General features: G+C 39.6%; 7 protein-coding genes, 1 non-coding gene and 1 pseudogene across 16 annotated transcripts in view; 7 read left to right on the top strand and 2 right to left on the bottom strand.

Annotated features, from left to right (window-relative positions):
* The first annotated feature begins 2791 nt into the window (after positions 1–2791).
* Positions 2792–7338, top strand: LOC116126678 (sec14 cytosolic factor). Of its 3 annotated transcripts, none has more exons than XM_031412359.1 (7): positions 2792–3062; positions 3481–3930; positions 4451–4605; positions 4707–4799; positions 5229–5485; positions 6371–6594; positions 6762–7338. In XM_031412359.1, exons 2-7 carry the CDS (start codon positions 3574–3576, stop codon positions 7125–7127), a joined length of 1452 nt encoding a protein of 483 aa, XP_031268219.1. In that variant the 5' UTR covers positions 2792–3062; positions 3481–3573; the 3' UTR covers positions 7128–7338. The 3 variants fall into 3 exon arrangements, with proteins under 3 accessions (XP_031268219.1, XP_031268217.1, XP_031268218.1); XM_031412357.1 differs by having other exon boundaries at positions 4704–4799; XM_031412358.1 differs by having other exon boundaries at positions 3469–3930; positions 4704–4799.
* Positions 7339–11873: 4535 nt separating this feature from the next.
* LOC116126686 lies at positions 11874–15096 on the top strand. Its single transcript, XM_031412365.1, has 4 exons — positions 11874–12471; positions 12926–13093; positions 13193–14939; positions 15008–15096. Exons 1-3 carry the CDS (start codon positions 11926–11928, stop codon positions 14918–14920), a joined length of 2442 nt encoding a protein of 813 aa, XP_031268225.1. The 5' UTR covers positions 11874–11925; the 3' UTR covers positions 14921–14939; positions 15008–15096.
* Positions 15097–18229: 3133 nt separating this feature from the next.
* TRNAH-GUG lies at positions 18230–18301 on the bottom strand. Its single transcript has one exon. It is a non-coding gene; the product is annotated as a tRNA-His (tRNA).
* Positions 18302–19331: 1030 nt separating this feature from the next.
* LOC116126669 (UDP-glucuronic acid decarboxylase 6) lies at positions 19332–24167 on the top strand. 6 transcript variants are annotated; one of them, XM_031412342.1, is made up of 14 exons: positions 19332–19490; positions 19742–19792; positions 19901–20003; positions 20971–21057; positions 21282–21369; positions 21907–21998; positions 22175–22239; positions 22320–22408; positions 22664–22741; positions 22830–22923; positions 23223–23289; positions 23364–23427; positions 23531–23571; positions 23685–24167. In XM_031412342.1, exons 3-14 carry the CDS (start codon positions 19914–19916, stop codon positions 23862–23864), a joined length of 1035 nt encoding a protein of 344 aa, XP_031268202.1. In that variant the 5' UTR covers positions 19332–19490; positions 19742–19792; positions 19901–19913; the 3' UTR covers positions 23865–24167. The 6 variants fall into 6 exon arrangements, with proteins under 6 accessions (XP_031268202.1, XP_031268206.1, XP_031268205.1 ...); XM_031412346.1 differs by having other exon boundaries at positions 19885–20003; XM_031412345.1 differs by having other exon boundaries at positions 19336–19490; positions 19654–19792; positions 19885–20003.
* A 24271-nt stretch (positions 24168–48438) lies between these two features.
* Positions 48439–49029, top strand: LOC116126634 (annotated as a pseudogene).
* A 2760-nt stretch (positions 49030–51789) lies between these two features.
* LOC116126677 (histone H4) lies at positions 51790–52371 on the top strand. The gene has a single exon (XM_031412355.1). The coding sequence runs from the start codon at positions 51884–51886 to the stop codon at positions 52193–52195; it is 312 nt and encodes a 103-aa protein (XP_031268215.1). The 5' UTR covers positions 51790–51883; the 3' UTR covers positions 52196–52371.
* A 2580-nt stretch (positions 52372–54951) lies between these two features.
* Positions 54952–58798, top strand: LOC116126692 (ACT domain-containing protein ACR9-like). The gene is made up of 6 exons (XM_031412371.1): positions 54952–55253; positions 55725–55943; positions 56037–56142; positions 57069–57420; positions 57569–57853; positions 58224–58798. Exons 1-6 carry the CDS (start codon positions 55100–55102, stop codon positions 58368–58370), a joined length of 1263 nt encoding a protein of 420 aa, XP_031268231.1. The 5' UTR covers positions 54952–55099; the 3' UTR covers positions 58371–58798.
* Positions 58799–60391: 1593 nt separating this feature from the next.
* LOC116126696 lies at positions 60392–65625 on the top strand. Its single transcript, XM_031412374.1, has 11 exons — positions 60392–60730; positions 61004–61088; positions 61983–62179; positions 63126–63208; positions 64020–64065; positions 64165–64221; positions 64367–64421; positions 64496–64596; positions 64775–64838; positions 64936–65069; positions 65452–65625. Exons 1-11 carry the CDS (start codon positions 60650–60652, stop codon positions 65623–65625), a joined length of 1077 nt encoding a protein of 358 aa, XP_031268234.1. The 5' UTR covers positions 60392–60649.
* Positions 65626–68955: 3330 nt separating this feature from the next.
* LOC116126659 (THO complex subunit 4A) overlaps positions 68956–69835 on the bottom strand; it is a 2782-nt gene continuing 1902 nt past the window's right edge. For both annotated transcript variants that reach the window (XM_031412330.1, XM_031412331.1), the window contains exon 5: positions 68956–69376. In XM_031412330.1, the coding sequence (XP_031268190.1) occupies positions 69199–69376 (178 nt within the window). In that variant the 3' untranslated portion in view covers positions 68956–69198. The remainder of the gene's footprint in view (positions 69377–69835) is intronic.

Below are 69835 nucleotides of genomic sequence, written 5' to 3'. Positions count from 1 at the left end.
AAAAATTTAAAAATAGCATTAATGTTTTATAGATTTTACCATTGTAATCCCATTTAACTTCATGTTGACCGAATTATTAATTAACATTTTTTAAACTTTTCTCTCTTCTCATTTCTTCTCATTTTTTCATATTATATTTCACCGATAATTATTTTATAACATTTTAACAATGTTATGAAAACTTATCTACAACATCTTAAAAATGTTATAGATCACAAATCTATGACATTTTATGTTACAAAAAAGTAAGTTATAACAGTTTAAGAATGTTATGAAAAACTAATTTATAGCATTTACGAAGGGTTAGCTACAATCATCTGTAACTACAAACAAGTGTTATAATATATTCAACAATAAAATTTAAATAATTATTAATAATATGCAAAAAATGTTATCAAAGTCTCATTTTTTAGAAACACAGGCTGTAACAACATGCTAAAAAATGCTATCTTTTATCTACGGTAGCACTTTTCGTATATTAACGTAGAATAATTTTGTTGTAGTGGTTGGATATTTACATTCTTGATATACGCTCTAATAATGATTTTTTGACATTAAATGAAATTGTTGCTTTTGTTGAAAAATTGGTTCAAATAAAGAAGAACGTGGTATATCACTTGGTTTATTTACTTGTGAAATTAGCATTGATATTATCTATTGCAACTGCAATGGTTAAAAGAGTATTTTCTGTCATGGTAGTCAAATTGCGTATCGTATCGTGTATCAAAAACTTAATTTTTCGAATCGTGTATCACATATCATATCGTATCGTAGGATATATTTTTTCAAAAAAATTAATAAAATAATAAAATTTTTCTATAAATTAATATCATTCCAAATATTAATTAAAGAATTTTATGGTATTATTGGCTTTAAATTATGGTATTACGTAATCAAAATTAAGAATCTATATCATTTCCTCTCAACCATTCATATCATTTCCAAGATCAATGTCAATATCTATATCTCCACTTGTATTATTATTATCATGCAAAATGGGTAAATTTGGATAGATTTTAGTTAACCGGGTTGGGTGACTTAGATTCGACCCGAAATTTTTTGGGTCTTTGGCCCAAATTAATAAAGTCGTATCGATTTGTATCGATATTTTTAAGGATACGAATCGTATCGTATGATACATATCAATGTATCAAAAGATTTGTGATACACTCTCTGATACGTATCGTTGACGACCTGTATCGAATTATATCGTAGGATATGTATCGCATATCGTAGGATACTAATAACCATGTTTTCTGTAATAAAGATTGTGAAAAATCGACTACAGAATCGAATGGGAGATCAATTGTTAAATTATTGTCTTATTACATATATTAAGAGAGAGATATTCGATGGAATTATCAATGAAACAATTATGCAACGTTTTCAGAATATGAAAAATCGTCGAAGACAATTATAGAATTGATAATTTGTTATATATAACTTTTAAAATTATATTTTTTATTTTATTACTTCAGTATATATTTTATTGTAAATTTATCAACTTTGATATTTTCAAACCACTGATTCAGAATCCTGACTACGTCCCTGTATACGAATAATGTTATATGTACAAACAAATCTTTATAATGTGACATAAAATGAATGAGACAGTAAATATAATGTGTTTGACTTTTTATATTAATTCTTTCGTTCATTTTGTATTATATCAGTTTGTACATAATTCTTTGTAAGATTTATTTATACTGATATAATATTAGTGAACCTGTAAAGATGGATATATACCTTGTACGCAACATCAATATCTTGATAAGCAAAGCAATCACCAACGCTTTCCCTCGATACAGTCCATTTAATAATAATAATAATAATAATACATATTTTCTTATACATTCCAATAATTAAAATTTATCTTTTTATAGTCTTTAATTAATCTATTTTAAGATACATATTATGACTCACTTAAACAGATACCCACAGTTCATATTTAGGTTTATTCGAACACTTGGCTTCTATAAAAGGCTGGACAGCAAAATTTCACCAACCAACTACTGTTTGTTCGGTCACGATGAGATTATCAATTATCATTTTTTCATGAGAAACTAATTACTTATTCGATATTAACGATACATTATTTTAGATAAATTATATTAAATAACACTATTTTAAATGCGAAATTGAAAAATGGCATTTTTTTTTTTTTTTAAGTTTCTCACAATATAGTAAAATGGTATTATATCCTATTTTTCTTATAAAATAATCGATTATTATATTAGTGATAGCAAATAATAAACATCTTGAATATAAAAATAATATGACTAAATATCGATAAAATAATAATGCAATAAAATTAACAATACCAACAACGTGATCATGTGTAAGAGACTCTTTATAATGATAGAAAGAGAACCGGTAAAGAATACAATCTTAGGATGAATATCGAGGCCTATGTAACACATAATTTCTTTAAAATAGATTCGTCTCATTCTATCGGATGTACAAAGATTTGAACAACGTCTGTTTTTAAAGATACAATGATAGATGCATCACTCTTCTATTATGACGAACTAAATAAATGCTCAACTCTAATAAAGAAAAACCTTAAAAAATTAGAGGGTAGATGGAGAAAACTCTTAATTTATTTATTTATATATTTATTTTTTGGTTAAGAATGAGAGCAAAAACACATTTTATACTAGTCAAGTGGGACAAAACAGAAATCAATTATCACAAAAAGCTGAAATTAATTTTCTACCTGCTGCTGATGTCAAAAGGATGCCGCGATCCCATTAATGAAAACGCTCAAGTTAATACGCACCGAACACGTTCAAAATGAGGTAGGTGTCGTTGGGTTAAAAGTAATGGGCTGGGTCCCCTCCATGCCTCTTCTCTTTCCTAGTTTTTGATAGCTATAGTTCCCAAATCCTAACACAACCAACAACAAATGATCTCACACAAACTTCAATTCTAAACTCTCTCTTTCGTTTAAACGACTGAATATTTCATCCAAACGACCGGACTGTAAACCTTCAAATTCAACCCTCCTAGAAGCAGATCCTGAACATTATGCGTTTTTTTCAGATAATAATAAATAATTTCAGGTGAATTTCGCATTTCTGCTTTAAATTTTGCGGCGTTTATTGGTGTATGTGATTTGTATTCATTATTTCATAGTGATGCTTTTGTCTGGAAATGATGGAATTGATATAGTTTTTCTTATCTGTGTCGAATTAATATTTTTTAGCAGTAAAATGTATTTGGAAAGCTTAATAAGACCGTGTCTGTGTATCTATTTTTGGAAAGCCGAAGGAGAACTTTATTTTTATCCGGAGACTTCTATTAGAGTTTAGCGGGCACTCTTTTTGTGAAGATTTTAAGTAATTTAGCTTAAAAGTGGAAATTATATCGTCCCTTTTTTGTTTATTTTGTTTTAATTTTGTTTTTAAACATGCTCACATGATTAGTAGTTTTGCAGGTTCATGTTTATAAGAGATTAATGAGTTTTAGACTGTTGTAAAGGTACTTGAGATGCGTCTTGTGGAACCTCGCTGCAAAATTTTAGTGTACTAGTTAACTGGGAATGTGAATTAAGGAACTTATCAATTATCTTCAATGGAAGATCCATCACTTGTTTCAGCCTCAAGTAGGAACTGTCAAATGTCTGGTGTCGTTGGTGGGAAAAAGGGTTCCCAAATAAATTTAGTTGCTTCTACCCCGAAAGCATTCTCTCAAAGTAACTGTCGGCACATAGCTTTACTTAGCCGGGGTAAGAATATCAGTGTTGGTGCAGCTGGTCATATTGCAATATTTTTACTCAAAGTTGCTGCATTAGAGGCTGTTCGAAGGGTTTCAAAGGCTAAGTGTCCAAACTTATGGCGTGGTCTTCAGGCTCTACAAGTTATTTGCTATCCACCATTTAAGTGGATTCAGAGATGGGCTCCCTTCAAGGGTTTGATTAGAGGGATGCAGGTTTGTTCTTACAAGTTCATGAAAGATTTATTGCGATGCTTCACTCAAATCTTATGAATTCAACTGATTTTACAGTTACTGACAACATAAATATTGTTTTGTATCCTTTAAAGATAAACACTCATCAACATGTTTATAATAGAACTGACTAGAAATATATAAAAGTTGTTGCTGTGTCCTAGAGGGCTTTGCTGTTTACACCGGAGTGCAAGCATCCTGCTGATTCTTAGTCTTACTAGTTTATGTTTTTTATCATGAGTTACTAGAAGTTCATATCATACCTTCATACGCATCTGACAATCACATATCTCAGCTCTGCCTAATTATGTCTTCTGCTCTGGTTGAGATGCACATCTGCAGTTACCTGATGATATGTATGCACTAGTAGAGATGTTCAAAAATGATGTGCACGGTCTCTCTTTGATTCCTTGGCACAAATCATATCTAAGTTCCCGCTTTTAATTGTATTAATTTATAATCCTATGAAATATTTGGTGGTTATTGTCTTTGGTGCCTGCAGATGTTGTCAAGGCCATTATTACTCCTTTCAATTGCTGAGACTGTCTCTGAACTGTCAGAATGCAGTGATGAAACTTCAGATGTTATTAGTGGTTCTCATGCAAATTCTGAAAGTCCTCCTGATCTATCATCCATGCATTCTCCTACAGTTACAAGGTACCTAAATAGACAAGGGATATAAGGCTGAGGCTGATATCAAATTGGTATATTACTTATAATGGTAATTTACTTTGTTGCCTTCATGTCATATGCAGCGGTTGTGATGAAGGTCCTACAAGTCTCACATCTGAAAATTGGTCGATAAAACTCTCTAAGGAGCTTGAAAATCAGGGGATCTATTTACCCGAAAGGTGAGTTTCTGATTTGCATGCCTCAGGAGATAGCATTCCCTACAATCCTACTAAACAATGCCAACAATACCATCATCATCCTGAGTTCCAACAACTTACGTTTTTGATCTACCAATGTATAAACATTGCGCTAGAACTTTCATTACCGAATTGAGTCCCTTTCTGTTTTCAGGAATGAGCCTTCTATATAATAGAAGATAAATTTAAGGTATAGAATTTGAGAAATAATAATTACTTATTATGCTTCTGACCTTTTTTATTTTTCCTTTAAAAAGTCCTCAGCTGTCATTTTGTCATAGTATTTTGGAAGACATAATCTGGGAGCTACTGGTTTGGAATTCATTGGTGTTTTTATAGATGTCATATTTATCTTTCTATTTCTTGGCTTCTCTTCTTGCAGCGGACCATGACATAGTACTGTTTATGCAGACTTAATGAGGATGAGCTACATAGATTTTACACTGCTGCAAATGGTGACTTTTCATGCTTTTTAGCATTGATTAAAAAGACAATACGTTGGAGGGAGACATACAGGATTCTTTCTGAAGAAGAGCTTCAGACATGGTCAGATATGGTATTTTGGCATGGATTTGATGTTCAGCACCGACCATGCCTAATAGTACGACTTGGACTTGCTTGCTATGTCATGCCATCTCATGACAGACCTCGTTTTGCTCAAGCAATTAGTATGTTTCTTTTTCTGTAATAAATTCTGGATATATTATCTTTTTTTTTGTGGTAACCAATTCTGGATATATTATCATGTAGTCCTTGGGGATACTGCTTTGCAAATAGCAGGCTTTCTTCCAGTTGAAATTACGTGAGCATGTCATCTCTTTTTTAAATTTTGGAGTCAAAGGGCTTTGAACTTTTTTGGAAATATTAAAAAAACCTAAAATCTTTCCATCTAGAAATCCCCGTTGGAAAATTTATCTTCTCTGTATATAGTAGTAGCTATAATTGAGTTTACTATCTACTGGTGATGGAAAGCATTTATGAGTGCTTGAATGGAGGTACACATATAATCTGTCAGATCTATCTACCCTCTTCTGTTTTTAAGTTAGTTCTGTTGAATGACAGCTCATGCGAATAATTTTTGGGGGGTTTCATGATGTAAAAGATCAAGCCACTTTTTGCAAGTAAACAAATTCCGTTTATTAATGAAAGATCTGTTGCCTACGGGGAAGTTCTACTCCAATGGTCAACTTCCTTGACTACAATTTTAGATTAATCACATCAATGATAACAAATATTTACCCTATTAAAGGCATCTTTGAATTCATACTAGCATGATGGGCTGCTTATGTTTACAAATGTTTGAATGACTGTATTAGGTTTTCTCAAGTTTACAAAAGCAACCTGCCATTGTAAATGATAAGTTTCTTTCACTGCTGGATTCGGAATGCAATTTGAAATATTTGTCTTCACTATTGATGTCCATATGAATTTCAAAGTGGTACATGCACCAACTATTTAGTCTCAAACTGTATGTTTCTCTATTGACATATATTCTTTTTTTTCCCTGACATTTCCAATTCATATTGTGACATCAATGAATGTTTGCACTGTAGTATCTCAGGTAGAGCATGGAGTTTTGCACCTAGTTAAAAAAGCAAATAATCCTCAAATTACAGTTTTGGTGGATTGTGATGGACTATCTCCCTTGAGGATGCCCATGCAAATAATCCGGTCTTGTTCTTCCCTTCTCCAAGATCATTATCCTAATCTCCTTGGCTGTTTGTTGGTTATACGTCTTCCTCCAGTGGTTCGAGTTATTACTCAGACTTTTGTTCAGGTAAAGCTTATCACACTGATTAGGACTTAATTTTTATGGTTCTTGTTTTCAGTTTTCTCCTCATCTCTTTTATTTTTAGCACCCTCCTCCTTCAGGGTGGGATTTTTAGCTTCAGTTGGGTCTCTTTCTCCATATCCTATGTGAAAATTTGTTTGGCTCTTTTTCAGATTCTGAAACCTGTCACCCGGAAGAAGGTCAAAATTGAAGGGGAAATGTATCGCAAGGTTCTCTCTGAGTACTTTGAGACTCTCCCTTCGTATCTTGGTGGGAATTGCTCATGCATGAAATGTTCAAGTGTTGGGATTCGTGATATCCAGCGACCAAGTTCTAATGAGACCAGCAAAACAGAGCCATATGCAGATATTAGTGATGATGAGAATTTGTCTTCACCTCGACTCTCACATCACGATGACATCAATGTTATGGGTAACTGTGATCAAGTGTTAAGAACTGCTGTGATAGGCATTCTAATGTTCTGGGTTCTTATAGCTCTTATTGTGGGAATGACTGATCCTGAGAGCCGACCCTTTTAGCTTTGATGAGGTAAAAGAGAACCAGATTTAAATATTTCCCTTTGGTGCTCTATTCTTCTCCAAGGTTTTGCATCCGGACATGAGAAATAATCTGTATACGACAAGATATTGTTATTCCCTTTCTTTTTGATGCATGTCTTAGTGTATATCTGCGGAAGTTGAGGCTGTATTATTCTTGTAATATTTATCAAAGCTAAAACCTAGTTGACTTCGTGTGTCTACAGTTTGATCAAGTTCTTATAAAAGCAATTTGCCAATTATGTTTTCTCAATCATCTTGCATGCTATGTCATTGGGTTTAATTTCTGAATATGCACTAATTTAGCAGCAATTTGCTTACAGTTTGATCAAGCCTTATTGACTAACTCTCAAATTAAGTGTTGGTGCCGAAGTTGAATTACACAACAGAAGACTGGTCATGCCTGTCAAAGAAACAGAGTCACTTGAGAAACTCTTTTTAAACTCTTGTATCTTTGGTTCACGGAATTGATATACAATTGAATATCTGTAATAACTCCAGCTCCTATCTTACCAAACTCATGTACTTGTATGAATGGACAATGGAGTGGAAACATTTTACTGCTCTGCTGCAGCTACAACATCTTTGGTGGTGCCATGGCGGGCTATGCCACCAACCTTTGAAAGGTCTGATTTATTTCCAGCCTCAGTTTCTGCATGTTCTTTTTTGTTGCAGCAGTTGTTAAGACAATTTCTAACAACATAATAACTCATTTCCTGGTTGAACAGTTCACTGTCCTCTCCACCAAAAATCCACTCGCGAATTACTTATAGGGAAATGTTACACTTACAATTCAATCTCATAAGTTTTCTTTCACAACCCCGACATGGCAATTCATAATTGGTTTCGCTTATCCTCACGTCCGGATTGTGAGAAAAAGTTTATAAGATTAGATTGTGACCCCATGTTTATTGTTACTTATATGCGCACATGCAATTATGTATCTGAAACAGTAAACGTTGTATGGGTTAATTATAGTAATAACCTTTATATGGTTTTTTTTATTAAACTTCATGTTACCGAGCTAGAAATATTCAAACAAATCAAGGAGTGGGGATATACAAACGGTGACTGGGCAGTTATAAAATAAGGAAATACTACCAACTTTCTTTTTTTTTTTTTAAAAAAAAAAAGAACTTGACTTCTCTTATTTTCACTGGTCGGATATACATGGGTCGAAGTTTATCGATTATATAAGTACGTGGAAAAGGTCTTGCATTTTCTTGATTTGCGGAAGAATATTCAAATGGCCCGGCCACCATGTCCCGTCCCGTGCGCATAAATCCCGTGCGCATAAAAGTTGAAGATGACTTGTTCACTTTAGCGTGGAGGACTCTGACTCAAAGGGTCTTTGTTTTTGTTTTTATATGCGACGACCCTTCGGATTCCGAACAGATACGACATCTGACGTGGGCGGCTAAAAGGAATTTTGATAGGCTATACTCTACTTATATTCATAATCGTCGCATCCCACTTTCGCATGTTTTGTTTCTGGTAGAGAGACTTCACAAGTTTTCCAGATAATGTGAATTATATCATCTTCCACTTCTCCTCCAAGTTTTATTGTGGGATTAACTTTTATCAGAAGGTTTAATTTAATTTTCAAATCAAAGATCGATAGTGCTTTGATTATTCATTTGAAAGTAAGCTTATAAGGTTGGTTAGATAATAAATATTTTCATAGTTAAATTTGATAAAAGAAATGAAGTACGTAAGCTTATAAGGTTGGTTAGATAATAGATATTTTCATAGTTAAATTTGATAAAAGAAATGAAGAAACGTACTGCGACCAAATATTTAAGAATTGTGAAGCCAATTGAGTCTTTTAAGATTCATGCTTTATACCATCTTAAACTTTCGGCTGTCTGTAACACCATGTCTCTCTTTGATCATCAAGCATGTTTACACTTTATAGTTTATAGTTTATACCACTACTAGACCAAGGGAGAAGGATTTTCTTTCTTTGGTTGGTGACAGCCATCGTAAAAACTTTGTCAAATATCTTATACAAAACAACTGAACACGTATAATATTCAACTTACGGGGATAGATTTTCTTTTTTAATATTGTGAAACATGCATAGAGCCACAGATTTTATACTTAAAGAAGTATATGTTTTTGCAGTGTACAGACAAGCTTGTGCCACTTCTCATCGGATCCCACAATATACGGTCTAAAAGGGGCTGCTGCAATTTTCTCAGAAAAAACTTTCTTTCACTTTTCTTTTGATTTTGATGTCAGCATGCATATAATAAGTGTTTAAGGACTATTGCCTGTTGTGCCGTTTCTGTTAATGTAAACGTGTGCTCTTTGCAATAGAACCTGGAAAAAGAAACTTGTGGCCCTTGTGCTTGTGCATATATACTCAACAACGTAAGCAGACAAGAACAATAAAATGAGAACTCGACAGATGAGAAAGGGACTGTTAATTATATAATCTTTTTTGTGGCAAATAGAATTGGATGAGAAATAGTGAAAGTGGACCCTCGAACTTTGCTTTAACGAACTTGTAGCACTAATAAGAGGATCAATTATGCCCCACTTGACCCTTCCTCCTCCTCAAGGATCACAAATCAGTACAACTGAGACGTGAAATTAGGTGAGTGGAAATCTAAGAGGAACCCCACTTTAAGTTCATTAGAATCAATATGATCATTATTTAATCTCTATATTGGTCAGGACCTATTTGTTAGTTTCCTGAAACTCTAGGACAGAACTTGCGTCATTTCCCATTTCCTGAAAGAGGAAAGAAACCGACGGAGAGAATCTGATTAAAAGCGTTTAGTTACTACATGACTTGGCTTGTCAGCCATGGCTAGAGACTCAAATTGTTATTGGATGCTGGAATATCATACTATGTATAGAAAGATAATGGACTGACATTACAGGGGTTATCTTCTCAAATATTTATTCCAAAAACTTTCGGTTAAAACAGTCGAATCCCAATCACTAAATGAGGATCAAACTTTAATAATTATCATTTAAAATAAATGAGAATGAGGATCATATTCATATACAATGGCACTAGAGAAAGATTCCCTTGAAAGTTAATATGCGATTATGCTCAGCCAGCTCCAAACAATTGATATATATTAATTCAACATAACAATTAACTAACATTTTTTTTACGTACTTGACAGTTTACATCAGAGAATTTTAAATTATTATATAATTAAAATTAATGATACCTCACAGTTCTCATATCCTTATATAAGCTGATTAATTTTTTCATCATTTTGATTATATATTAAGAATGTTGATTAATAATAAAGACAGGAATTATAAAACCCTTATTTAAATCTAATAAGTTGATAGTTGTCTATTCAGTTTATGCGTATTTTAACTAATCCTCAGAAACCCTACAATGACCGGCCATGTAAAAGTTTCAGTGACTATCCCTACTAGCAACCGAGAAGAAACTTAAACTCAAGACCTCTTGAATAATACATCTAAGAGTCTTTATTGAATCACTCAATCACTCACAGTTAGTTAAAACTTAAAACCCTAGCTAGTTTCTAGTGCTTACACTTGCCTTTTGGAGACTACTCTTGGCGTTCTATATAGACCTCAATAAAGTTTTAAACAAAGTCAAGATATATGATCAAATTAGATTGTTATGCTTGAAAAAATAGGGCTGACGCCAAACCTTGTCAGCATGGGTGGTCAGAGTTTAGGTAGGACCTGCAGCCATTCAGACATAGTCACGTCGCATGATGACATAAGCGGCATACTCCTGTCAATGCAGTGAGTGTATGCCAGATTGGCGAAAGACTGGAGACGTTCCACTTGTTCAATCCCTGCACAAGTCGAGGAAATCATTCGAGCAGGTGAGCAATGAGACACAAAGAAGGATTTGCACGACAATCTGACCCACTCACAGAATCAGTAATCATTACTTTAATTCATCCCACTATAAATAGAGATCTCCCCTCCTGTTTGTGGGATTAGCTAATTTCACTCTAGAATAGCATATTTTCTCTCTCTCTCTCTCTCTTGTATTCTCAAAGCTATAAGTTAACTTGCTGATCTCATACATTAATACAATATCAGTAGATGTAGGATTTACTTGTTTAAGCATCCAACCCACTTTAAACATTGTTCTTCATCTCTTGCTCAACCCAATACCCTCATATATACGTGAGTCTTCTGAGTCAGCTTAACATTTCTCACGTGCGATTCGTTAGTGTCAAAATCAAGCATCAACATAGATTATAAACAAAATCAAGTTATGATCGTTGAAAGAACAAAGATACAAAGACAAAAAGAAAAAGCTTAACCTCTATTTGTTTATCATTTTTCAGGACGGCGACAGCTATTTAATAACAGATCATAAAGCAGTAAAAGAAGCTTATCTTGGAAGAGGAAAGTCATTAATTAGCAGGGAAAACGAAGCTCTTCTACTTTCTCTGCAGATTGTGGGTTGGTGGCTGACTTTCTTTTAGCAAATTGCTCATTTTGAATTAAGGCTACTGCTTAATAAAGTCATATATTCGGCCCCTGACAAGCTGAGCCACCAACAGTGACCTTAATTTTTTATTTATCGTTCCTTTTAACCAAAAAATTTTCACCATCCCCACTATAAACTGCATCACCCATTAAACCACACATGGGACCCCAATTGTGCTTGCATGTGGCTCCAAAATCTCCACTAGATTTCTTCCTTTACAAATACCCGCTTATCAACTCTCACCAATACTCTTTATCATTTTAAAGCTTCTTTTGTATAAGAAACACACTATTTTTCCAACAACTTTCTTGATCCAATATCTGACAATTCACAATGCCAACCCGTAACGACCAATCCAATCGAGCCCGCGCCGTATGGCTCTCGTGCCTCGCCTCCGGTTACCGGGCGGCCCTAGCATGCACCATAGTGGGCTTGGTCACCCTTTACGGACCAAAATCTCTCGGGCGTCAAGTAGCCTTCCCAGCATTTTCCTACGTGACAGTAATTCTCATTGTCACAGATGCAACGTTAGGTGACACGTTGCGTGGGTGCTGGCTGGCTCTCTACGCAACTGTCCAGAGCATAGGACCGGCCATTTTGTGCTTGTGGCTCATAGGTCCAACCCGGTTCACGAGTGGCACCACTGCTCTTGCGGTGGCTCTTGCTGCATACGTAGTGGTGCTGCCTGAGAAAACTCACTTGGTAGCAAAGCGTATAGCATTGGGGCAGATTGTGATAACATATGTTTTAGGTTTTATAAATGGTGAGAAAACTGAGGCGATTTGGCACCCTGTGCATGTAGCGGCTAGCACGGCCGTTGGAGTCTTGGCTTGTGTTCTTGCCTTGCTGTTGCCGTATCCAAGACTTGCCTGTCGCGAGGTAACTACATGAAAGATTCATCATTATTTCATAATTTGATTTTTTTTATTATTATTATTTATCATATTTATACATGACCTAACTAAAACGTGTAAAAGAAATGAATAATTACTCATTGAATAATTACTATCAATTTGCTATTTTCAATATACAGAAGCTAGTGGTAAGTAGCAAATGATCCATTATACGTCTGTGTTTAATTGGGTGCCAGACTGATCCAAGAATTTGGAAATCCGTACAGCGAAAGTATTGATTTTGGACCATGATTTCCGCTCTAAGTAATAAATATATTACTTGAATTTAATTATAAACACCACTAAGCACAAGACAAGCTTAGTGGGCACCTGGATATTATGGTTGCTGACTACACCATCATGATATTCAACATTACACACTAAATTGCATGAATATAATGCGATTTTTTCATATATATTTTTTTTCTTAAATGACGCAGCTGAAACAAAACTGCAAGCAGCTTGCTGAGAATGCTTCAGAGAGGCTGAAGCTTTATGTGGGGGCATTACATGCAGAAGACAACACATCAGCACTTGCATCCATTTCTAAAGCAAAGTCACTGGCCGTTTCAGGGTCCAAACTTCTACAAAGTATTAAACGCTACCAAGTAAGTAAAGTTGAACAATTTATTCTTTTACACTGAGGGCGTGCCCCGGAGTTTTAGATCCATGAAGCTAACATGCATCATATCTCCTGCTTTAATCAGGAAAGCATGAAGTGGGAGAGACCACCATTCAAATTTTTGAGACCCTATTGCACGAACCCTGGAGAAAAATTGCAACAGCTAGAGATACTCTTAAGAGGGATGGAAATGGCTGTAACCAGTATTACTTCGTTTCCAGTTCGAATGGTAGATGGAGAACTTAAAGAAAGTGTAATTAGACTACAGGAACACGTTTGTCTCACAATAAAGCAAGTTAAAAACTACGTAACTTGTGATTCATTAACTGTTCCAGAGTCAAATGGTGAAGATGTAACGGAGTCCCTCCAAACACTTCAAGCCGTCCCAACAGCCAAGCAAGATTTGCCTCCTCTTTTCTTCTTATTTTGTATGAAACTCCTTCACAGTAAATCAATGCCAAAACCAACTATTTCTGCACAAGAGAATTCGGTTAAGAAAAATATTGAAGGATTACCGAGTTCGAGAAAACAAGATGAGTTTTCTTTCAAAGGGGCTTGGAGCAGCTGGGCCAAGAAAGTTAAAAGCAAGAACAATATGCAAGCAATCAGATGCTCACTGTCCTTGGGTCTGGCTGTGCTGTTTGGGCTGCTCTATAGCAAACCGAATGGTTTCTGGTCCGGTCTCCCGGTAGCCATCGGTATTGCCTCAGCAAGAGAAGCAACATTCAAAGTTGCCAATGTTAAAGCACAAGGGACAGTTATAGGAACTGTCTATGGAGTATTGGGCTGCTTTCTTTTTGAAAGGTTCTTGCCCATAAGGTTCCTATCTCTACTTCCTTGGTTCATTTTTACAGGTTTTCTGAGACGAAGCCGTATGTATGGCCAGGCTGGAGGTATTTCTGCGGTCATTGGGGCTGTGTTGATTTTGGGAAGGAAAAATTTTGGCCCCCCAAGTGAATTCGCTATAGCAAGAATTGTTGAAACATTCATTGGATTATCATGTTCAATCATGGTAGACCTTCTCTTCCAACCCACAAGAGCATCGACTCTAGCTAAAGTTCAACTGTCTAAAAGTCTCGGCATGTTGCACGATTGCGTTGGTTCAATGAGTCTTCAGGAAAGCCAAGGGAACTTGCTAGGGAACCAAAAGAAACTCAAATTGAATGTCAATGCGCTAGAGAAGTATATTGGAGAAGCTGATGTGGAACCCAACTTCTGGTTTCTACCTTTTCATGGTGCTTGCTACAGTAAGCTTTTAGGGTCTTTGTCAAAAATGGCGGATCTCTTGCATTTTGCTGCTCATTACATGAATTTTCTTGAACAAGAATCACAAGAAACCGAGGCTTCTTGGAAGGAGAGTGTAAATAAGCTAGATGGTGACCTTAAACTTCTCAAGGAGGTGGTTGGCTCCTCGATAAAATGTTTTCAGGATGTCACTATGATAAAATCACTGAGGGAACTAGAGAAAAAGCTTGAAAAGAGAACAATCTCTTATGATCTTGAATTGGGAAAATCAGCAAACGTGAATAGGGTTTCTGATTTAGAAGAAAATGGGATGGAGAAGTTTATAACTTCATATCTTCAACATTCAAATGAAGTTGTTGATAAAATCCACGTTGATAAGGGTGATCAGAAGGCGCTTAGGAGCCAAGCTGTCTTAAGTTTGAGCGCCCTAGGTTATTGCATGCAAAGTTTGATAACAGAAACAAGAAAAATGGAAGAAGGCATCAAGGAACTTGTTCAGTGGGAGAATCCTTCAAGCAATGTAAATTTACTTGAAATCTCGTGTAAGATACATGCTTTGTCCAATTAATTAAAAGTTGGACCAAAAATATAGCAATTGATTAGTTACTGAAAGAAATAAACGCTGATACATTTTGGAAATGAGCAAGTATAATGCTATACGAATTTTACTGTATTTAACAAAATAACACAAATTTGTAATAGATTTCCAAATTTTGTGAAACATATATATACATATATATTTCTAGAGCCTATTTTCTGCGACATTGTTAGAGTTCAAAAGAATGCTTCTCTTGTATGATAATTTTTCTTTTTTGTTTTCGTCCAAGTCGATATGTAACTGCAGATCACTATCTTATTGAAATAACACCGTAATTACTTAACTGATTTAACACTCATATTTGGATTTTGGAGTTGGAAGGAGTACGATATCTCTTTCAGTCAGTGCTGCATGTGTTCTGTATTAGATCGCAGTTAGATTTATTGTAAAAATATAGGTCAAGAGAAGACATACATATAAAATATAATAACTGATCAGCGATGGAAAGCAGATCCTTTTGGTCCATCCTTTTGTAGTATCCTTATGGATCGAGTTTTAAGTACTTTATTATGAGCAATAAAAATAGAGTAAACGACTTTTTCCCACCCAAAAAGTTTCAAAATATCACTTTCTCACCCAAAGTTAATATTCCGTTACTATCCAAAGCCGATTCTGATCGATGCCAATGACAAAAATTCTCTCAATTACCACCATTTAACCTCCGGTCTCCTCTTTATAAAATCTCTCCCACTCCAGCATCTGATTTTTTGCCGATTATCGGTTACCACAAAGTTAGAATTTCCTGTTATTAGTTGATTTTCGATTGATTCCGATAACGAATATTTAATCGATCACCACCATTCAATCCACCGACCTCCACTCTACAAAACCCTCTTACCTTGGTTCTTGGTAACTCTCCAAACACCGGTTGAGAAAGTGAAGTATATTTTAGGTATTAACAAAATATAAAAGTTGGGTGGAAAATGGTATTTTGAGACTTTTTGGGTGAGAAAGTATCATAAAGGCAAACCTTCGGTGGGAAAAAGTTGTTTACTCATAAAAATAATGTACAAATTTATTCAACTTCTTCAAAGAACAAGCTTAGAATCTCTTAAGAGTACAATACCTTGAAATGCGAATAGAGGGATTCAGAATAAACCTAGAGTATAAAAGAGAAAATGTTAGGAATAATTTTATTGGTAGATCTCGTATTATATGCAGATATCCAACTCCAACCACATTAAATCGAATTTATTTCTTTCATGCTATATATGATTTATTAATTTATTCGATTTATTATTAACACTTTTCCGGTATTGTCTAAAACTGTGTAGAGCACAAATTACTAATTAGAATGCAACCAAATTGCCCTAGTCCTACATATATGTTCATTGGAGTGAGATCTTAAACCACTGGCTCACCATTTTCGATTTCTTAACTAACATTTTCATTTTATATATATTAAACCTAAAACAAGTAAAAAGTAATACGCATTGTGATTCATCAACACTTCTGAGTCATATGCACGTAGAAGAAACATTGAAGAGGCGCCCTGCAACGACCCCAAAGAGATTTACGTACCCTTAATTGTAACTGTAGCTAAAGTTCAACTCTCTAAGAACTTTGGCAAGTTGCAAGATCATATTAGCTAGCTAGCTGCCTACCTCGATGAATCTTCAAGCCAACTTTCTGGAGGCGCTACCGACTCGGCGACTCTAATGTATGTTTATGAGCGAGGGAAACTCATTGACAGGCTGAGGTGGAACCCCACTTCTGGTTTTTTGCTTTTATATATAATGCTTCCTATACTAAGCTCTCCGGGGATGGTGGATTCCTTGCTCTCAGTTTGGTGCACATTCCGGAGGCTTTCTTGAACAAGAATCACAAAGAATAGAGGCAGCTTCGTGGAAGGAAGATGTGTTTATAAATTATAATGTTTATTTATTTCTCTGCAAAATGGAATTGGCTCCTTCATAAAATGCTTTGAGGATATCATAATAATGATAAAGCACTCACTCGGCATGGTCGTTTTATTGTGGGTGCTACATATGGATGTATAGAATACTATACAAAAGAGGTTTCTAAAATCCTTCTAATGCACTTTATATTATAATATCGGTAGAGTTCAAAAAGAGCAACTTTGCAATTTGCAAAGCAACGTTCGTTTTACGTTCAGATTTTCTATCATCCTTTTATATAGTTAATCCAGCGTTTAGATTTATCATTAACTTCTTATCGACCATATTGTAGCTAACACAAATACTTAAGAAAGATAGATCAAGACTGAAGAGCTGAATTAAATTAAAGAGTAAACGACATTTTCCCACCCAAGGTTTGGCGAGTCTGCAAGTTTCCATCCCTGGTTTCATAAATTGTAAATTCCCACCCTTAAATTAACACCGTTACTTTTCTCGTAAAATAATCCCTACATCTCAAATTTTTTTCAAATAACCCTTAGAAGATCCTGGCCAAGCCAAAAATCCGGCCTGATTCCTACACCACCATCAGCATCCCCTTATCCTCCTCACCAAAACCCCTAACTTTTCCACCCAATTGCACTTAAGCGAGGTACTGGAATTTGGCTGGAAATGTGCGACAAAACCAGAAAACCTAAGGAAGGGGCGGCGATGATAGACGGGAAATTGCAGTTGGCGATGTTATGGGTTTTGATGGGAGGAAGTTGGTGATGCTATTGGTGGTGTTGGGGTGGTTTCCAATGTCGGGACCTGTCGAAATTTGGATGAAACGCCGACTAAAACTAAGAGCGATGGTCGGCGACTGGGGGGTTAAATCAGGTGTGGAGGGTTAGGGGTTTTAATGTGGGGGTTGAGAGGATTATAATAGTGGTGTCAGGAGATGTCGACTGCGTCGTAAACAGGCTGGAATGACCTGAAATCGCCAGTGGGGTGAATTTAAAAAATTAAGGGTTATTTTAAAATTTTTTGATGGGGTGAATTTGAGAGGGTTATTTTAAAATTTTTTGATTGGGTGAATTTGAGAAGTGGAGGGTTATTTTAAAATTTTTATCTTTAAAATGACCATTTTACCTTTTTAACTGCTAGATTAAAAAGTTTTCTGTTAATTTAAGGGTGTGAATTTGTAATTTATAAAACTAGGGGTGGGAAACGGAGATTCGCCAAACGTTGGGTGGGCAAATGTCGTTTACTCTAAATTAAAAAAAGATCATGTTGCTCACATGTGACTCGGGATACTGCTCACGGGTCAGTTAAATTAATCAATTAAATCTTAAAAGAGGTTGACTGTTAGAAAGCAATTGCTAGTTGACTTTTCTTAAAATGAAATTTGACTTAAAAGAGGGAAAAATAAAAAATAAAAAATTGTGGCTGCTGGGATTCGAGCCCAGGTCTCCACGGCCACAACGTGGAATTCTTACCCCTAAACTACAGCCACATCTTGTTTTAGTGATTCAAATTTTATTAATACTATAATATAATAATGTTTCATTTTCCCTGGAAAAAAAAAAAAAAAAAAAAGAAATTGTAGCAGACCCAGACGGCCAGACCCACCTCTAAAACAATCAACTATTGCTGGTGGTAGTTGCCAACATTTTAAGGCTTCAAAGTTGAAGCTATCACCCTCAACCAAACACTACCCTTCATTGTTCTTTTTCTTCAATTTAGTATAAAAACAATTTTACTTTTAACTTGCAATATCACGTGTTATGCATCATATTTATCTTACATCAAAGTTGTGACAAGGAGTTTTCATCTTCATAGGTAATGAAAAGAATTTGATTCTAAGTCTTGTGAATGAAGGAAGAGTCCTAGGCTGCTTATGGATTTAGTTAAGATGATCTAATGTTGATTTATGTAAGTACATATATGTTAAGAACCCGATTCTGAGACGGTTCGGGACATATCCGAAAAGGATATATTATTGTAATTAGAATATCTTATAGAATAGGAATTATAATTACTCTATTATCCAATTAGAATAAGAATTATAATCATTTTGGAAGTCATTTGAAGTAAGTGTAAGGTAATATAATAATATAAATCTATATTGTGGTTATGAATAAAGAATTTGATCGAATAATATCTCTGCCTTGTGCTCTTGGAGGTCACTGTTCCTTATATAAACAGATCATTATCAATATAATTACTATTTTCAATTCTAATAGAAATTAGAATCATAATTAGCATGAAAAATATCAATTACCAATTCTATTAAACTTCTTTGTCGACCCAAAGATTTATTTTGTATGGCAATTAAAAGTTTATTTGATTATCAATTTTAGGATTTCGAAAAATTAATTGAGATACATTTCATCTGTAAAAAATAAATAAAAATGCCCACACTACATTTAGAACAAAGTTGCATCAGAAAATCTACGCAAGTGTACAAAGACAACTCATGCTGTCATGCACGATACGAAGTATCTAATTCTGTTCTGTCTTTATCTAAAACAATTGCAAAAACAAACAGTCTACACTCAAGAAGCATCCATCCTTAATCAACTCAAATACTTGCCTTCCATTAAGGACCTGATTAATTTCTAACCACCCTTAATTATCGCCTATAATAATCTCAAGATCTCACTAATTAACTACTTCCTCGTAAAACCAAAACACCCCACTAGGTAACTACTAAATTCACTTTGGACTTTTTTTATTTTTATTTGACGTTTGGTATGATATCGGTTTATATTATTGTTATCGAGGAGCTATCGTCACAGAGACTTCACTTTTTCGTAAATTTGAAGGCTCCAAGTTTGTTTATTTAATTATTATTTTTTCTTATAGTTATTCACTATATGGTGGAAGAAGTTTCGATTTTTAAGGACGGTTTTAAAGGCTATATATATGAGTCTCTGATCTTCATCTTTTGTAGATCAAAACAATATCTGGGTTTGAGATATTTTCCTCTGAAACTCACCTTCAGGTTGGTGTCGTTTTCTTATTATCTCTTTGTAATTTCTAATTTCTTTGGATTATATGTGTCTGCTTTGTGATTATCATGTCGGTGTTTGATAGTTATTGAATTCAACAGTGAGATCTGATCCATGGCTAACAATTCATCAAATGGCGACAACCAAACAACCACTAAGCCACCGCCATTGCCATCTCCATTGAGATTTTCCAAATTTTTTCAGGTAAATCTTTTTTATGTCTACTGAAGTGATTCATTAGAAATTTGCATATTGATGTGTTTTCCTTTCATTTGCTATGAAAAGTGTATAATGGATCTTAGCTTCGTCTATATCGTTATATATGACTTTGGTTGATTAATCCTTTATGGTTTGACGAAATATAATTAGAGTGGGGCAGTATTTATATGGTTGTAACTTGTAAATCATGTGTGGTCTAGCTCTATGGTGCCACATTATTTATTTCATACAGTTGAGAAAATTTAATGATAAAGGTGGAGGGTAGGTAATAGTGCTTATTACTTATGGATCTCACATCAGACATTACACCAATGTGTGGTTCACACTTCACAGTATAACACAAATCCGGTAAACCCTGGGACTGATCTGTAATTCTTGTGTTATTATTGAAAATGTAGAAATGAGATGACATAAAAATGTGTTTGGTTGGTATAGGAAAATGGTTTTAGGAAAGGACCCTCTTCCTTAGGTAGATCAATGTAAATGATTCAAAAGTCAGAAGTTTTCAGAGTAGAATATTATAGTTGTTTGTGGAGAAGGTTAAGAAATAAATTCTACTTTAAATTCCAGCAGCATACAGGTAATTTCAGCTTACTGAAATAATGAATGTTGTAAAGGGGACTTCCAAGGATGGGAGTTACTTTATCCTGGTTAAGTTTGAGTAATATGCATTAGATCTATGAGACCATATGACATCCGGCCCATGTTATTACTATCCTCATTGAAGTTTACTCTCCAAATTTGTTGCTTTGAATATGATGGTACTGCATGCTTGCACCGAAACATTCAAATTATTTATCAAAATTTGCACCATTTCTTGGTTTTTATAGAAATTTGTTTTGTTCTGGAGTGTGCTGTTGCACACCAACATTGACATGCCTTCTTTATTGTCATTTTTATCATACATTCTCTTGATGTTCGCTTCAATAGTATTCTTCTCTTATGATGGCAGTCAAATATGAGAATTTTGGTTACCGGGGGAGCTGGATTCATTGGTTCTCATCTGGTTGACAAATTGATGGAAAATGAAAAAAATGAGGTTAGCGTGTTTCTCATCAAGACTCAATTGTAATTGTTGATATTATTAAGAAATCTGAGGCAATTGGGATATTTTAGTTTATGAAAGGCAGTATTTACATTAATAACAAATAGTTGAGACACTTGTACCAATCAAGACATGGTTTCCCTTTCCATGCCTAAACATCGAAACGAATGAGAGTTATGTTTTATAACAGTAAATGCATCTAATACTTTGTTATGCAGGTGATTGTTGTTGATAACTTCTTCACTGGCTCGAAGGACAATCTTAAAAAATGGATTAGTCACCCAAGATTTGAGCTTATTCGTCATGGTATGTTCTTGTCTTTTAGTCTGTTACTGTTAGTATTTAGTTATCGTGTGTGGTGGCTCTGATGTCAGAGTCTCCTCAGTTGTAAGATTTTTGGTGTACATATTAAATTAGTTTTTATACAACTTAGTTTTTGAGATACGATATTGCTATTGCCCACTTGTTTTCTGAATATTGATTCAAGTTAGGATGAGTAGAATAAAGCATTGCAATATAAATTAACCCATTTAACTACTGCTAAACATAGCATTTCATTAAACTATTCATGCTGTAATCATCAAACATTATGGGGAACAAATGTCAGTTTTTGATGTTAAGATGATGATGAAGACAGGAATTTTAAAAGGGAAAATTAAGACCTCGAGATGTATCATGTGGAAATATCTCATTAAGGTAGTATTTTAGTAGGAACTGCTGCCTACCCATTGTGGAAAAAAGAAAACTAAACTATTTGGAGACTTTCAGATTATTTTCTTCTGACTATAGTTTCTTAATAATAAGACAGATATAACTATACTTCGTGTTTTTGTTTCTTCATAGATGTCACGGAGCCATTGTTAATTGAGGTTGATCAGATTTACCACCTTGCATGCCCTGCTTCTCCGATTTTCTATAAGTACAATCCTGTAAAGGTGTGTACTTAGATTTCACTTATTTATTTAGCATTATGTTTTATGAACTGTGTTTTTGTCTGATTGCAATGCGCTGTTTTCATTGTGAATGAGAGAAAGTTGTCTCCTGCGTTGTGTTATTTGCATATTCAACCTGAATATATTGTCTCACTGGTAAGCTTATGGCATTGTAACAGACAATTAAGACCAATGTGATTGGCACCCTGAACATGCTAGGACTTGCAAAGCGAGTCGGAGCAAGGTTAGGAAACTTTACTTTGTAGTATATTATTTTACCACCCTCATCAACTGGTTTTACTCAGTTATCATATTGTTGAACAGAATTTTGCTTACATCAACTTCAGAAGTTTATGGGGATCCTCTTATACACCCTCAACCTGAGACCTATTGGGGTAATGTTAACCCAATCGGTAAGTTAGCCTCCCAACTGTATCTTTTGCATTTTGGTTGATCTAGTGCGATGATTACTCTTTATCTAGTTAGAACCAATTTAGTTTTGTGTAATCTGAAGAGGATTAAGAAAGTTACTTTGTTTGAAACTCCATCACCTGCTCCCTTGCACACATTACGTTGTTCATGGTGTAAATGTGTAGTATACATAAGTTAAAAACATTAAGCAGGTCTTTGACAGCATCAGCACTAACACATCCTCTTCCGTGAAATAGGGGTTCGGAGCTGTTATGATGAGGGGAAGCGTGTAGCTGAGACTTTGATGTTTGATTATCATAGACAGCATGGGATTGGTAATCGTTCAGCTTCTCTATCCAGAACTACTTCATGTTCAATAATTTTTATCTTTGCATTGATAATTTCTTTTTATCTTTTTCATAGAAATACGCATTGCCAGAATCTTTAACACTTATGGACCACGTATGAATATTGATGATGGGCGTGTGGTCAGCAATTTCATAGCACAGGCACTACGGTAACTCCTTGTACTGTTTTATGAGTTACATGGTATTAGTGTATTTCTAATTCGCTTTGCTGTTTAATTGGACATTTACAATTTGTCCTTTATCGAGCACAACTTTGTTCCTTTCTAGAATGAAGACAGTATCACCAATTCAGTTTGTCTAATATGAGGGCATTGATCAATTCTATGCTATCTTACGTGATAATTTATTCTTCTTACTTTGTCCTAGTAGAACAGCAAAATACTTCACTCCTTCTGTAACAAAGCCATTAACGCCACTATTATTCTGACTCTTATTTTGCTCTTTGCAGAGGTGAACCATTGACCGTTCAAAAGCCTGGAACACAAACTCGTAGTTTCTGCTATGTCTCTGATATGGTACAGTAGTAAATAATAATTACTTTAATGAATTTCAGTGTTAAGAGAATAATTATCTGTTTATAATATTTTAGGTGGATGGCCTCATTCGCCTCATGGAAGGAGAGAACACTGGACCTATCAACATTGGAAACCCAGGTGATCCTACGAAGATGGTTTACATATTCTTGAAAGATTTTCGTGCTCAAACTAAATTTTATTTCCATGCCAATTACTGACTGTAGATATTGTGCATTTCCAGGTGAATTTACCATGACTGAACTTGCTGAGACAGTGAAGGAGGTTAGTTTCATTTTTTCCATTTTCTCCCACGTGCAAATATAATTGAATGATGTTTCTCAGTAAGCCATTTCAATATACTGAGTTCCCTCTTGTAATGGGGTTGGACTTTGTAGCTTATCAAACCTGATGTGGAGATAAAAATGGTTGAGAACACTCCTGACGATCCACGACAGAGAAAACCTGACATCACAAAAGCAAAGGAATTGCTAGGATGGGAGCCAAAGGTCAAGTTGCGGGACGGCCTTCCCCTTATGGAAGAGGATTTCCGTTTGAGACTTGGAGTTCCCAAGTAGTGAATGCCAATTGCATGAACTAAGAATTACAAAGTGAAAATCTCAGTCAGCAGCTCTCCAATGTGGAAGGTGCTTTAGAAGCATAAAATTTATATTCTTGTCAAATGTTCATGCTTTTCCTTAGGCCTCTCTTTTTCTTGTTCATCGACACATCATAGGAAATAAGTGAGACGATTTCTCCCTTTCTGAAACCACATTTACTTTTTTTTTTTTTCCCCTTTGTCAAGTTGAATACTACCAAGTCTTTATCGGCCCTAATTTTGTTGCTACAATACTTAATTAATAAAATCTTTATACCAAGTATCTCTCTTTGTAATTGTGTAGTTTTCTGTTTCTTTTTGTCTGAAATGTTAAGTCCGGTAAGAGTTGCTGGTTTAGTTGCTATTACGATCTTCGGGTCTTTTTGAACCCCTACAAAGTCTTTTTTTCTTTAAAAGCTACAGGGTAACTTCGGGGACCCAAACCATCAGACCAATATTTCTATTTCTTCAATTGGTAATATCTAATAAAAGCAAATACATTGTTTCCTGTTTCCTGTTTAAGGCCTATTGATCATCAGCAATTGACATAGAGGAAAAGAGTAGGTTAGGTCGTTTAGTGCTTAGTGTAACGAATCTCACATCAAAAGCATATTAGAGAGGTCAGCTTATAAAATAAGAAAGTCCCTCCACCTAATAGGTTAATCTTTTGAATATGAAACTCTCAACTCGTAATAAGCAGTATCAGAACAGACTTTATCTATCTTTCAGTGTCTCGTCAAATGTCCACGTGTGATTTGTGTATTCATTTGAGAGTGAGGTGGATAAGTTGGCAGGGGGCTCCACCTTTGACTGACGTCATAAGATTGCGTGGAGAAGAATATAACGAATTTCACATTTGAATCGTATTTTTTCAGCTTATAAAGGGGAGAGTCTCTCCAGGTCTCCACCTAACCGGTTAACCTTTTAGGTGTGAAACTCCGAACTAGTAACATTAGGCTCCAGAAGCACACAATGTTGTAACAAAGACAGCAGTGTTTCTGATATAGCATATTTCTCATTGACGAAAGTCAAACCCTTGCCGCTTTGTTTGTCAAGATAAATTCAAGACCAATAAAGGCTCCTATATTATTTGAAATTAAACACATAAGGATAGGAATTCAAAAACAGAGTATCCAGTACATCTGTTATTAAAAACCAAATAAAGAAGCCCCCCTCCTCCTAAAGCACGAGTTCAAAGCTGGCAACCAGAATGGCTTTCAAAGATCACCTACAAAACACAACAAGGTATCAAATGATTGCAGTTTAAATCTGCCAATATTTCAATGGAAAAACAGTACTGTGATATTTTTCATCAGAAAATAAGACTGACAATTGTACCCCAGAACATCAAAGCCATTACATCATATAGATGATCAATGCTATCTAAAACAGTGCATACTCATAAGAACTTAGATAGCTCATATAATATTCGAGTAACAACAAAAGCAGCAACATAAATCAAGACATTCATTCGGAAATTTTCCAGAACAACAGCAGAGTAGTGATTCAGATTATTCAAAGACTTCAAAGCCAATGCATGGTCATGTGAAGTTGAAACAGTAGATAATAACACCAATAGAAGTAGTAACCAAACCAAACAAAGAAAAAAAGTTCTAATATATCAACGACTAGTTGTTCAGTGATGGTATCAGAAACTGCATTATCAGGCTTGATAAGAATTTTCCACAGATTGTTACTGCGGCAATCCATAATGATTCTCTATAGAAAGTTTTTATAGCATTAAATTTCTTATCATCTGATTATTACTTTATGCATTATTGATTTCAGTATTCAATGTGCTACAACAATAATAACTAATAAGCGAATCAAAAAGTGAAAACGGAACGAATAAAGTTAAAAATGCACCTCTTGTGCCTTTGAACGAAGGGAGAGTTCTTGGCATCTTCTTCTGCAATTCAAAGAAAGTAATTAATCACAGTTAGATTAGTTAAACTGTAATAAGATACGAATATTGTTGATGCTCGTTTTTACACCAACGAATTTTTACGTATATAATATCAATTAACTGTTAGATGCATGTGAAAATAGAATATCTGAAAAGTAAAATAGCTGTAGAGGGAGTTTTTTAAGTGGTTCGGACGCTGAGATAGCAAGTCCTACGTCCACTGATTTGTATTGATGTTAGTGGGTGTCAGGTCGCGGTCGCGAGCTGACTTACAACAGACGAAAAAAGTCAAAGCAAAGTTACAAGAGAGAGAGATTTCCGTTTTGCTTTTTTGTGTGTAAAATGGCCGAATCCCCCAATGAAGGGTCCCCTATTTTATACTGAATCGAAGCGTATAATCATTGCTAAATCCGTGGTTTGGTGTGATGTCAGTGTATATCCGGCTTTATGTCCCATTTCCCTTTTTCCAAGCTGACATCGCACGACTTGTGGCAGGGAATGGACGCGTGTGGGCTCCACATCACTTGGCAGGTCTGACGTGTGCGTGTGCTCTGAGGGAGCAGGTCGCCCTTCACGTGACCTTCCCAGTCAGCCCTTTATCCTTAGGCATAACAGAAGCCCCCTAGTTTTTAAGTTCGAAGGTCGACCTTGGAAACTAAGTTACGCTGAAGTTTACTCGCCCCGACCTGAACGGGAAGAGTCGGTACAGAACTCGAAGAGCGGTACAGAACTCTGGCGAACACGACCTCATGCAGTCCTCAGTCAGAGCGACCTGACAATCTCCACTTAGCGACCTGGATCTGAGGGCGCTCCCCTGTACAGGTTCAACGAACCTGGTTTCACGTGCCATGCGGTCGCACGCGCTAAAGCATGTCAGGCACATTAAATGCTCTGCGTGCTGAGGTGGCACCGTTTGGCAGTGTTAGTGGCGCAGCGTAACGAAACGAGGGCCATTACTGCGTCAGTTGATGCGACGTGGGGCGCATTTAATGCGGGAGAGAGAGAGTGGGTGTCGTTTCAGTTCCAAAGGGTGGTAACCGTCGATCGCAATCCCATATAAAACTCACTTTTCTGATGAAGCCACCGAAACTTCTTTCGCTTCAAACAGAAAACCTTCGCACGCCAGAAGCAACTTTCGTCCGATCGGCATTTTTCAAGCAATCGAAACGGATTCGGCATCAGCCTCACGTCTCAGAGAGTAAGGTTTTCCTTCTCTTCTTTTTTTTTTTTTTTTTTTTTGTTGGTGAATAGTGGCGTTGGGTCTCTCGGCGTTTCACCGGAGACACGACGCCGCCCTGGATTCGAGCGTGGACGGCGGCTCGGAGCGTTGATAGATTTTTAGGCGTCCCGTCATCACTCGGGACGAAACAAAGGCCTAATGACCATGTCTGTCGATGTGCAGACTGGAAGGAACCGTCCAAATCCAGACCGAGGAAGGAGCCAGCTCGTCCTCGCGGGAAGTCCCCGGGAAGCAGCCCTCGATGTTTACCGGTTCTTACTTCCGAGGAGTATAATAGAATAAAGACGCAGTATGATATTCGCGCAGAGGTGTTCCTCGACCATACCAGACCGTCGCGGCGCCCAGACACTGGCCTCGCCGCGATCTCAGAGGAGATCTTCAAGGGTGGGGGAGGATTCCCTTCCATCCTTATCAGGTCGGTCCTGGATCATTTCGGGATCGCACCGATGCAATTGACGCAAACGCGTTTTCATCGCTGTCGCGATGTACATCGCGTGCTGCGAGAGCGGCTTAGGGGAGCAACGGCGGTAGAGCTCGGTGTCGCCTACTACCTTAAGAAGAGTGGGATAAGGACGTACTACCTATCTCGGCGACCTACCATTGCCGCGGGGATACTAAGCTACCCCAGCAATGCGGGGGCCTACGAGTAAAGTTCTTCTTTTTCATGTACAACGGCTATTGCCGTTTTCAAGATCCAAGTAGGTTTTCTTATTGAGTCTATATTCTGCTGCCTGATCCATAATAAAGACCTGATTTGTTTGCAGTTAACAGAACGACCCATCAGTCACTACTCGCTGACCCGGATAGGCTCGTATCCTTCGGAGTATTAGACGAAGACAGTCGTGACGCGAGGAAGCTTGTGACGACCGCGAACTTGCGGAAGTACGGTTTTTTCAGCGACCGGGCGTCTTTAGAACCTCAAGAAGGTAGGTCACACTTAGTCCCCTTCTGGTCGCGAATTGGTCTCGATTACTAACGACCTTGAATGGCGAACGATGCCCCAAAGGAATCCGGCAGTCCCCGCGGGCACCGTTTGTCTTTCCTCGATCGAGGGTCGGAGGGGGCTGATGCTGCTCGTGCTGTCGGCACAGCGGTGCGAACAGTCCCAGCTCCAGCCCCGCCCTGCTGCGGAAGGGGCAACAGGTCGGGACAGGCTGCTCAGGCACCGACTACTCGCCCCAAGGGAAGGCTCCGGCCCAGAAGTCAAAGAAGAGAAAAAATTCAGCCTGAGAGTCGGAGACCGAATCAGAGGAAGAGCTCTTAGGTCGCGTCAGGGGTCCCGGAGGTCGGGTAAGGGCCTGTGGGCGAGGCAGGTGCAACGGACGCACCTGTTCTAGATTCGTTGGGGAGTCTGCCCGAGTACCTGAGCTGATCGTTTATGGCTGCTCGATTGCGAGCTATCGGAGTATACAAGAATTTGCAGTACGGGCGACGACCTGCTGGCTACGTCGTTTCAGCATCTGAGCAAGGTAAATTAACCGTACTTGGAAATTCCAATCGATTTGTTTCTAACCATATTCTGCTCGCAGGGATTACTTGCGATGAGGATTGTCCATGGAGAAGACGCGTCTGGGGGACGCAAAGGGGACTAGCGACCTGGAAGAGGAGGTCGCGAAGCTGAAGCAGAGTGTGGAGTCCGCGAAGCTGAAAGAGCACAAGCGTTCGAAGCGACGGACAGGTATCTGCACCAAAAGGATGCCGCCTTGCGATCAGTGGATTTCCAGAAGGCGAGCTCGACCGTCGTGCAGAGGAGATCAAGGAGCTTCAAAGGACGACCGCCCGTCTCACCAAGGAGGTCAACGAAAGGAACAAGAACTGCGGGCGACTTTCGAAGGGCTCAGCGAGCTGAAGAAGCAATGGGGCCTTCGAACAGGAAAGGCTGGCCCTTGACGCGAACTTCAGGAAAGTCGGAGAGGGTCGCTGCACTGATGCGGAGATGCAGAATCAGTCTGAGGGGTTGGAGGAGAAGGCGCGGACTGGGCGATCGGGTCCATCTACGTCTTTGCGAAAAGAATCCTGATTTGGACTTCTCCGACCTGCCGAATCTCTGGCAGGCGACCTTGCGGACCATGGCGAGGGACCAGGCTGCTGCGGCCGCCCAGGAACCCGACCAGGGGCCTGACCAGGCTGGTGGCTTGGCTCGAAGGATCTTCCCGACCAGCCTTAGTGTTTAGAGAGTCGCTCCTTTTGTACTCGAGTCTTTAAACTTTTGTATATGACTTTCTTTGCAATTTGAGTCACTTTTTATAAATATGCACTATTTACAATGTGGTTACATAAGTGATTACATTATAAATTTTGACATGCGAACAGACACATTCGACTGTTTTAAGTAGACAAGTACGCGTCGAAAAAGAAATTATCAAAAACGGAGCTGAGTTTGGGATTACTGATATTATGGCCGAAGGTGCTCGGCGTTCCAAGCTCGGGGTACCTTGGAGCCGTTCAATCTCTTGAGATGGTAGCTCCCTGGTCTGATCACTTTGTCGATCCGGTATGGGCCTTCCCAGTTAGGCCCTAGTACCCCCGCACTTGGCTCTCTAGCCCCAAGGAGAACTTCCTTTAGCACCAGGTCTCCGACCTGGAAGTCTCTTCGCCTGACCTTCGAGTCAAAGAACTTTTTTGTCGCTGCTGGTAGGCTGCTATCCTTAACGATGCCTTGCTGCGACGTTCCAATTAGATCAAACTTGCTCTCAGAAGTGCTTCGTTGTCGTCCTCGTTGTACAGGTCCCTCCGAAGAGAACCGGTCCCGACCTCGCAGGGATCATGGCTTCACAGCCATAGGCTAATGAAAACGGGGTTTCCGAGGTGGAGGTCCTTGGAGTTGTCCTGTATGCCCATAAAACTTCTGGAGGGTCGTCAGCCCAATTTCCCTTGGCTGCCCCGAGCTTGGCCTTCAGAGTGTGCTTGAGGTCTTGTTGACCGCTTCAACTTGGCCATTGCTTGCGGCCTGGCGACTGAGGCGAATTTCTTGTGGATGCCCAACTCGTTGCAGAATTGCTTGAACTCCTCATTATCGAATTGCTTTCATTATTGAGATGAGGGTGTGGGAATTCCGTAGCGGCACACTATGTTCTTGAAACGAGTCTTTTAACTCCTGGTCGTGATCGTGGCCAGGGCTCGGCTTCGACCCACTTGTAAAGTAATCCACCGCGACCACGGCGTAATTGACCCCTCCCTTCCAACTGGCATGGGCCGATAAGGTCGATCCCCCACATGGAAAACGGCCAGGGGCTTGAAATAGTAACCAGCTGTGAGAGGGTGCTCGCGGGATGTTCGCGAACCGCTGGCATTTGTCGCACTTTTAACAAGTTGTGCGCATCTTCTTGGATTTTGGGCCAGTAATATCCCTGACGAACAATCTGCTCGCGAGAGATCGAGCTGCCGTGTGGTTGCCACAGATCCCTTCATGAATTTCCCGCCGATGTAGTCTGCTTCTAAGGGTTACACATGGAGGAGAAGGGCACTGAATCCTCTCCTGTATAGCTGGTCCCCGATGAGTGTGAAGCGAGAGAACCTTACTCGCAAGACCCTTGCCTTGACCTTATCGTCAGGCAAGGTCCCGTCCTGAGGTACTGTATAATGGGAGTCATCCAGGAATCTGACTGAACCTCGTTCACAGGCCTGTCGGTCGAGCTGATAGAGGAGCGTCGACAAAACGACAGGAATGCTATCGGGGGCCTCAGAGTCTAATGATGAAGCTACTTCGCCAAGGCGTCCGCTATAGAGTTGCTCTCCCTGGGGATTTGAGCGATTTTAAAGTGTCTGAAACACCTAAAGAGGCCTTAGCTTTTTCCAAGTAGCGGACCATGTTTCCTTCTTTGGCTTGGTACTCTCCGAGAATTTTTTTTACGACCAGCATGGAGTCGCGTTAGATACTGATCGCGGTTGCACCACTTTCTTGCTGGGAGTCGCAACCCGGCGAGCAGGGCTTCGTATTCGGACTCATTGTTGGTCGCTTAAACCGATAGAGAATTCCATGAACTCTAGCCCCCTCGGGGCTTACCAAGAGGAGACCCGCACCGGCTCTTTTCCTGTTTGATGACCCGTCGACGTAGAGGTTCCAGGTGCGATAGGTCCTGAATGGCTCTTGCCCATTCGCTAGACTGCTGCTCGCTTGGAGATAGAGAGAACTCCGAGATGAAGTCTGCAACAGCTGCCCTTTGATGGTCGAACTGGGCATATACTTTAGGTCGAACTGCTCAGCTCCATGGCCCATTTGAGCAACTCTGAGGCCTCTGGCTTCTGGAGGACCTGTCTGAGGGGGTAACTCGTCATTACATTGATCGTAGGGCATGGAGTAAGGTCGTAGCTTCCTGGAACGCGATCAGCAGGGCGAAAGCTAATCGCTCCCATTTCCGGATAACGCATCTCAGCGTCCGATATAGTTTACTTGCATAATAAACCGGCCACTGAGTTTTTCCCTCTTCGTATTAATGCTGCACTGACCGCGAACTGAGACAGGACAGGTAGACGAGCAGGATTCCTGTGGAAGAGGTTTGGAGAGAAGAGGTGGCTTCCCAAGATGATCTTTTATATTCCGGAATGCCTGCTCGCATTCGGAAGTCCATTCGAATTTCTTATTGGTTAGAACGTTGAAGAATGGTAAACAGCGGTCGGTTAGCCTTGATATGAAGCGAGATTGAGCGCCGCTATTCGCCCGTTCAAACTCATGACTGCTTTTTGCTGGGTCGGGCTCTCCATATCGAGCAGAGCTTGAATCTTTTCGGGGTTACTTCTATGCCCGCTGGTTGACCATTATCCCAGGAATTTGCCTGACGATACCCGAATGAACATTTGAGAGGGTTCAGGTTCATTCTGTAGAGTCGGAGTATGTCAAACATTTCTGCGAGGTGCTTGTATGTTCAGAGGCGACCTGGGACTTCACCCGCATGTCGTCTACATAGACCTCCATTGTCCTCCCGATCTGGTCGGAGAACATTCGGTTGACCAACCTTGAGGTCGCACCCGCATTTCTGAGGCCGAAGGGCATTACCTTGTAGCAGTATAGCCCCCTATCCGTGATGAAGGTCGTATGTCCTCATCTGGCTTATGCATCGGGATGATTGTATCCGAGTATGCATCATGAAGCTTAACAGCTCGTGCCCGGGGTGGCGTCAACGAGCTGGTCGATTCTCGGCAGGGGGAAGTCTTTCGGGCAAGCCTTTCAGGTCACTGAAGTCTACGCAGGTTCGCCACTACCATTCGGCTTCTTTACCAGGATCGGATTGGCGACCCAGGGGGGTAGAGAGCTTCGCAAATAGATCCATTTCGGAGAAGGTTCTCCACTTCGGATTTTAACGCGGCGTACGCTCTGGATCCATCGCCTTCTCTTTGGCGCACGGCTTAGCTTCATTGCTGACGTTCAGGGAATGGCAGATAACGTGGGCTGATCCGACCCATGTCAGCGTGCGGCCAGGCGAACACATCAATGTTCTCCTTCAAGAAGTTCACAGCTCGGAAGCGAGCTGGGGATCGAGACAGCTCCGATCTTTAGCATTCGCTCGGCTTTTCGGATAACTGATACTTCAGACAGATCTCAAAACGGGCGCTCGGGGGATTTCCTGAATTCGCGGATCTATATTATCTTCTGCCGGACGGCTGTGGCTCGATTGGCTGAGTCATGGCCTGACGGGGCGTGCACCGCGAAATGCTTTCCCTTTGTCGGCCATTTGGACCGTTTTATAGCATCGCGTGATGCACTTTGCGACCCGCTTACCTCCCCGTCCCCGACGGGGTGGGAAATCATCTTGAGAGATAGATGGAAGTAACTGCCTTAAGGTTCTCAGTAGAGGGCGCCCTAGGATTCCATTGAAGGCCGATGGGCAGTTACGACCAGGAACTCTGTAACTCTAGTCAACTTCGTCGTAGTCGCCGAGCGTGACTGGGAGCTGGATTGTTCCGCTGGGGATTAGGTGATCCCCTGTAAAACCGTATAGAGGCATCGAGGCTGGCTTCAGGTCGGCCTCGACCGGTTCATTCTATCGAAAGCTGACTTGAACGAATGTTCACAGCGCTCCCGTTGTCCACAAGCATCCTGCAGACATTATGACATCCAATCAGGGGGGGTTACCAGAGCGTCCTCGTGCGGATGGTGCAAGCGAGCTGCCTCCTTCTCGCAGAAGGTGATGGTTCCCTTCCTGGCTTTCTGAGGTCGCTGCGATGTGCTCATGACGCTGGCTGGGTCATGATGCGCTTCCCGAGCATACCTATCCTGCGCCCCCGTGTGTTTCCAACGAGGTGCGGACCTGAAGATCAGGTTCACACTGCTGTACCGCTGCGATCACGACGCTTTTTCTTTCGCTCCCCTGGTTTTTTTGGGGAGTCGTCAATGTACTCCTTGAAGTGCCCCTTCTTGATAAGTTCTTCAATAGCCTACTTTAGGGCTCGGCACTCATCAGTGTGATGCCGTTATCCCGATGATACCGACAGTATTTCTTGCTGTTCCTGGGCGCTGCAGGAGTTCATGGGTTCTGGCTACCGAGCAGGCTGGCTTCCTCGGATTTGTCGAGGATCGAGATATGGACACATTGGGGGGTATTGGGTCCTATCGCGGTCGTGACGGGGGACAGGAGCATAGGACTTTTTCTGCTCGTAGCGGGGTTTCTTCCCTTTTCGCTAATCATCATTGCTCCTTTACGATCAGCTCGCCTGTTATCTCCCGACCTGACATGTGCTAGAGGTGCCGTGGATCGCGACGGCGAAGTGCCGCCAGTGAATTTTCTATTCGGAGATACTTTCCGCCAGGTTGTAGAATCTGGTGAGGAAAATATCGTCTCAGCCTGCGTTCCTTCCACAGGTCGGTTTGCGGGCGAACTCCAGATTATAAGAGTTCGGATGGAATCTTCTGGGGCGTGAGCCACTTTGTTGAGTCCCTGTGGAAGCGGTCAACATAAGACTGCAGGGATTCGTTCTCTTCTTGCCTTATGTTGCTGAGGTAGTAGAAAGGCATGAAAATTTCCGATTGGTTGGAAATGCCGCAAGAACGTCGCGCTCATCTGAGGCACGAACTGATCGAACCCGTTGGGAGCGACCTAACCACCGTTTGCGTGAGAATAGTAGCGACAGCCAAACATCGGCATTTCGCAAGGTCTGAAACCTGGTGGAGCTCCATCAGGTCGTGAATTATACAAATGGTCTGGATCATAGTTTCCATCAAACGGCCGATGTCTGGCATTCTGAACCCTGGTGGAAGTGGGGCAGCCAGTACTTCAGGGGAAAATGGGGATGTAAGAGACGACTGTGTCTGCTCGTTTTGCTGCTCCCTCAACCTGTCCAGAGCTCGCTGCAGCTCCTCAATTTGGGTAATGGAGCCAATTGGGGTTATTTTCACCGTGCGAGCCTCCCTTCTCGGTTGGGTTAGGACAGTCGGGAGATCGGATTCCTCCTCGCCTCGGCCAGCATTTCCAGCCGCACTCGACACATGCTGACTATGGGCATGTGAAGACGACGGGTTGTGAGGGGCACTCTCACGACTCGCGGTGTACGAACCGCCCCGCGAGGTGTGGTAACCTCTCGCATAACGATCGGGATTGCTCTGCTAGTGGTGATCGGGACCACCATGCCCAGCATTTTGCTTGGGTTTGCTTGCATCGTGGCATGGGACAGCTGGGGTCCACTCTCTCGCCAAGTCTCAGCTTTGCTGATACTCTGCTAGGGGCACCTTGCTATTCGCCGGCCCTTGGGAACCCGTAGGCTTATTTTTGCCACTTGTTTACTGCGCTTACGCGCTGCAGTGCCGCGGCAGGGCTATCGCCTTTGCCGCGCTTTCGCGCGGACTGCAGGCGTATTGGCGGTTGTACGGCTCTGGCTGTCGTGGATGACATGCTGGTTCAGACGGTCACCTCTGGTTGACTGTCTGGAGAGTATTATCAAACCTCTCCAGGTAACTCCTGATGGCAGGGTCCAGTTGCGGGCGTTGTGGGGTATTCCCAGCAGCATTTTGCGAGATTAGAGGTATGTTGGAAGGGGTGTCCCTCTGGGCCAGGGGACTCCTTGCATGCTGGTTCTTGCTCAGGTTCAGATTGGCGGGCCATTGTAGCTGTCAGACAAGTAGTCAAAGATTCTTCTGATGAAGGGTAGACACTAAATCAGCCCTCCTTCTAGCGCCAAACTGTTGATGCGTTTTTACACCAACGGATTTTTACGTATATAATATCAATTAACTGTTAGATGCATGTGAAAATAGAATTCTGAAAAGTAAAATAGCTGTAGAGGGAGTTTTTTAAGTGGTTCGGAAGCTGAGATAGCAAGTCCTAGTCCACTGATTGTATTGATGTTAGTGGGTGTCAGGTGCGGTGCGAGCTGACTTACAACAGACGAAAAAATCAAAGCAAAGTTTACAAGAGAGAGAGATTTTCGTTGTTCTTTTTTGTGTGTAAAATGGCCGAATCCCCTAATGAAGGGGTCTCCCTATTTATACTGAATCGAAGCGTATATCATTGCTAAATCGTGGTTGGTGTGATTGTCAGTGATAATCCGGCTTTATGTCCCATTTCCCTTTTTCCAAGCTGACATCGCACGACTTGTGGCAGGAGAATGGACGCGTGTGGGCTCCACATCACTTGGCAGGCTGACGTGTGCGTGCTGCTCTGACGGGAGCAGGTGCCCTTCACGTGACTCTTCCCACGTCAGCCCTTTATTTCCTAGGCAAACAGAAGCCCCCTAGTTTTTAAGGTTCGAAGGTCGGACTTGGAAACTAAGTTACGCTGAAGTTTAACTCGCCCCGACCTGAACGGGAAGAGCTCGGTACAGAACTCGAAGAGCTCGGTACAGAACTCTGGCGAACACGACTATGCAGTCCTCAGTCAGAGCGACCTGACAATCTCCACCTTAGGACTGGATTGAGGGGCGCTCCTGTACAGGTTCAACGAACCTGGTTCACGCTGCCATGCGGTCTGCACGCGCTAAAGCATGTCAGGCACATTAAATGCTCTGCGTGCTGAGGTGGCACCGTTTGGCAGTGTTAGTGGCGCAGCGTAACCGAAACGAGGGCCATTACTGCGTCAGTTGATGCGACGTGGGGCGCATTTAATGCGGGGAGAGAGAGAGTGGGCTGTCGTTTCAGTTCAAAGGGTGGTAACCGTCGATTCGCAATCCATATAAAAACTCACTTTTCTGATGAGCCACCGAAACTTCTTTCGCTTCAAACAGAAAACCTTCGCACGCCAGAAGCAACTTTCGTCCGATCGGCATTTTTCAAGCAATCGAAAGGATTTCGGCACAGCCTCACGTCTCAGAGAGTAAGGTTTTCCTTCTTCCTTTTTTTTTTTTTTTTTTTTTTTTTTGTTGGTGGAATAGTGGCGTTGGGTCTCTCGGCGTTTCACGGAGACACGACGCCGCCCTGGATCGAGCCGTGGACGGCGGCTCGAGTCGTTGATAGATTTTTAGGCGTCCCGTCATCACTCGGGACGAACACAAAGGCCCTAATGACCATGTCTGTCTGTTGGAGACTGGAATGGAACCGTCCACATCCAGACCCGAGGAGGAGCCAGCTCGTCCTCGCGGGAAGTCCCCGAGGACGCAGCCCTCGATGTTTACTCGGTTCTACTTCCGAGGAGTATAATAGAATAAAGACGCAGTATGATATTCGCGCAGAGGTGTTCCTCGACCCCTACCAGACCGTCGCGGCGCCCAGACACTGGCCTCGCCGCCATCAGAGGAGATCTCAAGGGTGGAGGGAGGATCCCTTCCATCCTCATCAGGTCGGTCCTGGATCATTTCGGGATCGCCGATGCAATTGACGCCAAACGGTATGTCATCGCTGTCGCGATGTACATGGTGCTGGAGAGCGGCTTAGGGGAGACACGGCGGTAGAGCTCGGTGTCGCCTACTACCTTAAGAAGAGTAGGGATAAGGACTGTACTACCTATCTCGGCGACCTACCATGCCGGGATACATAGCTACCCAGCAATGCGGGGGCCTACGAGTCAAAGTTCTTCTTTTTCATGTACAACGGCTATTGCCGTTTTCAAGATCCAAGTAGGTTTTCTTATTGAGTCTATTATTGCTCGCCTGATCCATAATAACGACCTGATTTGTTTTGCAGTTAACAGAACGACCCATCAGTCACTACTCGGACCCGGATAGGCTCGTATCCTTCGGAGTATTAGACGAAGACAGTCGTGACGCGAGGAAGCTTTGACGACCGCGAACTTGCGGAAGTACGGTTTTTTTCAGCGACCGGGCGTCTTAGAACTCAAGAGGTAGGTCCACTTAGTCCCTTCTGGTCGCGAATTGGTTCGATTACTAACGACTGAATGCAGGAACGATGCCCCCAAAGAATCGGGCAGTCCCGCCGGGCACCTTTTGTCTTTCCTCGATCGAGGGTCGAGAGGGAGGCTGATGCTGCTCGTGCTGTCCGGACAGCCGGTGCGAACAGTCCCAGCTCCCAGCGCCCTGCTGCGGAAGGGGCAACCAGGTCGGGACAGGCTGCTCAGGCACCGACTACTCGCCCCAAGCGGAGGCTCCGGCCAGAAGTCAAAAGAGAGAAAGCAAATTCAGCCTGACGAGTGGAGACCGAATCAGAGGAAGAGCCTCTTAGGTCGGTCAGGGGTCCCGGAGGTGGGTAGGAGCCTGTGGGCGAGGCAGGTGCAACGGACGCACCTGTTCTAGATTCGTTGGGGAGTCTCGCGAGTACCTGCAGCTGATCGTTTATGGCCTGCTCGATTGCGAGCTATCGGAGTATACAATGAATTTGCAGATAACGGGCGAGACCTGTGGTACGTCGTTTCAGCATCTGAGCAAGGTAAATTAACCGTATGGAAATTCCAATCCGATTTGTTTCTAAACCATATTCTGCTCGCAGGGATTACTTGCGATGAGGAGTGTCCATGGAGAAGACGCGTCTGGGGGACGCAAAGGGGACTAGCGACTGGAAGAGGAGGTCGCGAAGCGTGAGCAGAGCTTGGAGTCCGTCGAAGCTGAAAGAGCACAAGGTTCGAAGCGGCGGACAGGTATCTGCACCAAAAGGATGCGCCTTGCGATCAGTGGATTTCCAGAAGGGGAGCTCGACCGTCGTGCAGAGGAGATCAAGGAGCTTCAAAGGACGACCGCCGTCTCACCCAAGGAGGTCAACGAAAAGACACAAGAACTGCGGGCGACTTTCGAACGGGTCCAGCGAGCTGAAGAAGCTAATGGGGCCTTCGAACAGGAAAGGCTGGCCCTTGACGCCGAACTTCAGGAAAGGGGAGAGGGTCGCTGCACTGACTGCGGAGATGCAGAATCAGTCTGAGGGGTTGGAGGAGAAGGCGCGGACTGGGCGATCGGGTCCATCTACGTCCTTTGCGAAAAGAATCCTGATTTGGACTTCTCCGACCTGCCGAATCTCTGGCAGGCGACCTTGCGGACCATGGCCGAGGAGGACCAGGCTGCTGCGGCGCAGGAACCGACAGGGGCCTGACCAGGCTGGTGGTCCGGTCGAAGGATTCCCGACCAGCCTTAGTGTTTAGAGAGTCGCTCCTTTTGTACTCGAGTCTTTAAACTTTTGTATATGACTTCTTTGCAATTTGAGTTCATTTTTATAAATATGCACATTTACAATTGTGGTTCACATAAGTGATTACATTATAAATTTTGACATGCGAACAGAACACATTCGACTGTTTTAAGTAGACAAAGTAACGCTCGAAAAAGAAATTATCAAAAACGGAGCTGAGTTTGGATTACTGATATTATGGCCGAAGGTGCTCGGCGTTCCAAGCTGGGGTACCTTGGAGCCGTTCATCTCTTGAGATGGTAGCTCCCTGGTCTGATACTTTGTCGATCCGGTATGGGCCTCCGTTAGGCCTAGTACCCCGCACTTGGCTTCTAGCCCCAAGGAGAACTTCCTTTAGCACCAGGTCTCCGACCTGGAAGTTCTTCGCCTGACCTTCGAGTCAAAGAACTTTTTTGCTCGCTGCTGGTAGGCTGCTATCCTTAACGATGCCTTGCTGCGACGTTCTTCAATTAGATCCAAACTTGCTCTCAGAAGTGCTTCGTGTCGTCCTCGTTGTACAGGTCCCTCGAAGAGAACCGGTCCGACCTCGACAGGGATCATGGCTTCACAGCAAGGCTAATGAAAACGGGGTTTCGAGGGGGAGTCCTTGGAGTGTGCCTGTATGCATAAAACTTCTGGGAGGTCGTCAGCCCAATTTCCCTTGGCCGCCGAGCTTGGCCTTCAGAGTGTGCTTGATGGTCTTGTGACCGCTTCAATGGCCATCGCTTGCGGCCTGGCGACTGAGGCGAATTTCTTGTGGATGCCCAACTCGTTGCAGAATTGCTTGAATCATTTATCGAATGCTTTCCATTATCTGAGATGAGGGTGTGAGGAATTCCGTAGCGGCACACTATGTTCTTGAAAACGAATCTTTAACTTCCTGGTCGTGATCGTGGCCAGTGGCTCGGCTTCGACCCACTTTGTAAAGTAATCCACCGCGACCACGGCGTACTTGACCCCTCCCTTTCCAACTGGCATGGGGCCGATAAGGTCGATCCACATGGAAAACGGCCAGGGGCTTGACATAGTAACCAGCTCGTGAGAGGGTGCTCGCGGGATGTTCGCGAACCGCTGGCATTTGTCGCACTTCTTAACAAAGTTGTGCGATCTTCTTGGATTTTGGGCCAGTAATATCCCTGACGAACAATCTTGCCGCGAGAGATCGACGGCCGTGTGGTTGCCACAGATCCCTTCATGAATTTCCCGCATGATGTAGTGCTTCTCAAGGGTTACACATCGGAGGAGAGGGGCACTGGCCTTTCCTTGATAGCTGTCCCCGATGAGTGTGAAGCGAGCAGACCTATATCGCAAGACCCTTGCCTTGACCTTATCGTCAGGCAAGGTCCCGTCCTTGAGGTACTGTATAATGGGAGTCATCCAGGAATCTGACGAACCTCGTTCACGGCCTGTTCGGTCGAGCTGATAGACGGAGCGTCGACAAAACGAACAGGAATGCTATCGGGGGCCTCAGAGTCTAATGATGAGCTATCTTCGCCAAGGCGTCCGCTATAGAGTTGCTCTCCCTGGGGATTTGAGCGATTTTAAAGTGTCTGAACGACCCTAAAGAGGCCTTAGCTTTTTCAAGTAGCGGACCATGTTTCCTTCTTTGGCTTGTACTCTCCGAGAATTTTTTTACGACCAGCATGGAGCGCTGGAGATACTGATCGCGGTTGCACCCATTTCTTTGGCGAGTCGCAACCCGGCGCAGGGGCTTTCATCGGACTCAGTTGGTCGCCTTAAACGAATCAGAGAATTCCATGAAACTAGCCCCCTCGGGGCTTACCAAGAGGAGACCCGCACCGGCTCTTTTCCTGTTTGATGACCGTCGACGTAGAGGTTCCAGGTCGATAGGTCCTGAATGGTTTGCCCCGACTGGCTAGACTGCGTCGCTTGGGAGATAGGAGAACTCGAGATGAAGTCTGCAACAGCCTGCCCTTTGATGGTCGACCTGGGCATATAATTTAGGTCGAACTGGCTCAGCTCATGGCCCATTTGAGCAACTTTCCTGAGGCCTTGGCTTCTGGAGGACCTGTCTGAGGGGGTAACTCGTCATTACATTGATCGTATGGGCCTGGAAGTAAGGTCGTAGCTTCCTGGACGCGACAGAGGGCGAAGAAAGCTAACGCTCCATTTCCGGATACGCATCCAGCGTCCGATATACGTTTACTTGCTAATAAAACCGGCCATGAGTTTTTCTCCGTTATAATGCTGCCTGACCGCGAACTGAGACACGGACAGGTAGACGAGCAGGATTCCTGTGGAAGAGGTTGGAGAGAAGAGGTGGCTTCCCAAGATGATCTTTTTAATTCGGAATGCCTGCTCGCATTCGGAAGTCCATTCGAATTTCTTATTGGCCTTCAGAACGTTGAAGAATGGTAAACAGCGGTCGGTTAGCCTTGATATGAAGCGATTGAGGCCGCTATTCGCCGTTCAAACCATGACCTGCTTTTTGCTGGTCGGGCTCTCATATCGAGCAGAGCTTGAATCTTTTCGGGGTTCACTTCTATGCCCGCGTGGTTGACCATATATCCCAGGAATTTGCCTGACGATACCCGAATGAACATTTGGAGGGTTCAGTTTCATTCTGTAGAGTCGGAGTATGTCAAACATTCTGCGAGGTGCTTGATATGTTCAGAGGCGACCTGGGACTTCACCAGCATGTCCTACATAGACCTCCATTGTCCTCCGATCTGGTCGGAGAACATTCGGTTGACCAACCTCTGATAGGTCGCACCCGCATTCTGAGGCGGAAGGGCATTACCTTGTAGCAGTATAGCCCCCTATGTGATGAAGGTCGTATGCTCCTCTGGCTTATGCATGGGATTTGATTGTATCCCGAGTATGCATCCATAAGCTTAACAGCTCGTGCCCCGAGGTGGCGTCACGAGCTGGTCGTTCCGGCAGGGGGAAACTGTCTTTCGGGCAAGCCTTATTCAGGTCACTGAAGTCTACGCAGGTTCGCCACTTACCATTCGGCTTCTTTACCAGGATCGGATTGGCGACACCAGGTGGGTAGAGAGCTTCGATAGATCCACTTTCGGAGAAGGTTCCCACTCGGATTTTAACGCGGCGTACCGCTCTGGATCCATCGCCCTTCTTTTGGCGCACCGGCTTAGCTTCATGCTGACGTTCAGGGAATGGCAGATAACGTCCGGGCTGATCCCGACCATGTCAGCGTGCGACCAGGCGAACACATCAATGTTCTCCTTCAAGAAGTTCACCAGGCGGAAGCGAGCTGGGGATCGAGACAGCTCCCGATCTTAGCATTCGGGCGGCTCTTCGGATCAATGATACTCAGACAGATCCTCAACCGGGCCGTCGGGGGGATTTCCTGAATTGCGGATCTATATTATCTTCTGGGACCGGCTGTGGCTGATTCGGTATGATGTCGGCCTGACGGGGCGTGCACCGCGAATGCTCTTCCCTGTCGGCCATTTGGACCGCTTTTATATAGCATTCGCGTGATGGACTTTGCGACCCGCTTACCTCCCCGATCCCCGACGGGGTGGGAAACTTCATCTTGAGATGTAGATGGAAGTAACTGCCTTAAAGGTTCTCAGTAGAGGTCGCCTAGGATTCATTGAAGGCCGTGGGCAGTCTACGACCAGGAACTCTGTAACTCTAGTCACTTCGTGTAGTCGCGAGCGTGACTGGGAGCTGGATTGTTCCGCTGGGGATTAGGTGATCCCCTGTAAAACCGTATAGAGGCATCGAGGCGGCTTGGTCGGCCTCGACCAGGTTCATTCTATCGAAAGCTGACTGAACAGAATGTTCACAGCGCTCCCGTTGTCCACAAGCATCCTGCAGACATTATGACATCCAATAGGGGGGTGATTAAGAGCGCTCGTGCGGATGGTGCAAGCGAGCTGCTCCTTCTCGCAGAAGGGGATTGGTTCTTCCTTCCTGGCTTTCTGAGGTCGCTGCGATGTGCTCATGACGCTGACGGGTCTGATGCGCTTCCCGAGCATACCTATCCTGCGCCCCCCGTGTGTTCCAACGAGGTGCGGACCTCCGAAGATCAGGTTCACACTGCTGTACCCGCTGCGATCACGACGCTTTTTCTTTCGCTCCCCTGGTTTTCTTTGGGAGTCGTCAATGTACTCCTTGAAGTGCCCTTCTTGATAAGTTCTTCATGCCTACTTTAGGGCTCGGCAATCATCGTGTGATGCCGTTATCGATATACCGACAGTATTTTCTGCTGTTCCTGGCCGCTGCAGGAGTCTTCATGGGTTCTGGCTCACCGAGCAGGCTGGCTTCCTCGGATTTGTCGAGGATCGCAGATATGGACACATTCAGGGGGTGTATTGGGTCCTATGCGGGTCGTGGGGGGACAGGAGCATAGGACTTTTTTGCTCGTTGCGGGGTTCTTCCCTTTTCGCTAATCATATGTCTCCTTTACGATCAGTCGCCTGTTATCTCCCCGACATGACATGCTGATGAGGTGCCGTGATCGCGACGGCGAAGTGCCGCCAGTGAATTTCTTTGGAGATACTTTTCCGCCAGGTTGTAGAAAATGGTGAGAGAAATATCTCTCAGCCTGCAGTTCCTTCCACAGGTCGGTTTGCGGGGCGAAACTCAGCTATTATAGAGTTCGGATGGAATCTTCGGGGCGGTGAGCCACTTTGTTGAGTTCTGTGGAAGCGGTCAACATAAGACTGCGGGATTCGTCTCTTTCTGCCTTATGTTGCGAGGTAGCTCAAAGGGATTGAAAATTTCCGATTGGCTTGGAAATGCCGCAAGAACGTCGCGCTCATCTGAGGCCCCGAACTGATCGAACCGTTGGGAGCGACCTTAACCACGTTTGGCGTGAGAAGTCAGCGGTCACAGCCAAACATCGGCATTTCGCAAGGTCTGAAACCTGGTGGAGCTCCATCAGGTCGTTGAACTCAACAAATGGTCCTGCGGTATCATAGTTTCCATCAAACGGCCGCATGTCTGGCATTCTAACCCTGGTGGAAGTGGGGCAGCCAGTACTTCAGGGGAAAATGGGGATGTAGGACGACCTGTGTCTGCTGTTTGCGTGCTCCCTAACCTGTCCAGAGCTCGCTGCCATCCTCAATTTGCGGTAATGGAGCCAATTGGGGGTTATTTTCACCCGTGCGAGCCCTCCCTCTCGGTTGCGGTTAGGACAGTCCGGAGATCGGATTCCTCCTCGCCTCGGCCAGCATTTCCAGCCGCACTCGACACATGCTGACTATGGGCAGTGAAGACGACGGGTTGGAGGGGCACTCTCACGACCCTCGGTGGTACGAACCGCCCGCGCGGTGTGGTAACCTCTCGCATAACGATCGGGATTGCTCTGCTAGTGGTGATCGGGACCACCAGCCCAGCATTTTTGCTTGGGTTTGCTTGCATCGTGGCATGGGACAGCTCGGGGTCCACTCTCGGCAAGTCTCAGCTTTGTGATACTCTGCTAGGGGCACCCTTGTATTCGCGGCCCTTGGGAACCGTGAGGCTTATTTTTTTTGCCACTTGTTTACCTGCGCTTACGCGCTGCGTGCTCGCGGCACGGGCTATCGCCCTTGCCGCGCTTTCGCGCGACCGCAGGCGTATTTGGCGGTTGTACGGCTCTGGCTGTCGTGGAGACATGCTTGGTCCAGACGGTCCAACCTCTGGTTGACTGTCTGGAGAGTATAAAACCTCTCCAGGTAACTCCTGATGGCAGGGTCCAGTTGCGGGGCTGTTGGGGTATTCCAGCAGCATTTTGCGAGATTAGAGGTATGTTGGAAGGGGTCTCTGGGCAGGGGGACTCCTTCTGCATGCTGGTTCCCTTGCTCAGGTTCAGATTGGCGGGCCTATGTAGCTGTCAGACAGTAGGTCAAAGATTCTTCTGATGAAGGGTAGACACTAAATCAGCCCTCCTTCTAGCGCCCAACTGTGATGCCGTTTTTACACCAACGGATTTTTACGTATATAATATCAATAACTGGTAGATGCATGTGAAAATAGAATATCTGAAAAGTAAAATAGCTGTAGAGGGAGTTTTTTAAGTGGTTCGGACGCTGAGATAGCAAGTCCTACGTCCACTGATTTGTATTGATGTTAGTGGGTGTCAGGTCGCGGTCGCGAGCTGACTTACAACAGACGAAAAAATCAAAGCAAAGTTTACAAGAGAGAGGATTTTCGTTTGTTCTTTTTGTGTGTAAAATGGCCGAATCCCCCTAATGAAGGGGTCCCCTATTTTATACTGAATCGAAGCGTAAATCATTGCTAAATCCGTGGTTTGGTGTGATTGTCAGTGTATATCCGGCTTTATGTCCATTCCCTTTTTCCAAGCTGACATCGCACGAATGTGGCAGGAGAATGGACGCGTGTGGGTCCACATCACTTGGCAGGTCTGAGTGTGTGTGCGCTCTGACGGGAGCAGGTCGCCCTTCAGGACTCTTCCCACGTCAGCCCTTATTTCCTTAGGCATAACAAATATATTTATATACGTGATATATTACCAGTAGGCCAGAGAGAACTTGGTGATTATGGCTCCGGTTATGGCGAACCCGACCAGAAACGGCCAGTTCCGGTTCCATTCGCTTGAAGAAACGGGCCACGGATCGAACTTCGCATCTCTTTGCGCGGCGGCTTCAGATTCGATTGAATTTGTCCCTCTCTCTAACCGCTCTGTGCGACTATAAGCAGACATCATACACAGGTGTTGGCTTGCTTATAGCCGTAGTATTATCGCATCATGTCATCGGACCGTCCTGGTAGGGCTTAATCAGCACCCGCAACCACCGTGTGATCATTTAGATGTGGATCGGTCCTCTTACATGGGCTTAATTGGTTAGTTGGATTTGGCTCAAGCTAGTCTATAATAGTTCATTAATATTAATATTAGTTGGGAAATATTTTATAAAAATTTAAAAAAAAAAACTTAAAGAAAATATAATATATTAATTTTTTATCCTAATTTTATCTTCCAAGTAATATTATATATATAGAGTGCTGGAAATAATGATGATATGTTAGAATAATAAACTCGAATTTATAATGTTATTCATTATAAATCAATATTTTTTTGGGCTCAATAATATGATACGGCAACTGAGGAAATTATCTTTTGTGTATAAAGAATTTTTTTAAAAGAAAATATTTCCAAATAATAATCTTAATTGAAGATTTTTTTCTTCCAAGTAAAATGATCGTAAACTTCATTAATTTTGAGAAGCGGTTTAAGAGTTAAAGATTATTCCAACTTAAACAAAAGAATAATATTAAGAATGGTGTTATATGCAAGAACCATGTATACTAATTGGTATGGCATAACTCTTTTATTGCCACTTTATTACCACATCATTTACGATATTAATTCATGTTTAATGAGTTAATTATATGTATAATTCATTTATTCACTTTATGTCATATCAATTTGTATGAAAGAATTTGTATATAGAGTTTGTATATTTAGTATTATAGTAATATTACATATATAAAGTTAAGATCCCAATTGATATGGTTGGTGATATATCAATACCACAACATTAAATAAAGCAAATGACATGTTCCCACCCGAGGTTTGGCGAAATCTAGAGTTCATACCCCTGGTCGTATTTATTCTAAATTCACACCCTTAAACCAACATTGTTAATTTATTTGAATTCTGACTTGTGATATTACCATCTTACCCTTCACTTTTTATTTCCCCAACACAACCACAACCACAACCACAACCACAACCACCATCACCATCCAACCACCACCACCACCACCACCCCCCAACAACCAGTGTTTTCAGCCTTGTTCCGGCTAGTTTTTCACCCAAAATCACCTCCAACCTCTTCCTTATAACCCGTACACCAAAACCCACCAGACCCCCTCACCGTTGCACCCTCCCATCCCTAAAAAACAACATGTTCTTGGCTAAGCAACTAGTTAAGGAGTTTCCTCAAACAGTTGGTGGGCGTGACTTTGAATGGAAATTTTAGGCTGGTGGATGATAACTGGTGGCCAAAGAATGCACAACAACCACAATAAAGAGGATGATGGGGGGTCAAAAAGCCCCTCTCCCCCCCCCCCCCCCCCCCAAAAAAAAAAAACAGTGGAAAAGAGGCGCAAAAAAACCTGTCGCACGGCAGTGGGAATGGAACTTGGTCAACAAACGGCGAGTGAAGACGATCGATTAGAGGGTTGGTTTTGTAGAGGCAATGTAGGGGATTCGATTGGTGGCTTCGAAGTGAATTTTCAATGGGGGAATCGACCAGAATCTGGCTGCAAATTTGGGAGAGAACAAAAACACCAAGAGGCCATTTTTCGACGATGGGAGGGTGCAACGATGAAAGGGTTGGTTGGGTTTTCGTGTAGGGGTTACAAAGAAGAGGTTGGAGGTGATTTTAGGTGAAAAACCAACCAAAACAAGGCTGAAAACGTTGGCGACTGAGTGGTGGTGATGGCTGTGTTGGGGGGGAAATTAAAAGTAAAGGGGTAGGATGGTAATAGCACAAGTTAGAATTCAAAATTAATTAACAGTGTCAGTTTAAAGGTGTGAATTTGAAATAAATGCAACTAGGGGTATGAACTTGGGATTTCACTAAACCTCGGGTGGGAACATATCGTTTGCTCCAATGAATATAAGATTTTGTGGTATGATATTGTGTTTCTTATCGTTAATATAATATTTGACACATCAACTATCACATCATTTGAGATCCAAATTTTGTATATCAATCATCACTCTGAGTAAAAATCGAATATTAGTATTTAAATTTAAACCTTAAACTATCAAGTAAAAACCCGAAATTAATATTTGAGTTTACCAAGTGACAAAAAGAGTGGCATAATATTTAGTTGAAATTTGTTAAGCTTTCAAACTAGGCACAACTTAAATTTTAAAATTAAATCAACCACAACTAGCCATAAGTAGACCTTTAGACTTTAGCCAACATCAAGACATGCACAAATCAAGTTTGCATGTTAAAACCCACATCGAAGAGAGAATGATATGGCACAAATTTGAACACAAAGGTTAGAAAATCAAATTTGCGAGAAAAAAATCAATGCATACTAACTTTAAAGCATAATGACCATCGTCAACTACTTAATTCGAATTATTCTTTCCAAACACAAATTCTTTCGATATTTATTACAAGAAAATGGAAATTTTAGATTTGTTTATTTGATGTATGGCACTAGATAATGTAATTGATATAGGATTTAGATATACAATTGGATGGTGAGGATTTGGGAATACGAAAAATAGAGAAGTATAATGTTTTTTGCAATAGTTTTTTAACCAATATTCAATCTATAAAAGGTAGAGAAATGCTACGAACACCGATCACTGACACCAAATTTTTGTATCGATGTACGTGGCATCCGAGTCAGAGGTGGCCATGTTGGACACTAACACGTCTTTCGTGAATGAACGACCGTCCAACAATCAGGGATGCTAGTCTATATTTGATGGATGATTGTTCATTACAAATGGACTCCCATCCATCAATTTGGTATGAAAATAATAATGGACCATCGTCCATATAATATGAACAGGAGTCCATTTTCTATGGACGGGCGTCTATTTTCTATGGACGGGCGTCCACCTATAATGGATACTTGTCCATAAATTTTAAAAGACCATGCATGGATGCCAGTCTATAAGTCTCACTTTCCAATTGATCCAATTAACATCCCCTCTTTTGAAAAGAAAAAGGTGAAGTTAGAGAACTGTTGGCTTCATTGTCAAAAGTTCCACTAGCAAATGTGCAACATTTGGTAGGAAGAAGAAGGTCTCGTGAAACTCACAGGGACCCCAGTGCCCATTACCAAACATTAGAACTACTCAGCATAATCTTCTGTTAAACGTGTGGAATGGAATGAAATATTTTATCTTCTCAATAACATGATCAATCCCAACACTACAGATTATACCATATTTAAATTGTCCGAATTCTCTTCAGGATCATTCATTATTAGTTCATATGTAATTACAATTGCATGCAACAATGGATTTGAGCACAGACGAAGAAGTAGTGCATGAGTATCTTCCATATTTTCGTGCCTACAAAGATGGACACATGGAGAGATTCTTTGGCTCCGATAAAGTTCCTGCATTGATTGATGGTTCTCAGAACGGTGTCTGCTCCAAAGATGTTGTTATTGTTTCAGAAACCGGGCTCTTAGCACGTATTTTTATCCCATCAGGCACAACTAAACCAGACAAAAAGCTGCCTCTCATGGTTTACTATCACGACAGAGACTTCTTCACAAGCACACCTTTTTGCTCCGTTTATAACAATGCTGTATCGTCTCTAGCCCCCAAGGCTAATGCCATCATCGTCTCTGTCGATTACAGATTAACCCCATAACACTATGTCCCCGTAGCTTACAAAGATTCGTGGGCTACACTTAAGTGGGTGGCTTCTCATTACAATGGTGAAGGCCCTTAAGCTTGGCTGAACAACAACGCTAATTTTCATCAAGTTTTTCTAGTTGGGGATAACACTAGAGGCAATATGGTGCACAACATGGCCATCCAAGCAAGCATTGAAGACTTAAATGGAGTGAAGTTGTTAGGAATTTGCTTGGTCTTTTAAAAATTTATGGATAGGAGTCCATTTTAGGTGGACGCCCGTCTCTAGAAAATGAACTCTCGTCCATATGATATGGACAGGAGTCCATTGTTATTATCGTATCAGATTGATGGACGATAGTCCATTTGTAATGAACGGTCGTTCATCAAATATGGACAAACGTCCATGAGTGGTCGCCTCTGACTCAAATGCCAAGTACGTTGGTACAAAAATTAGGTGTCAGTAATCGATGTCCGTAGCATTTCTCCAAAAGTTATTAGTTACATTGCTATTTACTTGTCTACATTACGCGTAATGTAGTATGACTCGCTAAACCACCATTGGGTGGTTTGATGGTAAATGAGCAAATGAGGATCTAAGTTTACATAATCTTTTGAGTTCAAGTCCTCACAGCCCCTAATAGGGGTAGTCACTAGAGCTCTTACCCGATCGGTAGTTCTAGAGTCTTAGGTAATTAGTTATGGTATTTGTAAGCTAACCCAAACTCCCTTGGTCATTACAAATTAATTTAAAAAAAAAAAAACCTCTATATACCACAAACAAAAGGTCACTTACATAGATTATAAATAGTACTATACATGTATCTCATTCGTACTAATTATTTCATATAAACTAAATGAGTAAGTTCACATAAAGATCGTTTTAAATAAATGTTCAATAGACACAAAAGAATGACATGTCGATAAATAAATTGTGCCACATTAATTTGTGTGTAAAAGTTTGTATATTTAATTTCTATATATTGCACCAATCATAAATCGTTTAAGGGGCTCGGTTAAGGGTAGACTTTAAACACTTGTAGAGTCCCTAATATTTCCTTCAATATGGATTAAAAAATTTTAAGCATTCCACTTGGTTGAATAAATGACTATTTATATTGAATATTAACAATTTTTGTTTTTTATTTTTCATTTTTTCAAGTCTAATGGTGTGTTTGATTTATGAATGATGCTACACATATAAATTATTGATACAAACTATTATTTATAAGTTGATGTGGTAATTTTAGGGATGACAATGTAGTGATTTGGGGGCGGGGAGGTCTCCTCCATTCCCCACCTCATTTAGGATTTTGCTCTCCATTCCCACCTCGTTCCTCAAATTACTTAAGTTGGTCGAGGATGGGGAATCTCAACATGGGCAATGCGTTCCGTGAACCTACTTCAGTCCCAAATTTATTTATATATAAACTATATAAATAATCACATTAAAAATAAATAGCATTATAATAAAGCCAATCAATACTATATAATATTAATGTTCTAAATAAAAATAACTATAACATATTGTGGCAATATTAAAATGTAGGAAGTTTAAACAAGTCATAACCAAAAGACTTAAGGAAAAAAAAGACACTAAATTGTAAAATAATTTCCAATGTGTCATAGTATCATTTATTTCTTGATTTCTCTTCCTCAATAACCCTTAAGACTTCATTCATTTAAAATGTGAAATAAACAAAATATACAATAATTTCCATTTATTATAATAATTATAGAAACTTCTTATTTAATTTTATAATGGGGAATGGAGTGGATTTGAGGTGGGGAGTACTAAATGAGTAATACTACATATACATCATTTTCATACAACATTATGTGGCAAGATATGATTGACTAATTTAAAGTTAAAATTAAACTTTCACCCAACCGTATCTTGCCACATAATATTGTATGAGAATGATGCATGTGTAGTATTATTCGTACTAAATCCATTCCCTATTCATTTCAACATGGGCAATTAATTTGCTCCCGAGACCCAACCCATTCCTCAAGTTAACTTTCCTATCCCTGCCCCAATAGAGGCGGTTCCCTATCGGTGTCCAAACTCGTGGAACATTTTGCCATCCATATGTAATTTTCAAATTTTGTATATTTCACATGTAATATCTTTTAGCTTATTTAATTTAAAAGTCATCAAATCATTTTGAAATACTCCAATTTGTATGAGAGGGTTTATAGATAATGTATTACTCTTGTTTTATAGTTACTCTAAACTAAATATCTTAAAAATTTGATTATTGAAACATATAATTTTGTAGCTTGAACCCAAATCAAATTACTTGATTAGGTTCGGTTTTTAAATATGAATACTTTGCCCATCCATGGTTGTATAATGATGAATACATTAGCAAGAGCAATTATGTGTATAATAAGGTATTGGTATGGTTGAAATTTATTTAGAAAGAAAATGTGAAGAATTTTTGGGGTAAGCTAGCATACAAGTCACGCAGATTGCACGTGCTGCGCGGCTACTCTCCCAAATTTTCGTCTCCCGCACATTCAAAATTTGGGACAGAGAATAGGAGAAGATTTTTACCACCATTTGCCTTTCTTTCACAACCCGCCAGAGGAAATCAGGAAACCCTTACAAATACTTTTGAACCGTCGATTAACATCTTATTTACGGTTCACATCTCATCTCATTTTTTCAAACAGATATACATTCTTAGCCGTTGATAAAGGATTATCCAACGGCCATTTGTCGACCCGCATAAAGATTTCCAATTTCCAAACCCCAAAAAGCAAAGCACGTGTCAAGCATCACAGCCAATTAGAGTCCTTTCACGAGGATATTCATTTTGGACCGTCGATAAGTTAAAATCTAACGATCCAAAACTAATCCCGCCTATATCCAAAAGCCCCAAGCCCCGAAAACACACTTTATCTCACGAAACTTTTCAAATCTCCTATTTCACGCGGATCGAGCCTGTCTACCGTCGATTAAAATTTATAATCACATTATAAATATCCCATCTAATTCACGATTCCACATCACTCCCACAACAATTCAGCTAACTCGATAACTATCCTTCTCAGAAAACCCCTTTTAAGACTTCAAAACCTTTCATTCAAAAATGTCGGGTCGTGGAAAGGGAGGCAAGGGTTTAGGCAAGGGAGGAGCCAAGCGTCATCGTAAGGTTCTCCGTGATAACATTCAGGGTATCACAAAGCCAGCAATTCGTCGTTTGGCCCGTAGGGGTGGAGTTAAGCGTATCAGCGGTTTGATCTATGAGGAGACCCGTGGTGTTCTCAAGATCTTTTTGGAAAATGTGATTCGCGACGCTGTGACTTACACTGAGCACGCCAGAAGAAAGACCGTGACGGCCATGGATGTGGTCTACGCGCTCAAGAGGCAAGGCAGAACCCTCTACGGTTTCGGAGGTTAAGTTGTTAGATGGTGGTTGTTTCAGGATTTGGTTGTTGGACGGCTGATTGTTAATAGATCTTGTCTCTAGATCTAGATCTGATTACTATGATAGTTATTTTGTCAGTAGCGTTGTGATTCTGTAATTCTCTGTTACATGTTTTTATGGAATCAATATAAATTTTAATTTCCTTGAAATTTGGCATGGTTGTATAGTTTTCCTCTTTAAATTTATGTTGTATGCTATTTTGATGCTCTGGAAATTTCTGATAAACAGTTGAGATGCATTAAATTCTACTTTAGTAGTGTATTATCTTTAAAAATGGAAGTGTATAGAGCTTATCCTCTTTTCTTGTTTTAAATAACTGGAGCAATATGTCGAGTGGATGAAAGGAACTGCTAAGCTATTGGGTTGTTTTTTTTATTCTTCTTATCAAAATCGTGTTACAATGTAGTGTGGACCATGTGTTTGTGTAAATTACATGAAGCGTTTTAACATCTGAGTTTTAATGAAACTATTTGAGGCTGAAGTAGGGAAAGTGAAATTGCTTTTCATGATAGTATGCGACATTGTTTCTGGAAATCATCTGAAGCATCTTTTGACTTGCCAATTGGTTTGATCTTGAAGCTGACGGCCTTGATAGGTAAGTTTTGTGAATTGCTCTAATTGCGTTGATAGAAGTTGCAGTTTTTTGTAATCATATAACCTTGAAATGGTTTTAGTAGTAGATTACTTGTCTGATTTTTGTGCTGCATAACAACATTAACTTAGTGAATATTAGCTGTTTGCACTTGGTAATAGTACTAGCCCATAAGGTATTGGAGGTTCATAGTTTAAACAAATAAAAATATCTTCATGCTTAAGCTAATATATGTGTTTTTGTCTGGATTTCAATAAGTTTGATCTGCTCTTTGTCTCCACATTATTCGTTTGCTGGGTGATATGAGTCTAATAGAGGTATTGCACCAGAACTTGCCACTCAACTGCAATTCTTTCATTTGATTAGGTTCCTATCTAATTCATTTTTGGCTCTATATTAGTTCGAAATTCGAATCAATATCCTGTGAACTCTCATTAAAGACCTGCATTTCCATTTTTCCGTTGCACATACCATATGATGATACTATCTATCCTTCCTTCTCTTTTTATATTCACATTAATTCTATTAATCCTTTCCTGTTTCCTATTAAAAGTTCAGATATGCTATTTCTTCATCCGATAACTTGACAGGTCTCTTACCATTTCCTGGATTAAATTCTGCCAGGTCCAAATGTAAGGAGAGAGCTATGAGCCTATGAGGTACCATTTATGATTTCTCTTTTTTTACCAGCTTAAGAGTTTAAAAATAAATAAACAGAAATTTAGGTTTGCAATATTGTTTTCAAGAGGTGAGTTCTGACTTCTGAGTTGCACAAATTTAAGAATTGAAGTTCCATTTCGTCATCATATTTTCATTCGGTATGTTTCGTGTATCTAAGTATTAACTGGCGGATAAAGATAGTTTGATAAATACTTTGACATTCTTTCACAAATATAATGTGATAGCTCACAAATCGCAATAGATTGATTAAATGAAACTCATTGTTGGGCAGGAAGGATCCATGCGAGTTGATCAATTGCAAGTTAACATGTCATTTTTTTAAAAAGTTAATAAGGATTGTTTGTCGGTATAGTATTTGTATACTCATTACCTGGCACATAGATTCTAGAAAGCTCTTTCGTGGCCTAATAAACCAAGCTCACGTGCGTCCTGGGCGAGATCTTTTATCCTAAACTCATAACTCTGGTTTCTTCTATATGTAACACCCTTGGGCATCACCCAAAGGCTGTATGCGTCTTTTTCAGAAACCAGGACAAAATCCGATGCTTGTGATCCGATATTTACCTTGGCTTTGATACAGTTACTGATTGTATAACTAGGCTACCAATGAGAAAGCTCAGAGAAAAAAAATTAAAAGTTTGCCATAGATTATACAATTAATATTAAAAAGCAAAATTTATACTCTTACCTGACTTTTTTCTCTGATTTTGCAGATGAGAAAAGCTTTATTCTGATTTTGTAAGTGGGAAAAACTTTTCCCACACATTGAATTATATATATATATATATATATATATATATAGTCATTTTCTCTCTCTTATTATCGTAAACAAGATAAGCAACATTTAATTTAAAAAAAAATTATATCTTCAAAACGATATTTAAAAAACAATTGAGGGAGTATAACATATAACCATAGTCAAATAATGAAAAAAGAACATAGAGAGTGCTAAGTATTTATTTAAATGTTACTATTTTTGATATTGAAATTTCATTTAATGTGTCAGATATTTTATGAAGAGAGTGTAAATTTTTTTGATTTAATTAGATTAAAAAAATATATCTTATTTATAATATCCATGTTGATATTCTTGTCGCAAGTAAATTTTGATATTTTAATTCAAGTTCTATATCCATGACTTATGGGTTTGAATTTTCATAGTATTAGCTCGTAAAGACGTTCCTTAACAAAATCGGTGACCCTAGTGCTACCAACCCGTCACAGTAGCATTGTTTAAAGTGGACAACCAACAGTGTTTGTAGTAGTGACACCTGTATGAACTATGAAGTATGAACCCCACAAGTCCACAAACTGAGCTCCATTTCATCGAACGTACAGAAAAATATAATTTCATTAATCAACCACCACAACGTAGCCACGTGCTGATCAAATACAACTTGGTTGCTGACGTGGACTCCCGAAGTATGCGTCCAACAAATAGCAAAGCTGCTCCGCGCCTCATTTTTGTCCCCACTTAACTTCTCTCTCCCGATTTTTGGAGAAAGAAAAAGAACTTTCAACTGTCTGGACCGTTCCCTCTTAGGTAATAGAACGAAAGGTCCAGCCCTGCAAGAAAGTCGTGGCGGAACTTTCCAGTTTCCAGTATGGGAGTGCCGAGCGACGACGCCGTTGTGATCCAAAAGGGCAAAGTTTCGGGAGATCCTCATGTGATTACAGTTAATTGTCCTGATAAAACCGGCCTCGGATGCGATATTTGCAGAATAATTCTTGAATTCGGGCTTTACATTGCAAAAGGAGGTATTCTTTGCTGTAATTTTAGATGATATTTTCCTTTATTAAAACTTGAGAGTTTGACTTGTTTGATTGAATTTTGTGTTTTATGTCACGGAATGATTGAGTTTGGCTTTCAGCTGGTAAACATGGAATTTAGTGCTGTTGTTAATACCAATATCTTTTGTGAGCAGTTTATTAGTTTTAGAACTTGTTTGACCATTCATTGAGTTGCTGGGTTAGGACATCAGTATGAAAATATATAATGTTTTGATTGATTAACCAGAAGGAATATTATGGAAAATAGCTTTTTGAAATTTTGCGTCCTTTTTAGTTGAACAGCCTTTAAACTTTTCTCCTGTTTGATTGATTATTAGTTTTCTTTTAAAATTCATTTGAAAAAAAGAAAAAAAGAAAAACAGTATCATCTTTATCAAATTTATGTGTATGCTGACGCCTGACAGGGTTTTTATTTTTTGGATACTTCTCTGATTATAGATATCTCAACTGATGGAAGATGGTGCTACATAGTATTATGGGTGGTTCCTCGGTCTGGTTCGATTATTGTAAGGTGGTCAAATTTAAAGAACCGCCTATTATCTGCATGCCCCTCGTGTTTAGTGTCATTTTACTTGGCCCAGCAGCCTACATGCCCTCCATCTTCACCAGTTTACTTATTGAAGTTCTTTTGCCTTGACCGCAAAGGATTATTGCATGGTAGTATAAATATCTACACCCTTAACGTTTTTCTGATTGTAAAATGTGCTAGTATATTAGTGGTTCTGAAATGGTTATAAATTCTTATGTCAGATGTTACTCAAGTTCTTTGTGAGCTTGAGCTTACAATTCAAAGGGTGAAAGTGACGACGACACCAGATGGAAGAGTCTTGGACCTCTTCTTTATAACAGATAACATGTGAGATTTGTTTTGGGTTTTCCTTCTGATATTTGGTGGCAATTTTATAAATTTTATACTCACGTTTCTTTGGTTATATGTGACGAATGTTTATTAATTTAAAATTTTGCTATCATGCACCACAGCATTCTGTCACACAAATGAAAATGTTGTCCACAATTTACTTGATTTGGACCATTTAAGTGTTCCACGTATGCCTCAAGTCTAACAAATGTCATTTAGTGTGTTATTGCATTTTTTTTTTTTTTTTTTAAGGTAAACCTAGTAATTTGTGTAACAAGTCTAACAAGTATGACTCAAGTCTAACGAATGAAATAACACCTAATAACAAATTACCAGGTGTTATTTCATTTTCGTCTGGTTAAATTGGTTTTCAGTTTGCATCTACCTTGTTTGGTGAAGTTTCATAGTATACTTTCTTATGAGTTTCTCTTTATGTTTATGGTTTTTTTGATGGAGCTTACAAGCCTTTTGATTATCAGATTAATGTACCTTCATTTGGGGGGCTGTATATTATGGAAGTAAACCTAATTATTGATGTTTCATTTACTAGGTATTGAATAGTTATTGATCAGAGAGAGTGGATAAACCATCTTAACTAATGGACCTATCATACATTTATTCTCTTTTTGTACTGATTTTCACTGCATTAATTCATGCTTTCACTTGTTGCTCATTGAGATATCTGTTAATAATTGAAAAATAATGCATTGCAGAAATGATGAAAAAGAAACCGTTAAATTGAGATGCCAATGGCATGTTGGGAGAGAACAAGAGAGTTGATGGCCATATTAGTGGTCCTCCATTTCATCATCAAAGCATCTTTGGCATAATTTGATTTTAGTGAACGTAACAAACTAATAAAAAAGTTGAGATGTAATCCTGCTGGTTATCAATTTATCTTATTTTCTACAATCGTGGTGCAGGGAACTCTTACACACAAAACAACGACAGGATGAAACGTGTGAACAATTGCATGCTGTGTTAGGTGAATTGGGCATCAGTTGTGAACTTCAGTTGGCAGGTCCAGAGTATGAATACAATCATGGTGTCTCTTCCTTGTCTCCTGTGGTGGCTGAAGAATTATTTAGGTCTGAGCTATCACAAAAAGAAACCCGATCACAAGCCCTTAGCCCAGATATGACAAAATTGAAGAAAGCAAATGTCATAATTGACAATTCACTAAGTCCAGCTCATACATTGCTGCAAATACATTGTGTCAATCACAAGGGACTCCTTTATGACATAATGAGAACATTGAAAGACTGCAACATGCAGGAATGTATTTGCATACTTCGTCATAACTGTCCAGGTTTTTTAGCATTAACAAGAAAAATTGGTTTACATTCTAATATGTATATATGTGTGTGTGCATGTCCATTTCCTGTTTGCTGATAAATGCTGTTTGTTGTTTCTTCTTACCCAGATAGCTTATGGTCGATTCTCACCAAATTCCAGAGGCTATCGAGATTTGGACCTTTTTATTCAGCAAAAGGATGGGAAAAAGATTGTGGATCCCGATAAGCAAAGTGCACTTTGTTCCCGTTTAAAGGAGGAAATGCTTCACCCATTACGTGCGATCATAACAGATCGAGGTCCAGATACTGAACTTTTGGTTGCTAACCCTGTTGAGTTATGTGGAAAGGGAAGACCACGAGTTTTCTATGATGTTACACTTGCTCTAAAAGTACTTGGGATCTGCATATTCTCGGTAAGAAACCATTACCTAAGAAGTGAAGTGATTCAAAGGCCCATCAGCATGTTGCGCTTCCATGGACTTGCTGAATGACAGTTGAAGGGGGATTGGTGCAGAGCACCCTAGCATAGACCTCTTTTATATATTCCTAATACTAGCTTTCTATGCTTTGGCATGGATGGCTACTAAACAATTTTTTTCTTTTCTCATTAAAGGTGGTGTAATACATGCAAGACATGGTGCAGAACCTGCAGATGGGCTTCTTGGATCTCTCTCTCTCTCTCTCTCTCCTTTTTTTTTTTTTTGTTTTTGTTTTTGTTTTTGGGTGCAATTACATATTTTGATAAGCAAAAGGCCTGTAACACTTTGCTTTCTTGGTTTCTAGGCTGAAATTGGAAGATATTCAACAGCAGATCGTGAATGGGAGCTGTACAGGTTTCTTTTAGACGAAAAGTGTAGATTTCAATTATCTAATATGGTAGCTAGAGAACATATTGTAGATAGAGTTAGAAGAGCATTAATGGGCTGGTGAGTTTATTTATTTTCTTTGCATCCTGATTATGTTTCCATCAAATTATCCACCAAGCCATATATTGGGTTCTAATGATCCTGACCAACTAGTTGAGTGAAATAATCCTTGTTAACAACTGCATGTACATGGTTTGTATTCTTGTGTATCTAATTATCTATGCATTTTGGGTGCGAATCGCTTTTAATATTTCGTTACTGATGGACGATTCTGATATAAAAACATGAAACTTTAGCCCGTCTAATGCTATCAAGTGATGTGATGCTTGGATTTTGTACGAGGGACTTGAAAGATATAGCTTTAGGTGTCCCAGTTACATGCCGTGTCATGTAAAATTGTAGCAAAAGTATTCTGCTGTAACTTCAATTAAGATCTAATGGTAAAGCTCTGTGATAATTAGTTAAAGGAGTAATGTTATAATTATTGAAGAGTATGTACTGAATTTGTGTATCGAATTGAATTTGTGTATCGAATGACGTAATAAAATCTTGATCTTGATTTATTATAAGTTAATATTAATTAATAATTATGATTTTATCACGTGATTTGGTAATTCTTATCATTTTCTTTTTTAAGTAAAGATCAAATCATCGACAGCAAAGAGACACAACGATGGGCCTTCTGTTTTGGACTCCGTAAGAGATGAAAACTTTTTGAGTTTCTTCTATTTTTTTTAATAGAACTTATAAATCGCTTTTACTGTGTAATATATTTCAAAGTAAAGATAAAGACAGGATTAGGAATCTTGAAAACTTAACCTCATTGACGGAAGCCACCAACCCCCATTACTCATACAGCACTGAAGCGTTCAAAATTCAAATGTATAGGTAGTTGTTGACAGGACGTGTTCAAATGTTGTGATCGAATTTCATATTACTAAGAAATGAAGCGTTGTAAAATAATTAAATATTCTTTGGTATCAATTTTCACGAGGAGCTTTGACTTTGAGCACGTGCAAGGTGGAGATTTTAATTTGAATCTGGACATAACTTTATTTTATTGTCACACTTTTCTCATGCGCTGAGTGTACTGTGTACCCCCATATAACTAACTATTGCTTTAAACGGATGTTAGGTTGATGTTTCATTTAAAATAAATAAAGTGCTAAGTGCAGACATCCATGATCAATTTGAAGAATATGTGTAGTATTCATATTGATTATTATTATTATTATTATTATTATTATTATTATTATTGGATTTGTTACACATAAACCCAATTGAATAATAACTTGCCCAATATAGATGATTAAAAGACTTAATCTAATGTTTAATAAAATAAAAAGATGATTTTTTTTATTATTATCATATAATTTGCATTATTTAAAAAGAATAATATATTATTATGCATATAGATTGATGCAGCAAGAAATAAATGAAATAGCAAAATACAAAATGAAACTTGTTAAATGAGCAAGAATGAGATGTTAATTAAAGGATATCACATGTCACTCTATATGTAAATTTTTTCATAAAATTACTTTTCCGTGTAGTAATACTGGTTTCAAAATATTTAACTTTCAAACATATTATTATATTGTGCTCACACACATTCTTATTACTTTTATATCTTATATATCATATAATTAATATAATTAATCAATTTGATAATAGAGTAGTGTAAGGGTGTATTACCATATTTTTATTTTGAAATATGAAAATAAAATAGTTTTAAAAACTTGTTTACTAAGGAAGCTTTAGCTTGGTGCGAAAACAATTTCAAAACTCAGTGATAAAAAAAAAAAAAAAAAGAAGTATTATTAAAAAATCTTAAAGATGGTCAGTAAAGATTTACTGTGCGCCGAGTTGAAACACACCATCACCAAAAAAAAAAAAAAAATCAGAAAAAGCAAACGCTGTCCGCAAACAATCTTAAATACTTTAACACGTGGAAAATAATAATAGACAGTCATATATAGCCATGCTTCTGAATAAAGTAATCCAATTAAATTTATCCTAATTTGATATATCCATAACTCAGCCAATCAAACACGTGTAAAATTAAACAACACACCACGACACGCCCATCTGTGCCGATTTCATTTGACCCTTCCCCGCACATTGTCTCGCCTCGTCGTGCTGTTGCTTCCCTGGTACGCCAGATAAACCATTCCTTATCATTAACAATTTAAATAATTTAGTTAATCGTTATTACTTGCAATGATATGGTGGGCTAAAGGCCAATAGAAAACGGTGGATTCAAAAAGAAGCTTTAAAAAGGGAGAACAGATTTGATTTTGTGACGATCAGATGAGATCAGTATTGTTTGAGGTCTGAAACGAAATGCTAGAAGCTTCTTCAACGCATCGACGCTCAGCTTATCTGAACGCGCTCACTCAAGAAATCGAGAAGAAGCTTCAGCGGGTTCGTTTTGAATTGTTGTTGACTTTTTTGTTTGTTTCATGAGAAAAAGAAGAGGACTGGGAAAAAAAAATTAAATATAATAAGCGTCTAGTTGATTAAATGTTCAATAAAATTTTCTTTTAAATTTCTATTTGTTGAATGAATGATAGGATTGAAATTCCTTTTTTTGTGTTCTTGTTTCACAGCTTATAAATGTAAATTGATATTTGCTTGAAAAGTATTAGAAAAAAAAAATTAGTTATAGATTTCTTAAAAAATGATACTTCATTGCAGGCGCTAGCTTCTCCTTCGCAGAGACGCAACTTGTTGCAAGAGTTGTTTACTGATGTGGCTCTAGAAATTGATGATCGAGCCAGAGGTGAGTCAAGGCTGCAAAAATACTTGTTTGTTCTATCTATAATGTGCGCAAGATAAGAGTTTGAGGTTATGAGTCAATAAAGATGAGCTTCTTGTTGTTACTAATTCTAATCCTCTTCATTTTGGTTAATTAGTTATTTTACTTGATCTTTTTGTGTAATAAATTTTGTGTGCATTGCAATCATAACAACTTTTACCCGCTTTTTATTAAATAATTGTCTTCCTAGTTTTGTTTATTAATGAACAATGAATTAGGAAATACTTTATGGCAATTGTAGAAGGAGAGGGATGGTGTGAATTGAAGATGGTGGGCTTAAGTATTGCTGTTAGTATTATTTTGCTGCACTGGTATAGCTCCGTAGTCAGTATAGGCTGGAACATAGTAATGTGTCAGCGAAATACATTTGCCTAAAATTTAATAGAAAAAGAACATATTTTGAAGTTTTAGATTTGCTATTATACAGATAAAAATTTACAGGGATGCAACTTTTGTGATGTGGAAAGTAATATGTACTTGCAACATTTGCAAGTTATATTTTGTTGCAAGCTTAATGTTCTACATTACAATAAGTGCGACATTCCATGTTACAAATATATAACACGTTTTGTGTTAGAGAAATTCCCTTCCCTTAATTATACTCTCCTGTAAATTGGTATTGTAGCAAATTTGATTTGTTGCACCACATGGATGCAGATGTATGGAGGCATATTTATAGAAATTTTGACATAGAATAAAAGATTATTTTACTGGGACAGGATTAGTAGCTAATGAAACTTTATTCATCACAAGAACTCAGTCATGTGATTTAGAGGCAGTCGAGATACATCTGTCAAGTGCTATGTTGTAATCACAATTCTTATAGGTTTTCATATTTTGTATTGAAATTGTAAACAGATATAATTCTGAGCAAGGAAGAATGTATGATTTATTCTGCTGTGGATGGTGCTAATGGTCAACTATGCTTTTATGATGTGCTTGCTGATTATTATGTTCGGGTGCCTGAGAGTGGAAATCATATCCTCGATTTGATTGTCCACCTGTGGAGCCAGTCGTTTGCATCACATATTTTCGCCCTCTTGTTCCACAAATGGGTATGTAAATGAGCATAGTGCTCAGTACATTTCAATTATAGATCAGACTTTATGTCCATTCAAAACAAATTTGTTGTGGTAATTATTTCTTACAAGAGTTTTGTTCAATGGTGGAAGCATATTATTCAAGTGTCTTAAAAATCTCATATCAATCTTTTAGGGAATTTAATTAATCTCAAGTTCATGTAAGCTGATGAGACACATCTTTTCTAACATGATTGTTTACTAAATTGAACTTGAGAGCCTGCGAAGACTGCTATTTTGTTGCTTTATTTTGGTCCTATGAAGAGGCTCTTTTAAAGTAACAAAAGTTTTTGTTCTATCATCTGTGGTTCTTGTAGTGGAATTGTTGGTCTTTTTATTGATATGTGATTTGGCAGCATTTCAACTGACAGACAAGGTAGATAGAAGATCTTTGTTTTTCTTTTCTTTTCTTCTTTTGCTTTTAGTTTTTTGGATCAGCTCTTTTATTGTGCAGTCATGTATGTGGAGGCTCCAAATATCCAAGCAATGTCATGTTACTGATGGATTAGGTTAAAATTTGATTTTGGACTTATTCTATATTTGAAAAGTAGAAGTAATTGAAGTGTTTATTATTTAACATCCTTATGATTATGACTCCATGGAATTCTGTCTTGTTTATTTGTATATTTAACTATACATTATATGGTTATTATAGCGTTGGAGTTGATTACTTGAGCTTCCTTGGTGTATCACAACTTTTTATTGCCATAAGAATTTAGATACATGTCCATATGAGGTTTTATTATCATTTATTAGTTATGGTGGATTGGTTTCCATAAATAAAGGCATGGGTAGTGTATTGTCTTCTTAGAAATACTACTTACCTATTTGGCCAATGAAGATTTTAGCTGATGATTGCAACTTGTTCCTTTGCTTTGATGTTCCTATGATGTTGAGCTGTATTGTTGTATCTTTGCTGCAGCTATTTGAAGTTCAAATTGACAGTAATGAAGTGCTCCTACGTTACTCATCTGCTCTTGTACAAGGTGCTACAAATGTTTTTTGGTATGAATATCATCAATTACTTAAGTACTGATTTTCGTTAAAATTGTTAGTTGTGGAGATGGCCTTAGTGGCTTTGGAAGCTGGATCTTGTTACTGCCAAATAGTATTGTGTTGCATGTCTTTAGGAGGCCATGCTTTTGAAAATGTTTCAGAAATTAAATTTCATTTTTTCTTTACACAAGATCTGAAATACTGTTTCAATTAGATCTTCTTTCATTCTCCCATTGCTTTCATATAAATTAGGCACCTAGTGCTCCATGGATTTCAATAGTCTAAAAACCAGAGTTTCATAGTTGAGTTCTCAAAAAAGGAATTTGAACAGTTCATAACATGCAATTCTGATGTTTTATATTATTTGTCATGTTTCTGAACGTTTTGAAACAAACTGTTTTCCATACCTAAGTCTGTTCTTTTCCTCCTCTGTAGTTTTTTCTGGTGCACTTCCTTCCATAACTATCCTTGTGATGATTTTCCAACAGACTGGCACTGCTGTGGTTCTATTATTTTACGTGCAGTCTTCTATCCATCTTGGTTTCCTGTTTTATAAATTGGAGAATAAAAAAATATTGGTTAATCCAACATTATTATTATTATTTTTTGGTTATATGTCTGGGAAGGATCCAATTTTTATATTGCTGTTATAATCCATTCTGGTGATGCATTAGAATGTCTGCTTCATTTGGGTTGTTCTGGTTATAGAAGTGGTGCTGTATGTTTTATGTAATAATTGCAATCTAACCTTATGTTTCAAGATACTCATCTTGTACCTTGCTGGGTTTTTTGTTAATAGTCATTCTCAACTTATGTGCAGGATTGACATCCAGGCAAACACCAGACGTTTCCAATCCCTTTTTCGGGTAGGAGTCCTTTCAATAGTGTAATAGATAGTTAACCATCTAAGCAGAACATTTTTTGTAATATGTTTTGACGCTCTTCCTGTTTTCTGTTCCCTTCAGTATCTTTTTGAGGAAGTTGCATTGGAGCACAAGCAAATAAACAAAATCCCTGGTCAGGTGAGCCAGTGTTCTTGCTCATTTCAATTTTACATCTTAGGAATGTTCTACTCAGTGCTGAGCTTTTTCCATGTAATGTGAAAACAATAATGTGAACTTTGGAATTACTTTCTAATTAAGTTGGTCACTATTCATTACTTTTTAGGTCCAACGCGATCTGCTTCTTCTACTTTCAAGGTTTATAATTTTTTACAACTCAGGTAGGCGTTATTATCTGTAAAAAATATCTATTGAACAAGAATTTACACTTAATTCAATGTGCTGTTCTATGCAGCTGATAAGCTTGAAAGCTTCTTAAAGCAGTTTCCTGTTTTTCCAAATGCTTTTTTGGTTGGGAGTCCAGCTGACTTCTTTGTTATTGAACTGACAGACCAGGTAGAGTTAATAAATTTTTTATTCAATACATAGCAAAATAGGTTTAGGCTTTGTCAGTCAGACCCTTTGAATGGACAAACCTTATTTAAGTTTTATCCCAACACCAGCGATTTGTGAGGAGTTGGTATATAATTGCTATGTTACATTCATATGGTGTTGCAACTCTGCTGTTTTTCAGCTTCAAAAATTGAAGGTGGAGCCAGTCCTGTTGCATTACCTTTCACAGATTAGAGTTCTCCAAGGTAAATTGTTTCAACTCCTTGTGAGGTTTAGATGGGTGATATTGTCTACTGATCATAATCGGTTTCAACTGCATGTAATATGGTATGACTTATGCAGGCATGGAACTTAGAATGGCCACAAGTACGAGGTTAAAGGCATGTTTGTATAGCTTCACTTCTCCTGGTGGCCCTATGTATCCTACAAGAGCTGTTCGTCATGCAGCCTGGGATGCTTTGGACTTTCTCTACCCTGTGAGTTTCTTTATTATTATTATTATTTTATGTCTATTACCATGATGTATTGACATAGTTATTGGAAATTTCCTAATCTTCTAATTAGCATCAAGCTTTATAATTAATTATTAGTTATTACTTGTCGCTTTTCGTAGAAATGTGTTTCATATTTTTCTAATCTAATTGGATATTTAATGACGATGGTTTGGTTTAATACTGGATATTGATATGGTTCCTTTTTGGTGACCATATATTCTCTAACATGCATGCCCTCAAGAGATTATAAACATATTGGTTGCAATCATGTATATATATATAGATATATTAGTTATTATTCCATAGTATGCAAAACTGGCTGTTAATTATTTGTAAGATTCTGAGTATCGTTGATGTATAACAGGTTGGGCAGTACCCTCGGCATCTGATAAGTCTGTTTTTTCGACTTCTGTATCCATGGTACTGGCCCTCTTCTTGTTGGAACTTTATAATGTCTTGCATAAAGGCTGTAGTATATACCCTGTTGGGGTGGGTCTTTTCCAGCTGGGAGAAGCTGAGGGAGCGAACGAATTCCTAGTTTCCTAGACGCTGTTACGGTAATGGATTTCTTGTATGGTTCGAAGTGGGACACTTAAAATATCAAAAAAGTGTTTGGGTGTTTTAAGTTAAGGACTGTAATGTGTGTTGTATGCGTAGTTTTGCTAATTTTTTCTTTGTTGCGCATGTCTTCGTTATGCTTCACCCCTTTCATTTTATTCTTCTGGGGGTATAGGTGTTACCGTTTCTTTTAATTATAAGACCATCTTTTTCCATAAGACATTTCTTAGATATGATGTCCTTTTTGGCCATGTATTCAATAATTATTTGTGTCATTAAAAGAGTGAGAGAACTCTGTTTTAAGTGTGAAAAAGGTATTTGAATATTTGTGTTTAGTTCATGAAATATTATATTAAGAGGAAGATATTTATCTTAAAGATTATTGTGAATGTTATATTAACTATGTTTGGTTAGATGTACAACGATCTGACTATTTTCCATCCGAGATCTATCCAATTATGCATCATTTTGCCATCGATGGTGATGTTCAATTCAATAGCGGGTCTTGGGTAATTGTTTTTAAGTTTAAGAGTATTTACGTTCTAACAATTTTATATGTAAGAATAAAATAGTTCATAAATTTTTTTAAAAACAAATGCATTATTCTTCAAAAATTTTAATAGTTAAAACCAAAACCAGCTTTATATTCTAATAACCACTAAATAATGTTGGTGCCCACAGCCCACAATATTCGATATTATTTGGTCCATACTGATGGAGCTGCCTTACTTCGATGACATTCGGACTCTTACGTACCACCCGATACCATAATGTTCGATACCACTGAAAAGTGAAGATACATTCTCCGCAATTTCCAGGTTGAACTCTCATTTTTTCTTCAAGGAGGCAATTTTGTTGTTGAAATTGAAGAAGGTAATACAAAATTATGGGTTAAAAGATTTCACCATGCCTCACGAAGGTATCACATAAACCTAAGACAGTAAAAAGGCTCTATTCACCAAATGAGGCCGCCTAAGCAACTGGGGCACCCGATACAAGCAGATAAAATAAAAAGAGAGAGACACCTCTCCAGACATGGAGCAGTGGAGTAGTAGGCAAAGCTTGCTAATACGATCAAGGAGCACACAAATTGCTACTCTCCACCATTTATAAGATTTATTTCATGCCAGTCACAAGTTTCAACATTAGCCAGAGTAGCATACAGCCTAAAAACAGGTTAGGTAATGCTATAAAGATATATAAGGGAACATCACTGCTTAAAATGGTATTATCAACACAGGTAATGATGGATATTTTACCAGTCAAGTAAAGCATTCAACTGCTACGTATAATGAAATATCTAACAAGCCATCCTGAAGACAACATCCGAGCCTGTCTCAAAAGGCATACCAGCTACGCAGCACCAAAAATCATACTGTTGTAACATCAGCACCCCATCTTCTAAGAGGCTGCTACATCTTCCAATGAACATTTGAAGTCGCTGATTACAGACTTCTAATGGAACTACATGTAAGTAAGACTACACAACCAAACAATAGCATTGATTGGCCACGCAATCTGTGACACCCTCAATCATGCTCAGTGGAAGAAAAATTATTCAAAGGCAACACAAAGAGGAATGACTAGAGCAGCTAGTAACAGCATCCTTTAGTGGCAGGTACAGACTTTCAGACACTCGCAACCAACTAAAATCAGAGAATGTTGATGCTGCCTTCTCTGACACCACTACTCAGCCACAGTTGGTCTTTCTATGAGAAACATAAATCAGCACGAGCATAAAGTACAAAACCATATCATTTCATGCACTTTACACTTGCTGGAAGCCTAAACAGAATCAAGCACCACAATATAGAGACAAAAATACAACAGAATGCTTTCACAAAACAAAATTCTTTGTCAGATATTAAAAAACACAATTGTTTCGTCATCTAGGAGAAATGCAATAACAGATAACAGTATCCCAATGATATTGATGAAAAATAAACATATGAGCTAATTCTACAGCTAAAGACATAAACCCAACCATGCAAGCAATTAAAAAATTCCCCACATTAACAAAACTAGATGCACTGAGATCCTGAACATCAAAGTTGTTCTCTATTTCAGAACCGTCTCCATGACAATCCACTTAGTATTGTCCAAAATGCAATTATCTTCACCAGAGTATCCCACCCATGTATCAACCGGACAATTGACACATGCCAACAGTCAATCAGTCATCCAAAAAATCAGGGATCTAAAACTTTCTGTGGAGAATATGTATAAGAGAAAATACAAGTAACTAAATAAGCTAAGAGCCTAACCAGCAAAATCAACAGACTCTTACCTGTTAAAGAAATCCCATGAAAAAAGTAAAAACCCTAGAACCTCATATGTGGTCTTCCCTTCTTTATGATGCCAATGCAACTCACAGACATTGCAGCTTCAGGAATTCTGTTAAAAATCAACCCTCCAATACCTTGCACCCAAGACTTTATTTGTGCATGTGAAAGCAAGAAACAGATTTGCCGCTTCTATACTCTGGCTTGTGGAAGAGAAGAGAAAGGACAAAAGAAGCTAATGTAACCAAAAGCAAAATCGCAGATTACATTTGGACAGTTGTCCATTAACCCAAATTTCAAACCCAAGTCAAAGGAACAGTTGACATTAAAAGCCCAAATTCCACAAACCAACATTCTAATAGTTCTCTCTAGTAGTGTTTTCTTTGTTCTCTAAATAGTAGGATTTGGTAAGAAGATAAACAAAATACTCGAGGTTGTTGCTTGTCAATCACAATTTAGTCACAGAAGAAAGATACAGTACTAAACAAGGGACACATGATGTGTGTTCAGCTTGTCTGCATAGCTTCTGATGCTTCTGAATAATACTTGTCCAAATCAGCATCAAGGTCATCAGCAGATATCTTCTCATTGTGGTCCCTTCCCCGTCCACGACCTCTTCCAGATCCACGGCCACCACCAGCTCCTCCACGTGGCCGTCTAAATGCACCACCTCTACCTTGTCCACTGCAAAAGACAACACAAACAAAACCAATCAGGAAAAAAATGCATCAATCCCAGCAGAAACACATAGGAGAAAAGAATTGCCACCGTACATGCTAATCTATAAGCAAATATCAATAAAAAAAAATAATAAATTCAAGACGATGATGTGTCCATAAGTAATCCCCACATAGCTGAGCAAATTCAATTAGCACCAAGGCTTACTACTTAAAGCTTATATCTTTCTCTTATCCATNTTATTTGTGCATGTGAAAGCAAGAAACAGATTTGCCGCTTCTATACTCTGGCTTGTGGAAGAGAAGAGAAAGGACAAAAGAAGCTAATGTAACCAAAAGCAAATTCGCAGATTACATTTGGACAGTTGTCCATTAACCCAAATTTCAAACCCAAGTCAAAGGAACAGTTGACATTAAAAGCCCAAATTCCACAAACCAACATTCTAATAGTTCTCTCTAGTAGTGTTTTCTTTGTTCTCTAAATAGTAGGATTTAGTAAGAAGATAAACAAAGTACTCGAGGTTGTTGCTCGTCAATCACAATTTAGTCACAGAAGAAAGATACAGTACTAAACAAGGGACACATGATGTGTGTTCAGCTTGTCTGCATAGCTTCTGATGCTTCTGAATAATACTTGTCCAAATCAGCATCAAGGTCATCAGCAGATATCTTCTCATTGTGGTCCCTTCCCCGTCCACGACCTCTTCCAGATCCACGGCCACCACCAGCTCCTCCACGTGGCCGTCTAAATGCACCACCTCTACCTTGTCCACTGCAAAATACAACACAGACAAAACCAATCAGGAAAAAAATGCATCAATCCCAGCAGAAACACATAGGAGAAAAGAATTGCCACCGTACATGCTAATCTATAAGCAAATATCAATAAAAAAATTAATGAATTCAAGAGGATGATGTGTCCATAAGTAATCCCCACATAGCTGAGCAAATTCAATTAGCACCAAGGCTTACTACTTAAAGCTTATATCTTTCTCTTATCTATCAACCAAGTTCCAAGCGCAATGATAAGCAACCAGGAGCATGAATAACCATAATCTTCTTCAATGGTCACAATAGGGATAAATTAAATTATAATGACAATATCTTGTCTATGAAGTTGTCTTTTATTTATGAAAGATGTTATCTAGGTGCACTGATGTGGTACTAACAAATTGAACATGTAAGGGAAGGTATTAATTGTCAACATAATTATCATTTTATAAAGCAGTAG

This window comes from Pistacia vera, unplaced genomic scaffold, assembly GCF_008641045.1.
Source record: "Pistacia vera cultivar Batoury unplaced genomic scaffold, PisVer_v2 Contig182, whole genome shotgun sequence".
NCBI classification, from domain to species: domain Eukaryota; kingdom Viridiplantae; phylum Streptophyta; class Magnoliopsida; order Sapindales; family Anacardiaceae; genus Pistacia; species Pistacia vera.
The sequence above is the reverse complement of the archived record's forward strand: the minus strand, read 5'-3'. Positions and strand labels throughout refer to the sequence as shown.

What these genes read in the sequence shown, in the direction of transcription:
- LOC116126692 (XM_031412371.1), top strand. Translation starts at nt 55,100, where the DNA reads ATGGGAGTGCCGAGCGACGACGCCGTTGTGATCCAAAAGGGCAAAGTT. An exon ending in GCTTTACATTGCAAAAGGAG is followed by an intron (nt 55,254 to 55,724) that starts GTATTCTTTGCT and finishes CTCTGATTATAG; the next exon opens with ATATCTCAACTGATGGAAGA. An exon ending in TTGGGATCTGCATATTCTCG is followed by an intron (nt 57,854 to 58,223) that starts GTAAGAAACCAT and finishes CTTGGTTTCTAG; the next exon opens with GCTGAAATTGGAAGATATTC.
- LOC116126669 (XM_031412342.1), top strand. Translation starts at nt 19,914, where the DNA reads ATGGCTAACAATTCATCAAATGGCGACAACCAAACAACCACTAAGCCA. An exon ending in GGGTAATGTTAACCCAATCG is followed by an intron (nt 22,409 to 22,663) that starts GTAAGTTAGCCT and finishes TCCGTGAAATAG; the next exon opens with GGGTTCGGAGCTGTTATGAT. An exon ending in TCTGCTATGTCTCTGATATG is followed by an intron (nt 23,290 to 23,363) that starts GTACAGTAGTAA and finishes ATAATATTTTAG; the next exon opens with GTGGATGGCCTCATTCGCCT.
- LOC116126678 (XM_031412357.1), top strand. Translation starts at nt 3,574, where the DNA reads ATGGAAGATCCATCACTTGTTTCAGCCTCAAGTAGGAACTGTCAAATG. An exon ending in TCGTTTTGCTCAAGCAATTA is followed by an intron (nt 5,486 to 6,370) that starts GTATGTTTCTTT and finishes TTTGCACTGTAG; the next exon opens with TATCTCAGGTAGAGCATGGA. An exon ending in TTACTCAGACTTTTGTTCAG is followed by an intron (nt 6,595 to 6,761) that starts GTAAAGCTTATC and finishes GCTCTTTTTCAG; the next exon opens with ATTCTGAAACCTGTCACCCG.
- LOC116126686 (XM_031412365.1), top strand. Translation starts at nt 11,926, where the DNA reads ATGCCAACCCGTAACGACCAATCCAATCGAGCCCGCGCCGTATGGCTC. An exon ending in CAAGACTTGCCTGTCGCGAG is followed by an intron (nt 12,472 to 12,925) that starts GTAACTACATGA and finishes TAAATGACGCAG; the next exon opens with CTGAAACAAAACTGCAAGCA. An exon ending in AAAGTATTAAACGCTACCAA is followed by an intron (nt 13,094 to 13,192) that starts GTAAGTAAAGTT and finishes TGCTTTAATCAG; the next exon opens with GAAAGCATGAAGTGGGAGAG.
- LOC116126696 (XM_031412374.1), top strand. Translation starts at nt 60,650, where the DNA reads ATGCTAGAAGCTTCTTCAACGCATCGACGCTCAGCTTATCTGAACGCG. An exon ending in TCGAGAAGAAGCTTCAGCGG is followed by an intron (nt 60,731 to 61,003) that starts GTTCGTTTTGAA and finishes ACTTCATTGCAG; the next exon opens with GCGCTAGCTTCTCCTTCGCA. An exon ending in ACAGATTAGAGTTCTCCAAG is followed by an intron (nt 64,839 to 64,935) that starts GTAAATTGTTTC and finishes TGACTTATGCAG; the next exon opens with GCATGGAACTTAGAATGGCC.
- LOC116126677 (XM_031412355.1), top strand. Translation starts at nt 51,884, where the DNA reads ATGTCGGGTCGTGGAAAGGGAGGCAAGGGTTTAGGCAAGGGAGGAGCC.